This window comes from Nymphaea colorata, chromosome 12 (assembly GCF_008831285.2).
Source record: "Nymphaea colorata isolate Beijing-Zhang1983 chromosome 12, ASM883128v2, whole genome shotgun sequence".
NCBI lineage: Eukaryota > Viridiplantae > Streptophyta > Magnoliopsida > Nymphaeales > Nymphaeaceae > Nymphaea > Nymphaea colorata.
The window spans coordinates 22,397,699-22,459,307 of NC_045149.1; the positions used below are offsets into that span (position 1 = coordinate 22,397,699).

The 61,609-nt window shown below is 39.2% G+C and overlaps 4 protein-coding genes and 1 pseudogene across 12 annotated transcripts; 1 reads left to right on the plus strand and 4 right to left on the minus strand.

Annotated features, from left to right (window-relative positions):
• Window positions 1-1,404: 1,404 nt before the first annotated feature.
• Window positions 1,405-4,754, minus strand: LOC116265322 (putative receptor protein kinase ZmPK1). Its single transcript, XM_031645872.2, has 2 exons — window positions 4,085-4,754; window positions 1,405-3,154 (listed from the first exon to the last, which is right to left on the minus strand). Exons 1-2 carry the CDS (start codon window positions 4,720-4,722, stop codon window positions 1,405-1,407), a joined length of 2,388 nt encoding a protein of 795 aa, XP_031501732.1. The 5' UTR covers window positions 4,723-4,754.
• A 12,727-nt stretch (window positions 4,755-17,481) lies between these two features.
• Window positions 17,482-25,768, plus strand: LOC116266084 (uncharacterized). Of its 9 annotated transcripts, none has more exons than XR_007574967.1 (5): window positions 17,482-18,234; window positions 20,244-20,315; window positions 20,462-20,525; window positions 24,380-24,474; window positions 25,257-25,768. XR_007574967.1 is itself a non-coding variant. In XM_031647169.2 (5 exons), exons 1-5 carry the CDS (start codon window positions 18,065-18,067, stop codon window positions 25,542-25,544), a joined length of 429 nt encoding a protein of 142 aa, XP_031503029.1. In that variant the 5' UTR covers window positions 17,511-18,064; the 3' UTR covers window positions 25,545-25,768. The 9 variants fall into 9 exon arrangements, 2 of the variants coding, with proteins under 2 accessions (XP_031503029.1, XP_031503028.1); XR_007574966.1 differs by having other exon boundaries at window positions 17,485-18,234; window positions 20,466-20,525; XR_007574965.1 differs by having other exon boundaries at window positions 17,489-18,234; window positions 20,420-20,595.
• A 54-nt stretch (window positions 25,769-25,822) lies between these two features.
• LOC126410604 (uncharacterized) lies at window positions 25,823-29,293 on the minus strand. Its single transcript, XM_050080812.1, has 3 exons — window positions 28,903-29,293; window positions 26,291-28,294; window positions 25,823-26,204 (listed from the first exon to the last, which is right to left on the minus strand). The coding sequence occupies exons 1-3, from the start codon at window positions 28,974-28,976 to the stop codon at window positions 26,030-26,032; spliced, it is 2,253 nt and encodes a 750-aa protein (XP_049936769.1). The 5' UTR covers window positions 28,977-29,293; the 3' UTR covers window positions 25,823-26,029.
• A 4,720-nt stretch (window positions 29,294-34,013) lies between these two features.
• Window positions 34,014-38,865, minus strand: LOC116265455 (putative receptor protein kinase ZmPK1; annotated as a pseudogene).
• A 15,304-nt stretch (window positions 38,866-54,169) lies between these two features.
• LOC116266092 (putative receptor protein kinase ZmPK1) lies at window positions 54,170-58,393 on the minus strand. Its single transcript, XM_031647185.2, has 2 exons — window positions 57,649-58,393; window positions 54,170-56,068 (listed from the first exon to the last, which is right to left on the minus strand). Exons 1-2 carry the CDS (start codon window positions 58,326-58,328, stop codon window positions 54,322-54,324), a joined length of 2,427 nt encoding a protein of 808 aa, XP_031503045.1. The 5' UTR covers window positions 58,329-58,393; the 3' UTR covers window positions 54,170-54,321.
• Window positions 58,394-61,609: the final 3,216 nt, after the last annotated feature.

Here is a 61,609-nt window from a genome sequence, read left to right on the forward strand (position 1 = left end):
CACTTAGATTAAACAACAAATCAAGGAAAGTAAGTATTCTTACCACGTCATTGAAAGGGGAACCGTAAGCAAGGACGTACATATGATCAAAATATGAATGAATTGACAACTAGTTCTAACGTGATTAAAATTTAAACTGTGATGAAAGCTAAGGATTTGAAGGGCGATCCTATTCACCCAGACGCTGACGAAGGGTTGGATAATTTGGAAGAGAACGAAAATGTGTTGACGTTGGTAAGAGATGGGTGCTTCGTATTAGAGGCAATGTACATCGTGGCAACCGAAACGTATCCCTTGCGCACCAGGTTCTCTCACACCATGAGTGTAGCCAACGTCACCATGGTGCGCAATACTCTGTTGGACTTGTTTTACTTGCGCCACCAAATCCCCTTTGTCTTTCTTAAAGACCTTTATATTAACCTACACTTTGGAGTTCTGCTGTTCGAAGATATGGTTAACAAGTCCTCAAATGGCTATTTCATGGAAACGTCACCATTTGACACGCAATTTTGGTGTGTGTCTGAATACACTTTTTTCTGTAGAATTGATCCAATGCCTTATCTTCCAAGTTTTAACTCCAAATTATGTGCAACCTCACACAACTCATTGGCACCTAAAACTAAAAGAATATAGACATGAGACTTAGACCTACAAAACATGATGAATGCATTCATTTAATGGTTATAATATGGTGCATTTTAATCATACCCCTATGGTTCACAATTGGTTATTATTGACCAAAAGTTAACTTTTTCTGATCCTACGATATCTAACTATTGTTGTTCACCTCCCAATGCATTGTCCTTGCTTTTTATGCCTTGGTTGGGTCTTGATTCATGTTTTGTTTGGACGGGATAGACATGATGTCATGTTTCCCACACCCTTGTCATGTCTTAATGGACAAAATAGTTCTTTGTCTATTGTTTGATGAAATTAAAAAGAAAATACCGTGGTGGTTCTGTCTAGTGCTTGATTCATGCAGAACGTTTTACTTGCCAAGTGTTCAAATGTATATGACAAAATCAATTGAATTAAATTTCTAAAAACACATAAAGGTGATAGACACGATAATGTAATGTTTGAAGACTTAACATTGATAACTTCCTAGTGGAAAGGGCAGTAGCTCATTCTTCCTAGGTGTAACAAAGTGTGAAGAGAAAGTTTAACTTTGCAACACATACTTTATGGGGTTACAAGTGCATAAATATTACCAAACAGATTGCTGCAGTAGCCAACAATTCCTCAAAGAAATATGAACTCTTACTCGACCTACCCAAATTCTGTCTATCTTGTGATCCATCAACATAAGAAACATAATTTTGGACATAGTACACACACACAATACACACACACACACACATTATTGATCAATAAATAGCTAAAGCAAGAGATCAATTATTAGGATTACTCAATTTCTTCATGCACTACTATGCCAACAAGGCATGCAGATGTGATGGAATTTACAACTTGGCTCATGTTTGGTCTTAGATCCCTTTCTTCTTCAACGCACTGCAAAGCCACTTTAATTAGGGTTCCCATTATTGAGTTTTCAAACATTCCATACAATTGTGGATCTGCTATTTCTTCCACCCAATTCTGATTTGTTTTCACCATTTCTCTAATCCAAGGAATCAACTGTTTGTTTCCAATTTCTCCATTTTCAAATATTTGTTGAGATCCAATGGAATTTCGGCCAGTCACCAACTCTAGTACTAAAATGCCATAGCTATATACATCGACTTTGGATGTGATGGGCTGGTTCAAAATCCACTCAGGAGCCATATAGCCTCTTGTTCCTCTCACCCGAGAAAATTCAGAAATGTTATTTCCACCCCTATCAAAAAGCTTGGACAAACCAAAGTCTGCCACTTTTGGCTGGAAATCTCTGTCAAGAAGAACATTTTGTGGTTTCACATCACAATGAAGCACCCATTCTAAGCACTCTTCATGAAGATAAGCAAGTGCCTTTGCTGTACCAAGTGCAATATTTAACCGATTTTCCCAAGTAAGCATCGTACTATTGCTAAACAAGTTCTTCTCTAATGACCCATTTTCCAAGTACTCGTAAACTAAGAGCCTATTTTGCTTTTCTGCACAAAATCCAAACATAGTCACCAAATTCATATGATTGATTCTTCCAATGGTGCTTACCTCACTCCAAAACTGTGCTTCTGATCCATGGCTCAAGCCCTCTAGCTTTTTTATGGCTACAACTCTCTTATCCTCTAAGACTCCTTTGTAAACCACCCCTGATCCACCCCTTCCGATTTCATCACTGAAATTTTTTGTAGCTTCCTTCAGCTCTTTGAAAGTGAACATTCTAAAGCCCATTGAGACAGCCACATAGCCTTGATTGAGATTGTGGAGGTGGACTGTTTTCTTGTGCATATAAGCCCATCCAAATGCCACACATATTATTTCTGTTACCCCAAAAGCTATAACAAAACCGATTGGATACTTTAAATAGCCTTCCCTTGCTTGGCCGACTGCATAAGCTCTATCTAATTTCTTATATGGACTTACTTTTGAACAATCTAAGTTGGAATGGCCAAGAATGCCACTAAAGTTCATTTGTTTGGGAATTTTGACATACATGTTGCCAGCAATGTGAGGACCTGCAGATTGACCATTAAAGAGAATGCTTTTCAGGAAGCAGTTTCCTTCTCCATCCAGCTTATATATAAAACCACGGCACCTGCAGTCACTTTTGCATATGTTCTTGCAAGCTTCAAATGATATTTGTGATTTGTAATCAAAATCATAGCCATAGAAATCTGTATGTGGAAGCTTAATAAAGTTCACTTTTGTCTCGTTGCAAAGAAGATCAAATTCTGGTTTGCAACCTTGAGTCCAGTCCGCAGCATCTTTCATACGAAAACCAGGAGGACAAGTGCATGTGGGGAACGGTTTGTAAAAACAAATACCATTTTCCCCACAAAGGCCATGAACTCTACATCTTACCAATTTTGGCATCCATGAAACTTGCCAATTTTTTGTTGTGTCATTGAAGCTATACAGCCTCAGAATTCCATCAAAATCCATCGTTAATCTTCTCTTGACTTTTAAGCCAAAATCTAGTGCAAAAAATTTCAACCCATCACTTGAAATAAATTGACCCATCTCGTCCAAAATTGCGTGCCTTGAACTATTATACCTATGAAAGATTTCCAAGCAAAACGGTGTTAGATAGAAATAATAAACTATAGAAGCTTAAATTAAGGCCAACCACCTTAACAATATATAATATTTTTAGACAGCGGAGATTAAAATACTGCATGATGATGTAACAATATATGCACACCCCTGTGCATACATAGTGGTATGTAATAACAAAAATACTTCTGATAAAATGAAAAAGGAAGGTTTTGAAAAAGGTAGAAAGAAGATTGCAAAAAAAGTAAAAAGAAAAAAAAACAAATTTTATTATTAAAAAATTCTGAAATATCCCAACCTTCTCCCTTTTATTGAAGGAGTGTATATTTGTGCACACAACTCGATTCAGAAGAAGATGGTGTGTAGAAGCACACAAGAGGACGAAGTCTGAGCTTGATAAGACCGCGAAGACATGAACTGTATGGGTGGAATCTATTGAAGTGTGACTTTATTGATGGTACTAAAATATCAGATCCACCTAAAACTTTATGAATGCTATTCTATGTTTGCAGGAATCTGGAGTTTTTAATGTGAGAGGGAAAATGTGCACACAAACTGATTGGGAAGAGGATGGTGTGCAGAAGCACACAAGAGGACAAAGTCAGAAAGACCACCAAGACATGAACTGTATGGGTGGAATCTGAAAAGGCGTGACTTTATGATGGTACTAAAAGATCAGACCCTCCTAACACTTCAAGAATTTTATTTTTTGTTACAGTGAAATTCCGCCTATTCAAATGCACCCTGAGAGTTTTAGTGTTTTAGTGTATACTGACCACAACTTAAGTTATTAACAACACAAGATTAATTGACAAATAATTTTCATTAATTATGGCGTAAAATTCACCTGTATCGTTTAAGAATGTGAAGCAAGAAAGCTACATATACAAATTAAAATCACCTGAGTTACGACTCCAAATTAAGTGAGTACCTGGTCCTTCGGTTTTGGAAGACATTATTGTCAGGGTTGGGCCAGTAGATGCTGGACGTGTAAGGCCCATCATAAATGAAACTCAGCACGCTGTCCTCATTGAATTGGGCAACATAGTAACCGCGGCTATGATTGCCCTCTGCTGCTCTAGACACCAACCTCAAGGACCCCGATAATGATTGCCCTGGCAGCAATGTATCCGTCGGCTGGTCGAAGCTCTGCCACACCACCCCCCTCTCCCGGTTCAGCAGTACCAGGTTCCCTGTTTCCCACAACTCCGCAACCTCCCCGGCACCGGCCCTGTCCTTGTTGGTGGTCGTCCACACGACGCTGCCATCTGCATCAAGCAGGGCGATGTCACCTGTTCTCTGGAAAGATAGCCGAGAGGCCCTGCTGTTTACCGGCCAGTCCCTGTTAGCCATCCAGACGACAGTCGCCGGATGGTTGAGCGTCTCGGCATACCAGATGGCAAAGGAGAATGCATTCTCGCCCACTTGGTAGAACCCCGCCTTGAACGTTCCATTCTCTGAAATAAGGACATCCACGGAAGGCCTCTCCACAGAGAGGTAGCTGCCTCGGTGGAGGGCATTCGAAGGCCGAGACGAAGCATTAAGGTTGAAGGGAAGAGATGTTACCATGACTAAGAAGAGAGTGAATGCCACCGATTTGGTGCTGCTCATGATGAGAACGTCGGGTTTCTTTCTCTCTGTCAAGGGATCAAGGGAGAGAAGGAAGGAGCTGGAAGTTAAGGAAAGTTGGGGACATATAACTGTGATCTCGACATCTTTATATCTTTTTGTGGAGTGGACTATCGAACTCGACTGTCTCTCTTAGCCCTACTTTCAAGGAATGCAGGAGCAAAACCACCGGGTCAACTACTCTTGCCTCAAAACGTGTGTTGACCAGCCAAAAAATTCCCGGGTCAACTACTCTTGCCTGAATTTATAGCGGCAGATAAAGGACTTTAGGGACCTATTGCTTGACTCTGAAGTCCTGGAGGAAATTCAGTATTTACCAAGCTTTTCTCTTTCCATCCTTATTCTCAATCAATATAATCCAACCTTTTTCACTGAAATCAATAACAATAATGGTAGTACCCGTTGGCGTCAATTACATATCAATTACAATCTTTCTTTCAGATAGGATCATTCGTCATTGGCTTGTTGATCCATGAGAAGGTTCGACCTTGAAGAGACGTCGAGCCATGGAAGTGTTGGATCATACGGCGTAATAAAGCTCCTCCAAGAGCTAATTGGGTATTGTTTCTGTTGGTCAAATTCCAAGAAAGCAACATTGATTAAGTCAATATTGCTTGGTGATGTTCCCCGAACTTTGAAGTCAAGGCATGGTCAAAGCCACGCGTTTACACGTAGCCTGGGTCGGTGATCCACATCCGCATTGCTGAGATCATATCCCCATTGGTTGCAAAATGAATCAATCCGACATATTAAATTAATTGCCTTGTTTAGTTTTATAAAGATTGTAAGTTTCACGGGCTGACAATTTCGGCCCGTGCGGCGCAGCAAAAACCTGATTGCCGCAAACCTTCAAACCACCGAACGAGACGCAAAAGTAGTTTGAGAAAACAAATGTATAAAGAATGCTTGTGAATAAAGAAATATCGCAATGTATTCGCTTGGAAAATTAGTACATCACGAGAAAGATAAGTAAGGAGAATGATCTCGACTTTACTTATGTAGGATGGCCGGGGCCGCTTACAGGATTCTCATGCCGACCACCCAAAACAAGAAATCTCAATACTTGACACTTAGACTGGTGGGAGGGTACTCCCTTACAAGTAAACATGCATAAGCAAATGACTCAACATAAGCAAAAGAAGCACAATGCAAAACAAAGCAAAGGACTGTACAGACTCCCAGACACAGGGGAACAGGCTCCCCCCTTCAAGTTATGTGCCGTCTTCGGCGCCAGCAGTTTCATGATAGGCCTTGACTTCCAGCGGGTAGCGCTGCTTCATGCGGAATGCATACTCCAAGGTGAGGTTGTGTTCGCCTATCCACTTCACTTGGTACTTCTTCGGCTCCCCCAAGTAGTTTGTCTTGTGCCGAAGAATCTCTTCCATCTGACGGTCCGCCGCTCGCTTGCTCGGCGGGGCTCGCTGCAGGATCGGGTCTCGTTCTGGAACGCTTCGCTCGGGGTCTTTCTTATCGACATAGAAGGGCTTCAGGTTACAAACATGGAACACTGAATGCACCTTAAAGTCTGGCGGTAAGTCTAGCTTGTAGGCTAGCTTTCCGTTTCTCTTCAGCACTGTGAAGGGTCCCTCATACTTGCAGATCAATGACCTGTGTCGACCATGAAAAATGTCTGTGCGATCAGGATAGAGCTTTACGAGGACTTGATCACCCATTCGAAATTTCATTGGCCTTCGATTCCGATCTGCAAACTTTTTCATCTTTTTGGTGGCCTTGTGTAAGAACGCTTTAGCCATATCGGTCTGTTCCTGCCAAACGCGAACGAACTGGTAGGCAAAAGTGGGTCTTCCCTTTTCTTGGGCTGCAAGGGTATGCGGCATCAACGGTTGTTTTCAGTGGCTATTTCGAATGGACTATGTCCAGAAGACTCGCTCTTCTGCAAATCGTAGCAAAATTGAGCTACATCCAACAATTTCACCCAATTCTTTTGATTCGCACTCACATAGTGTCGAAGGTATTGTTCCAACAATCCGTTGATTCGTTCAGTTTGACCGTCCGTTTGAGGGTGGAAACTTGTTGAGAACAATAAATCCGAACCTAACAAACGAAATACTTCGCGCCAAAATTTCCCTGTGAAGCGAGCGTCCCGATCACTGACAATGCTTTTCGGCACGCCCCAATGCTTGACAATATGCTTCATGAACAACTCAGCCGTCTTTTCCGCGGCACATTCTTTAGAGGATGGGATGAAGGTGGCATACTTTGAAAATCTATCCACAACCACAAGGATGGAGCTGAATCCGTCAACTTTGGGCAAGCTGACGATGAAGTCCATGGAGAGGCATTCCCACGGACGTTCTGGAATAGGAAGAGGCTCCAGGAGACCGGCAGGCTTCTGGTTTGTTCCCTTGTTCTGCTGACAGATCAAGCATGTTTTCACATATGCTTCAACGTCGTCGCACATCTGTGGCCAGTAGTAGCCACGTTCGAGCAGTGCCAGTGTCCGCTCCTGGCAGGATGGCCAGCCCACAACGAGTCATGACACTCCTTCAGCAACTCTCGTCGGAGATTGCCCCATCTAGGCACGTACACTCGTCCGCCCTTTGCCATCAAAAGTCCATCTTGTAGCCAGAATCGTCGCGTCTTTCCCACCTCCGTTGTTTCGACCAAGTGCTTGGCCACTGGGTCCTACTTCATGCCTTCTCAAATCTGCCCGAGAAGAGCACCCTCGAGTTGCGCTTCGGATGATGCTGTCCAGGTAGCTGCCAACTCCGCCTTCCGACCCAGTGCATCGGCTACGACGTTTATCTTCTCTGCCTTGTATTCCAAGGCAAAATCGAATTCTGCAAGGAATTCCTGCCATCGAGCTTGCTTCGGACTCAACTTCTTTTGAGTTTGCTACATTATCAGTCTTTACCACGAATTGGGACCCCAATAAGTAATGCCTTCATGTGCGAAGACAATGAATAATGGTCATCATTTCCTTTTCGTGCACGGAGTACCGTCGTTCCGCGTCTTTCAGCTTCCGACTCTCATAGGCAACTGGATGACCTTCCTGCATCAAAACTCCGCCAATGGCAAAATCTGATGCATCTGTGTGGACTTCAAATTTCCTTGTGTGGTCGGGCAACCTGAGCACAGGCTCCTGCGTCAGGGCCCTCTTCAACTTGTCGAAGGCATCTTTTTCGAGCTCTTCCCAAGCCCAAGTTCGGTTTTTCTTTAACAAATCAGAGAGATGCGCAGTTATCAAAGAATACCCCTCAATGAATCGTCGATAGTAATTCGCCAAACCGAGAAAAGAACGTAGTTCCGGTACATTGGTTGGCGGTTTCCAGTCTCGAATTGCCCTCACCTTTTCTGTGTCCATTCACAGCTGACCTTTTCCCACAATGTGACCGAGAAAACTTATTTCCGATTGGCCGAATAGGCACTTCTCGCGCTTCACATAGAGTTCGTTTTCCTCCAATACCTTGAACATTGTTCGCAAGTATTCCACATGGTCCCTCATGGAGCTGTTGTACACTACAATGTCATCAAGATAGACTACCATGAACTTATCTAAGTACGGATAGAATATCTTATTCATTAGAGTTGAAAAAGTGGCTGGAGCATTTGTCAATCCGAACGGCATTACAAGAATTCAAAGGCACCGTAACGAGTGACGCCATCGCCATCAATAATTCAAACTTGCCAATATCCTGATCTGAGGTCTAACTTGAAAAACACTTGAGCTTTGCCTAGTTGATCAAACAGATCTGCAATCAAAGGTAAGGGGTACTTGTTCTTCACCGTTACCTTATTTAACGCTCGAGAATCCACACATAGCCTTTTGGAGCCGTCATGCTTCGCTTGGAATAACACTGGTGCACCAAAAGGAGCTTTGGAGGGTCTGATTATACCTCCAGCTAGCATCTCGTCCAACTATCGCCGAAGTTCTCTTAATTCTGCTGGGACCATTCGATATGGTGCCATTGCCAGGGGTTTGGCACCACGAAGGAGTTCGATGACATGATATACCTCACGTCGAGGTGGCAGCCGGCTAGGGAGCTCCGCAGGCATTGTTCCTGGAAATTCCACTAAGACAGGCGCAAGCGCCTCTGGGACCAAACCAGGGGAGTCATTAGTCACTTCCCTGATTGCCACCAAGTACGTCTCTTCGCCGTGCTTGAGGCCTTTCTTCAACTGAAGGGCATATATCATTGCGGCTTTGCCCTTATCCCTCTTTATCGATGTTACTGGAACCATACAAGGGGACTTATCATACATGATACTAATACTGCGTAGGTGCGGCATTGGGACCATTTTCGCAGTACTAAGGAGCTCCATGCCTAGAATCATTCGGAAATCATCCATCGGGACCACCGAGAAGTTGGTCATTCCTTACCAACTCTCAATCTTCACAACCGCATCCCGGGCCACTCCGTGGATGGGTTTGGCCTTTGAGTTCACCGCCTTCATGCGTAACACTCCCCTCTCAAGGGTTAGGCCTAGTCTCATCACCTCCTCAACTGAGACAAAGTTATGTGTGGCTCCCGTGTCTACCATAGCCAGGGTAGACCTTCCATTTACCAGAATTTCCAAGTACATGAGGTCGTTATAAGGTGTCGCTGTCACCTTCACTTTTTCCTTCCTTTTTATGGTGTTCAAAAGTTGAAGTGCACCCATCTTTGGTCATTCCCCTTCTTCACCTTGTACCGCATTAGCAGATTGCCTTGAAGAGCTTGCTTGATTGTTCCTGTTTACACGCTTTGGACATTGCCTTTCTAAGTGATTGTCATCACAAAACCAACATTTCAACACTCTATTCTGAGAGTTGTCGTTTCTGCGAAAGAAAGTTCTTCTTTCGACTTGGCGGTGAGTTGATGGTTCATCTTTCCGTTCCCTTCGATCATCTTTATTTCTTTCATGGTCAGACTTCCTCGACGGCTTGAAGGCGTTAGTGTAGCTCTTGCGCTGAGTATCAGCCAAACGTTCTGCTACCACATAAGCATCCTCCAAGGTCTCCGGATTTCTCCTTTCCACTTCGAAATTGTGCCCACTGACTGAAGTCCCAAATAAATCAGTTCAATTTATCTTGTTCTTGCATATCTGGCACATCTAACATCAGCCTTTGATCGGCCCTCACGTAATCTCGCAAGGATCCGGTATGTTTCAATTCACCAACCATCCGATAGGCTTGGCGTGTCGCATTCGGGGGCATGAAGTAAGTTTTTAACTCTCGCTGAAAATCATCGAAAGTGTCCATTGTACAGATCTTCTTTTGAATGTCGAGCCTTTTCCTTCTCCACCATGCCACAACATCGCTCTCTAGCAACATAGCCGCAGTTTTGACTTGAAAGTCGTTCCCCATAACGCCTTGCAAGTCCAGGTAATACTCCACTTGGAATAAAAAGTTGTCGATCACTCGACTATCCCGAGTTCCATTGTATTTAGCTGGTCTCTGAACGTCGACCCTCGCTGGCCGATCGTCACCTCAACCTACAGAGATTTGTCGCTGTAGTGTGCGGTTCTTTACCTGAAGTTCCTTGACTTCAGCCTGTAACGTGGTCACTGTGTCAGTCAGTGCCCGATTCATGGCCACTTGGTCGGCCATTTGTTCCCGTAGTACCTTCATCTCGTCCTTAATTTCTCCGGAGGACTCAGCTGCATTACCCAACACTTCTTCATGAGTAGTTATGTCGGTAGTCAGCTTGTTCACCATCTCGGTCAGGTCTTCCTGACCCTGGGATGTACCCATCTCGTCAGAATGGGCTGACAACTTCGGCCCGTGCGGCGCGGCAAGAACCTGATTGCCGCAAGCCTTCAAACCACCGAACGAGGTGCAAAAGTAGTTTGAGAAAACAAGTGTATAAAGAATGCTTGTGAATAAAGAAATCTCGCAATGTATTCGCTTGGAAAATTAGTACATCACGAGAAAGATAAGTAAGGAGAATGATCTCGATTTTACTTATGTAGGATGGCCGAGGCCGCTTACAGGATTCCCATGCCGACCACCCAAAACAAGAAATCCCAATACTTGACACTTAGACCGGTGGGAGGGTACTCCCTTACAAGTAAACATGCATAAGCAAATGACTCAACATAAGCAAAGGAAGTACAATGCAAAACAAAGCAAAGGACTGTACAGACTCCCAGACACAGGGGAACAGTAAGAATCATTTTACATATTTTATTCATTTATTTTTTTGAAATAATTTGAATATTTGTTTTTGGTTTATGACATATTTCTTCGATTTGTAAGATTTGACCTATAAATCTGGGTCCTTCGGCCACTGTTATTCTTATGTGGTTTGCCGTACGTGGAAAGTGAAGGGTGAGGATAGGAATCCACAAATCCTATCTGTGTCGAATATTGCAGAATGAAAACTTAAAAATATCGTTAAAAATACTAGCTCATGTTCATGTAATTGTTGTTCGTTTAGCAACAAATTTTACATTTTTAGCTATCTATCAACATCTGATACCAACATCTGATATATATATATATATATATATATATATATATATATATATATATATATATATATTATAAGTGTGTGTATAATATTTTAATTATAAATCCATATGGGTACGTTAGTCCAAGTTTCAACGCTCCCATCTCCCTCATAACATCGCATAAAGGAGTTAGATCATCAGGTTTTAACTATAGGGCCATTTCTATCTTATACAGTTTCAGGATGATCTCTTTTCACGAACAGCGACTCCAAGTTTTCGGTGAAAAGCTGAAGCTAGCTTTCTTGATGGTGACAAGTATCGCGTTTCATGGTTTTGGGTAGGGATTTGGAGAAGCGGTAGAAATATGCAACAACAAAAATGAGTGGGATATCTGACTCTTTTGTCTCTGACTGAGGTCTAGTTTGAAAAGTTGTGGGGGCCATGAGTACTTTTGATGGTAGGAGGAAAGTAGAAAGTTTCAGAAGATTGAATGACATTGGTTCCAATTGAAATTTCCTCAGGTTGGCGGAGCAGCTATGAAACACTAAATATATGGTTAAGAAATCTTCAATTGACTAGAGGCATTGACCCAGATCTCGTCGAGCTATCTTATCTAACACTTAAGTTCACTTAAGTTCCAACACAAAATTACAAAATTAAGCTTTTTAATAGACGACTATCAACATGGAGTGGATTTGTTTTCTAACTTTCCATATCACTTTTTGTAAGCACGATTTTACGTGAAATCTCTTGAAGATTTCCTAGTTTATCATTTCTTAGATTATTTACAACTTGAATAGGCTTTCATTAATGCAAACAACTGAGGCCATGCATGTTTGATGTTCCGAAGGACCTTTTTCTACTTTAAATAAAAGTTTGTTCGTCCAATACTATAAGACAACAGTTCCATGAGATTTAGCAGGTCGAGTTGGCTGCCGTTTAGATAGTACATCATTGATCATCTGTTTGATTCTTACGGTTTTACTTTTTTTTTTTACTGCAAATGATGACAATGCATGCGGTCACCTAAGTCTCGAAGCAGAACCTCAATAGCGAGAGATTTTGGACTTTGGCATCTCGTGTATCACCCAGTACGATGAGGCAACAAACACGTTGACCCTCTCTCTAACATTTTGATTTGGATTAAAATCCAAGAAAAAAAGGTGGTGGGTCCGACCTTTTTTTTTTTCCTTGATTATTACATAGACTATGGTGAGCCCGAGGTGCGTGTAAACCGGTGTCTAAGGCACGAAGGTTCTCAATCAAGAGAGTCCCGGATGTTGGGTCTTGAGATTGGAATTATCTTTTAACAAAGATCTCGAGTCAAGACCAACCATTGAATCCAAATCTGTGAAAAATGGATCATTAATTTAGACCTCCTATGTCTTAAAATCGGAATAAGTAGTCGGTTTCTAATCCCTACTCTTTTAACTTTACATATCGTGTTAAAATGGACTTATAACTTAGAACTAACTATGGAATTCTTATAACGTTGACCTATTTTCAAGTGAAGTCAAAACCAAATCCATGAGTTCTCCGAACACCCTGGTCTAGGGATGTCAATGGATCATATATCCATCCGAATTGCCTTCAAAAAATCGGATATGGTAAGCAATTTAACAAATAAGAAAATCGAGATCAGATTTAGATTTAAGAAATAACATCTGATCAGACCAAATATCCGACTGAGTTGATATCTAAATCCAAACCTGAGAGCTTGAGTTGGTGCCCCAGGTTTTGAAGTTGCAACCGTTCATTGGTTGGGCAAAAAATCCAACCAAACGTATTAACTTAAAGTTATCACATAAGAAGAATATAAATTGTATATGAATGTATAATTTGATTAAGAGCTAATGGCTTTGATGGAGTTGCATATAATAATAGTCATATAGTTACCATGTACATCATTTAACTTAAGGTATTTAAAAATATATCATATAAAAAAAATTAATTGATAATTAATATTATATTTAATTAAACATTTTTGTGTAAACAAGCAAACTATTATATTTAAAACATCAACTAAGCAAAATATCTTAAATAATGTATTCATTTAATTAAAAATAATAAAAAAAACTTCAATCAAGAAATTTCAACAAAATGGGCTTTTTTTTTAAATAAAAAAATTAATTGCAAATAAATATATCTGATACAAAAAAACGGTTAAATTTATAAAAAAGTTTTATTTATCAAATTATCAATTATTTATTTAATCAATCAAGTAAATTATTTTGTATAATCATATAATATGTCCAAAAGACTTAGGCATTTGATATATAGCATATAATTCACAAATTCAAAAACAAAAACCTTTAACTAGTAGGAAAACAACAAATTGTTTGATTTAATAAATTATATGATTTGATTGAATAATACAATTTTATGTAAAAAAACACCTATTACAACAAAGAATTAGTGATGATGTGGAGTGAAAGAAGGTTTGACATCATTGAACACTCTTTTTATAGATGTAACACAAATTCTTTTAATTAACTCAATGAAATTAAAAAAAAACTATTAAATAATGTCTTTCTTAAATGAGAAATAATATGTGTCACCTGATTTAATAATTCTCAATAAGTGATTATCATGAAATAATAGTTTATTCCATCAAAATATGTTATAATTTAAAAATAGACACATTAATGTTTAATATACACAATTAATATGAAAAAAGTATGAACGTCATATGAATAACTTGTGGAAAAAATATACAAACCATACGAAAAACATGTGGAAAAAGTATGAAAACCAGCTAATAAACTTGTTTATTGAGAAAAATATTTGTTTAACTACTCAAACATATCATTTGCCCAAACATGCAACCTCATAAAAATTTTATTTAGTTGATAAACTAGTTGTTTTAGATAGTATTTAAAAAAAGAGAATTGGTCAAATGAAAAATAATATAACTCATCTTTAAATGACTTAAAGACATAAAAAAACAAATATGACAAATTATGAGTACGAGGAACTTATTGATTAAATTGATAAGCTAAGAGTTAAAACATCTTAACCAACTACGTCAAAATTAAGTAATAAATATTTGTTCGTAAAAAAAATATGAAAATCTGAAATATCACAATAAAACTCGACAATATTTTACAACTTGTAAAATTAGAATATCACTTAAAAAGATCAACATAAATAAATACGAACTAAAAATTTTATTTGGACATAAAAAATAAATATTAAAGTTAAAACTCTCATAGAATATCCAATTGCTTAATAAGAATTTGAGTACAAAATTATATAAAATCACATGCAAAAAACAGTAATCCAACTTTTACTAAAGTATTTATAGAATAAAAAAAATTATGGCTATCCTCCAAGGCACCCATATTCTGAAATGAAAGATGAGTTTTAGATAAGTATTTAAAAAAACAGAATTGATGAGAAAAAGTATGTGAAAATAATACAAAACGTCTGAATCAAGAATTAAACCCAAGTTTCATTCAATGAGTTTATTTATTTTATCAATTAATAAATCAATGCAAAAAAATTTAATTAATTTAATAAAATAAGAAACTATTTAACAGGTAAATAAAAGGTGGCCATTGCATTGTTTTGAATAGTCTAGCTGGTACTGCTTTGTTATGGCTCAGTGTTCTTTTGGCCATTCATAATCAGGAGCAGAGCCAGGGGGGTTCGCATAAATTAAAAAAATTGAAAAATTTTAATTTAGCTATATAGTTTTTGGACCGAGTTTAATTTGGCTCCACCCGAATTCAACCCACAAAACCCAGCCCACCCCTTTTGTTTGCCTTATTTCGAAGTTTCGAAAAGGGCGAAAACGTAGCGCCACTGCAGGAAGAGAGTGCGAGGGAGAGGACCAAGGAGAGAGAGATCAAAAAATAGAATGAAAGGATGGGAAGGGGAGCACAAGAGACCGAGAGAGCATTGAGCAGGGTTGCAGGCGGAGGACCTGTGGATGCATCTTCCGAAACTTGCCAGCCTCCAAAGCACATCATTGTGTGAAGACTTGCCCAAAATGCAGGTATAGTGAGAGCAGTGGCAGAGCCATAATTTTTTTCAGGGGTGGGCCAAATAGTCTAACCTCGGATCCGAATAGGACCAAACTGAACTTGTTTGTGGCTTTCTTCAACACTTCGAAAGTGAACCTTCGAAGGCCGATGTACCAACCTCATAACCTTGATTGAGGTTCCAGATGTCGACTATTTTCTTATGAAAATAAACCCAAAAAAATGCCACAATGTTATTTCTGCAATCCCAAATGCTACAACAAAACCGGATACTTTAAAAGTTTCCTTGTGCTTTGCCCACTGCATAAGCTCTATCCAATTTCTTAGGTGAACTTACTTTGGAACAATTTAGATCATTGGATTAGTCAATGAAAACTAGATCAACCACTAAGGAGAATGCTCTTTGGGTAGCAAACGGGGATTGTGTGCACCATTACGTCGGTGCTACAAAAAGCCTAGAAATATAGCGTCCATAGGAGTCGAACTAATGATGCGATTTTCACTTGTCTGTAACCCCGACCAGCTACTGTACCCCACCTAGGGAAAAATTACATTAAATTTTGAATGAAGAAAAGAGGGACATCTTTTCAAAGCAAGAATCGAATGCCTTGTTGCACAAATAATTTTTTATCACCTTGGAGAGGACATTAACAAGTTGAATTAATGATCTCAATGTTACCACAGGGCGTTTGCACCCTGAGATTTTTGATCAATAATTCAAAGGGCCAAACTGGTATAACCATAACTGATATATGAATGTGCTATGATATTTTAGAATTGAGGGAGAAAGAGTCCTTGCAGCATAAAAATATTGTATCAAAAGGATATGAATATTAATTTTAACCATTATTTTCTTCTTCAACTACTCGTACTCTTTTAAGAGGTCCGCTGACTTTTCGGGACATTTGGATGCACCGATTTAACTTGCTTTCGTTTTTTTTTATTGATTTTTATATATTATTTTTGTTTTTTCCCAGTTCACAAACGATACAGTTGAATGGCACTATAGCACTGTTCGATGCATTGTCGTGTTCTGTTGTGGATACGCAAGACTTATTTTTCTGAATTATTTGGCTTGCTTTAACGACATTTGTGGTTGTCATTTACCACTACGTGATTCTATAAGCCTCGTTTCAAGAATACCATCATTCAAACACTTGCCATTAATGTTGTCAAAACATAAATAATAGGGTCAGAAACAATTCCAAAATTCAATTTGTTATCTAAAGGGCGGGCATGGTGACTATAAAATAATTTATAGTATAATTTAAAACAATCGAATTTTAAGTTTTCTTTCTTCATTGAAAAACAAAGACTTGTGGCTCCTGATCATCACCAAAGAAATCATGGTTAACTTATCCCTGTCGATCAAACACAAAGCGTTCTCGCTAAAGAAGTCTTGGTTACTTTTGTGACTTTTCTTTTTTGGACAGCTGCGTTACTTTCAAATTCGTAACAAACTCAAACGACTACCTTCTTTTCATTCAAATAAAATGTCATTCCCGCTTGAGCAGGAAAGTCGCGGGTAAATCAAGAAAGCGGTCTCGCGTTTCCCATCTCACCTCTCACCCTTTTCCTCCGATAGAGAGAGAGAGACTGAGTGAATCAAGAAAAGGGTCTCGCACTCCGCACCCCCATCTTCTGCCCGCAGTTGCGGAGCCAGAAATTTTTGGCTACGGGGCACTAGTACATGTTGTTGAAACTAAAGCAAAAAAAAAAAAAAATCTTCAGGCCAAGTCAGGGAGAGATGACAAAGCATTGGAGTTGTTCTTCAAGATGTTAAACGACGGTTTCAGGCCAAGTCACGGAACATTCTCCATGGTTTTTAGTTCTTGTGCTCGTACAGGAAAAAGAGTTAAATCATATTTAGTTCTCATGCGAGTTAATCAGAAGGCCCAATGCTAAAAGGAAAAAGAGCCCCAAAATCCAAGAGAATTAAATAAAACTGCGATTCTGAACTAGATAGGTGCTTCTATGAAGACCGATAGTAAAAAAAACGAACACACATCAACATCCTGGGAGTCAAGTATGCAGCCACATACACGTATCCAAAAGAAATGCCTGAACTCATGAACCGATAAGGCTTGTAGTTCTCCCCAAGAAAAGAAAAAACAAAAATGCCAATTAAAGAACAAGATCGCAGATTCATCAGAACGCCCAAGACCCTAATCCACAACCAACCAATTACAATATTCACATCCAATAAAAGAAAACCTCGACATCGGCAGGTCATTTAAGAAAAATAAATCCTAGAAAATCCGTCAGAGAGGTCCCCTCAAAAAGTTGACGCCCTAATGGAAAAAATAACCCAAGAAAAAAGCAAAATAAAGAAAAGATTTGCCAGAGATGAAAACCAACCTGCTCCTCACGTTCTTCTTTATCGACAGAGATGAAAAAAGCAAAATAAAGAAAAGATTTGCCAGAGATTAGCAAGGCGATCTCCTTTATCGACAGAGGGTAAAACGCTCGCCGACGGGAAGAAGAAGAAAACCCTAAAAATTGCAAGAGAAAAAACGCCTCACCACTGCACGGTTGTGGGCCTGCAGCCTTGCCCTTCACTCGCCAGTTCGCCCCTTCGCCTTCGCGGCTTCGCCCTCCGGCAGTTTTACTTTCGCCATTCGGTTTCGAACTTTCGAGTGAATTTGGGCGGGCTGCGGGCAGACAGAATCAATTGCCAATTGGGCGAACTTTCGGGTGAATTTGGGCGCCTTATGTTTTCTGGAGGCTGGAGCTGGACCAATTGTTGGACCCGATCCATGTTTGGCGTGGGCAGCAACATGGCGTCAACACGGGCATGAGGCAGAGACGCTCCACTAAACTGTGGAGGTTTTTTTGGCACGCTGGCTCCGCCACTGTCTGCCCGCCCTTCCGCTACAAGCATCAGAAGTAGCCATTCATCGCGGCCGATGGCAACAAGGCTACCCTCTCCATTGGCAATATCCACCACTCCGATCCATTCCCAAGAGAGCCGTCTATGCAACATCGAGCACCATGTCGGCGACTACAGTGTTTTCGCTCGAACCTCCAAGGACTACGCTATCGTCATCCGCTATAACCCCGACACTGGAACCACGAGGTATATTTTATTTGTCGATTGAAATTCCTACGTCTTTTTGTTCGGTTTGTAGTATTGCTATTCTTTTTCTTTTTTGGGATATATTGGTTGTTTTTCCTCACCTAATTAGCATGGTGGAAGAAATACATTTATCCATCATTAATGCTTGTGATGGATCTGATCTTGGTTATTGAATTCGTGCTTCTGAGCTCAATGGAAATTTGGTGTAAATTAATGGAATCAGTTGGAGTGGGCGTATTGGTGCATGGGAATTTTGACCTCGTTCATATTGGGTTTGCGGTTCTGGCGAGGGGCAGGCATTGTATTTGTTAGGGTTTTGTATTTATATTTGTTAAGAAATTAAAGTTTACAAAATTACGACAGACAATGTCCCAGTTGCTTGAGTTGTAATGAATTTATGCTTGTTACGTATTCGGTGTAAGCCCCTGACTGAGTTTTATCGACAGCTTTTGGTAATTGTAAACGATACTTGCTTTTAAATAAGACTATTGTAGCTAATTTGATTGTGAAAAAGGTCTTTTGTTGAGCGACATGAAGGCAAATCTGAAATCTGCCTTTTGGATTCCTTTTCTGCGCAGAGGAAGTGATGGTGGTTCATGTTAGAATTGTTGCCTACACTGATTTTTAAACATAGAAAGCTCCAAAGTTCTAGGGTCATTCATATATGTTGTAAGCTGGTGGTAGGGTACATTTGGAGGCATTGACTGTGGTGTGTTTAGGCTGAAGCAGTAGCGAGCTGAGTGACCCTTAAAAATTTAAATTTAAAGTAACAGTGCCCCTTAGCCAAAAACTTCTCGCTCTGCCATGCTAAATTTTGAAATATGGGTTATATTTTTTTCGGCATCTGCAAGCTTTTAATCAAATATGTCTCTGTATTCTTCAGAGCCTTTGCACCTACGTAAGATCCACATTTGTCCTTACCAACTACCAAGTAACTTCTGATCGAACCACAAAGAAGATTTTTTTTTCTTTTTTTTCTGGGAACTGCTTTCATCAGAACAGATTTAGAGCTGACGGGACATGGTTGTGGTTATTTTCTTTGTTATTGTCTGATTTGCTGCTACCTCTGGAGCTAGGTGTGACCTTTTTGTGCATATTTGGCTCTGGATGGAAATAGTTTAGAATAGTGTTCATTTGGATGTGTGCTGACTGTTCTGAGAAAAGATGAAGAGAAGTCGTCCATAAATTGATCCTAATCATCGTCTCCATGTTCTTGCAATTTTGGAACCATCATGGCAGCTGTTGCCAATAAATATATCTTCATTAAATTTGATGAAGTTCGACTGCATGTTCAAAGCAATGTAGTTCCCATCATGGTTTTAGGCAACATGCTTTCACTTTTTTCATAATTGAAGTATGGCAACATGTTGAACATGTTCTGCAATTAACTGTTCAATTGCTTCCGAAGTTTTTACAGGGGTGTTGGTCTTGATATGTCTAGGGCATTCAACACTTTCATCAAGGAAGCAAAGACAAACATACACACTCATGTACCATTTCATGGTTACACACACTCCTTATTTGATCTATTTAGGAGTCTCTTTGTAGAATTGAGCTTTTCTAGGGAGTAACTTCTTAGATAATTCTCTCTCTCGAGTAAGAGTTCACATGTCATGTCATGCAACATCTAGAACTCATCTGCTCTCACATCTGAGCAATATTAGGAAAAATGTTCTTTGTCAAATTCAGTACATGTTAGTTGCTCGGTTTGATTTAGTTCACACAAAAGCTGTTTATCCTTTTCCTACCATGTGCAGGATGATTCATATCTTAAAAGTTACATCAGTTGATTTGTATCATGGTATAGATTGTAGGATGGCTAATTATGTGCTTGATTGAGTCAACATGCTTTTAAAACATTTCATGTAGCTAGTAGCCATTCTTAGGATGATTTTAATCCTTTGCTTTTAAGGGCATTTTTAGATCATAATTATTAGAAATGGAGTTCATCTTTTAGGTAACTTTTCAAATATATACTGAAGTCTTGTCCTTTTGTTGACATTATGCAGTGGGATACTGTTGGGCTGGAAAACTTCAAGGCCATTTCCAGCAGATATTACCATGGCACTCATGGTGTTATTGTAAGTTGGCTGCTTCAAGTTTATTAGTTCTTAGTGCTATTTGCTAGGCTATGATCAGGTTTAAGAATGTTATTTTGTTTGAGCATATGTTTCTTTTGTTTCAGCTGCTACAATTGAAAAAATGTTGTATTTCTCTTCTTTGGAAGGTAGTCTATGATGTCATCGACTAGGAGGGCATTAACATTGTCAAACAGCCGGTGCATAAACAAGGTTCAGCTATTCGAAGACCAGCAAAATTTTCAGTTGTAGCAGTAGTTGAAGCTTGTCTAGATAGTGTGCGGTATGTGTGTGTCACAAGCCCCTATTCCGAATTTGTTTGTGCTGCCTTTGACCCTTTACGTCTGATAGGAATTATTCGATCGTATTTTGTGTGTGTCACACACACACACACGCACACACACACACACACACACACATATATATATATATATATATATAATGTCAGACTCTTGCTGATATGATATAGCGCTGGTGTGGGTTTATAAAATTTGTTGTTTTCTATTCTCAAATTGGCTAAAAAGAGCTTCCAATTTATGCTCAAGATTTTATGAGAAATGTAAAACTAATTGTCTCTAGGTACATGAGCTCGTTAGAAGGTGTCACTGTCACCTTCGCTTTCTCCTCTCTTTTCAAGGTATTCAGAAGTTGAAGTGCACCCATCTTTGGTCCTTCCCCCCTTTACCTTGTGTTGTGTTAGCATATTGTCTTGAAGAACTTGCTTGATTGTCTTTGATTAGACGCTTCAGACATTGCCTTTCTAAGTGGTTACTTTCACAGAACCAACATTTCAACACTCTATTTTGAGAGTTGTCATTCTTACGAAAGAAATATCTCTTCTCGACTTGATGCTGAGTCGATGATTCATCTTTACGGTCTCGTTGATCCTCTTTTTCTCCTCCATGATCAGACTTCTTCGAAGGCTTGAAGGTGTTAGTATAGCTCTTGTGCTGGGTATCGGCCAAGCATTCTGCTACCACATATGTATCCTCCAAGGTCTCTGGATTGCACATTTCCACTTTGGATTGTGCCCACAGCTAAAGTCCCAAAATAAACCAGTCCATTTGTTCCTGCATATCTGGCACATCTAACATGAGCCTCTGATAGCTCCTCACATAGTCTCGCAAGGATCATTTATGTTTCAATTCTCCGAGCATTCGATAGGCATGTCATCTTGCATTCGGAGGCATGAAGTAAGTCCTCAACTCTCGCTGAAAATCATCGAAAGTGTCTACTGTGTATATCCCCTTTTGAATGTCAAGTTGTTTCCGTCTCCACCAAGCCACTCACTGCTGTTTTGACCTAAAGGTCGTCCCCCACAACACTTTGAAGGTGTAGATATTATTCCAATTGAAATAAAAAGTTGTCGATCACTTGAGTATCTCAATTTCCGTTGTATTTTGCTAGCCTCTGAACGTCGACCCTTGTTGGTCAATCGTCACATTCACCTACAGAGACTTGTCGTTGTAGTGTGCGGTTCTTCAATTGAAGTTCCTTAACTTCAGCTTGTAATGCAGTCACTGTCTCAGTAAGTGACCGATTCATGGCGATAAGATCGGCCATTTGTTTCTGCATGGTCTTCATCTCGTCCTTCATTTCACTGAAGAACTCGGCTGCATTGTCCAATGCTTCTTCATGAGTAGCCACATCGGCGTGGAGCTCTTTGGTACAACAAAGATGTCCAACTTTCATTTCACTGAATAACTCTCAATCTTCACAACCGTATCTTCCTGACTGTGGGATGTGCCCATCTCGTCGGACTGGGCCACTCCCTTGCCCTTGGCGATTCGCAGATTGTAGTGAGTCGTCAGGGCATTCTCTTCGATCAGCGATCTCCGGTGTGTTGTTCTACACCGATTCTCCAACCGCTTCCCTAGATTGAGCTTAACCTGGGGCTCTCATACCAGTTGTCACGGGCTGACTCCTTCAGCCCATGCGACACAACAAGAACCTAATTGCCGTCAGCCTTCAAACCATCGAAAGGGGCGCAAAAGGTTGTTCTTGAAAACAAGTGCATAATGAAAGCTTTGTGAATAAAGAAATCTCGCAATGTATTCAACTTGAAAAACTTGTACAACACGAGAGAGGTAAGAAAGGAGAATGATCTCAACTTGCTTACATAGGATGACCAAAGCCATTTACAGGATTCTCATGCCGACCACCCAAAACAAAGAATCCCAGGACATGACACTTAGATTGGTAGGAGGGTAATCCCTTACAAGTAAACAAGCATAAACAAAAGACTCAACGTAAGCAAAGGAAGTACAAACTCTTAGACACAGGGGAGCAATTTTAGTTATGACAAAAAATACCCATGATGAATACAAAAAGAAAACTTGTGCATGGACAATAAACAGAACAGGAAAAAGAAGATTTTGAGATTCGATAAAGGTAGTACGTGTCAGTCCATATATACATATCATTATGACCAATGTACCCTTTTAAATGGCAAAAAAATGTCTTCATTTTTCTTGTCATGCGCATAGTGTCATTGCATATATTCGTCATTATCTCATACTTCTATTTTTATCTCATACACATTATTTTATACATATGTCATTATCTTATACCTATTATCGCATATCATTGTCATTATCTCATACCCATTATTATCTCATTTATGTCATTATCTCAAACACGGTGGGTATGAGATAATGACAGATGCTATAAGTATCAAATAATGACTAGGGAATGAGTAATGGGAATGACATAACAACACGAGTATGATAATGAGAAGATTATGAGATAATGAGTATGAGTCGTTATGAGTTCACGATAAAGACAGGGGCATGAGATAATGGGTATAAGATAGCGACATAGTTGTGATAATGACATGAGCATGAAAAAATGATAGGAAGTATGATATAATGTGTATGAGATAACAACAAGGGTATGAAATAATGACAGATGTACCCTATAATGATAGAAATAAGAGATAAGAACATACATGATTAAAAATATTCCTTATGCAGATATAAAGGCATTACGGTAAATATGTATATTGATAGCAGAGTATGTTTGTATGTATATGAAACGGTGTACAAAACTTGATCTCCCATATCAACCCTGCCAACAAAAATCTTTCAACCCCTCCGGCCCTCCTTGTCTCTCCAATTATTGGGGTTCCAGATCACCCCCACCGTTGCTCACTGTTGGCATCAAAGACATGCTCAGCAACATCACTCCTGGTCGTGGAGTCTACAATTTTAAGTATCAATGTGCTCCAGTAGTTCCAAGGCTTTTTCACCTCTCTGCTCATCCCCTTTTAACAATCACCAGCCACCGCTCGTCATTGTCATCAAATACCTGCTTACCATCATCACCACCACTCCTAGCCATCGGATTCTGCATACAAATATCAAGTCAAGGCGTAGCGTAGCAGGTCCACCTGTGTTCCTCTACACAGTAGCGGAGCTACCGTGGGGCAAGCATGGGCAGGCGCCCATGCCAGCCAAAGAAAGCTCAGCGTGAAGTATAGCTTCACGCACACCCATGTCAGAAATGGATCGGGTCTCACACTCAACAGCGATCCAGCTCCAAAAAAATTAAAACAGTCGGCCACCCATCGCACGATTAGCACCCAAATACACAAACTCAGAAAGGGGAAGAAGGCCGAAGGGGCGAAGGCGAACCGGCGAAGGGCAAGGGCCAACCGGCCAAGCCGCCAAGGGCAGCAGCAGCCCGCAGGGCGGTGGGACCGGGGCACCAGCACCAGGTCAAGGTGCTTCTTCTTGAATGTTGAATTCTTTCTTCTTCTTCATTCTTGAATGATTTTGGGTTTTTATTTATTTTCCCCCTTTTTCATCGCTTGCCCTTCTTCATGATTTTAATACCACGATTTTTGTATTTTCTTCACTTTCCTTCTTGTTAACAATGTTAAATGGTCTTATCTAGGCTCTTAGTGTTGAAAGGATAGAAATAGATTCGAGTCTAAGGAACTTGTCATTAGGCATATTATTTCCTTTAATTGACATCATTCATCAGAATATGTGAAACCTTTTTCATGAGTTTCTATTTATGTCAAGTTCTTGTCTGTCTGAAATTGAGGAGGCCAACTTTTAGTGCAGGAAGCATTGTCAGAAGTTATAATGGTGAGTTTCAATGGTGGCAACTGTTTCCTGGTGAATGGGAGGAAGAGCCCATCTTGGCAAATCAATTTTCGGTAAGATTTAAATTTTGTTAGTTATCTATGGATAAAAAATGTCTCGTTTAGCAAATGGTATATTAGTCAACCTGGACAATGTTATATACTGCCTAATGGTGGCCCATCGGCCATCCCCCATGTTTCCCTTTCTTTAGTTCTTTTTTCTCGTTGATGTGAACCTGCTAAGCATGCCCAGGAGACAAGATAATTCGGTGCTTTTTGGGAAAATTCAAAATAAATTCCATTGTTCAATGATGCTAATCATCATGATACTCTAATTTACTGCCGATAGATAATTTGAGAAGAATCACTTAAGTTCTCAGTTTTATACTTGCCTGGTTGATTCTTGCACCTACTCCTTTGTTTTCTACGAAGTGATAATAGAGAAATAGGATATATGGTTGCATTCTTTTATTGATGAGTTTTCAACTCATTGATGTTAGTTGCTTTAGTTGAAAAATAATTGTGGCAGGAAATCTTGTGTCCAAATCCGTATTGTGATTCATCTGAAGTCTCATGGACTAATGAGTTTGACTTTTACTGTCAATTCTGCTTGAATCTGATTTCCTATCTTCAAAACATTGTGGATCAAGAGCATCTGCTACACTATAATCTATATTTTGCTGAAGAATTAGACACAAAATCAATGCCAAAGGTAATAAAAAAATTGATTTATATCTAAACAGAAGCTCGTAAATATGAATTAGTATATTACTTGAAACAGAGATATTGTATCTTATATCCTTTAACAGAATGTATGCCATCCAATTAAGCAAAAGCCTTTTCTCTTTTATCCACAGGAGGATCCAGTGCTTTTGACTCCTGAAGCAGCAAATGAGAAGCCTTATGTTGCAATAATTAAGGTAAGTTTGTTCTTCTGCTTCTTAAGGGGGCATGGAATACGGTGATATGTTTGGTTGGTTGGTTTTCTTGCATTGGCATTCAAGTTCACATGAGCCATGTCAAGATCATACAAGGAAGAGATCTGTAAAGGCTAAAGAGTACTAATATTCATAATTATTTGATTTAAAGTGTTGTTTTCATAAGCTTTCTGTTTCCTACAGGAACTTTTACCTCTCTTAAGATGAAGCTACTGAAAATTTCAAATGTAATTTTGTACCTGACTATAGTTTTTTTGAGTTGCTTTTTGAGGCCAATTGTAAATTTGTTTATAACTACAGTCATTTGATTTATTTTTTATGCTAATTGTAAATTTGTTCATATTCAGTCATCCAATTGACTATTTTGATGTCATTGTCCAATTGTAATTTTGTCCATAACACTAATGATACAATTTGCTTGTTGGGACCTATGTCACACGGATACGGGTACGGGTATCCTATGGATACGGGTACGGGTACGGGGACACGACATTTTCAAAATTTTAGGATACGCGGATACGGCGAATATTATATTCAAAAAAATTAAAAATGATAATAAAGAAAGTCTCAAACAAAACATTGTTCATCACCAATCTCAAAAGTGATAACTACTAAGACATAAGGAAGAAAGTCTCAAAGAAAGTTACAAAACATTATTCATCAATCATCACAAAACATTGTTCATCATCATTCTAGTCATCATCAATGCCCAAATCATCGTTCTCCCCAATCTCCTCTTCTTCCACAATAGAAGATGTTGAGGGAATACAAGGTTCTTCGAATCTTGAATTAACAACTTCAAGTTCATTCTCTTGTTCTAAGTTAAAGTCGTCAACATTCACGTCCCAATATTTAGTTTCTCCTTCCCTACAAGACAAAAAAATTGTAATTATTATGATGTTAGCGAATAAGAAGAGAAACATCTAAATCAATAAATCATATACTTAATTTACCTATATTCTTCTTTGTTCCGTGATAGAAGCCGAAGGTTAGAATGCACATAAACCAGATTTTCTGCACGTTTGCTTGTGAGATTATTTCGTTTTATAGTGTGGATTTGTGAATATGTACTCCAATTTCTCTCACTGCATGAAGATGTAGCAGGTTGAACTAGCAATCTGAAAGCAAGGTATTGAAGAGTAGGATAAGCAGTTCCATGTTTAATCCACCAAGATAAAGATGGATAATTATCTTTGTCTACAGTTGCACCTACATCTTCTCCAATTCCAGTAGAAAACCTTTCAAACTCATCATTAGCTCGGCGATTTTGATGTACATCAATGAAAATCCTATTAATACATGCTACTCTGTTTGTTGATAATTCTAGATCCAGATGTGGTGGGGTTCTTCCAACACCCCCTGTAAGCCACTTTTTTCCATAATATTTAGGATTTAATGTATGTGCCATGCATTGAAGAGGATTGCTACTTTTATCCCATCTTGCAATCAATATTCTATGCACATGATCAAAAAATGCTGAATCTTCAAGTGCAATACTTTTTTTTTCATGCTTAAAAATAACCTCTTGGATTTTTTCAATCATAGTGTCCCACATCTCATACACACAGTGCAACGTTGAATTATCACAATCAAGAACTCTCAACATCTCCCAGATCGGCTCTGTGAATGCAAGAAAATAAAAGATTTGATCCCACCACTTGTCTTCAAGAATCATTCCTTTGATTGCTTGAGCTTTGTCATCATCATCAGCACGGTAGAAACTCCAATCATCATCAGTCACCATACTGATCAATGCACTTTTCACCCTTTTTATCCTTTTGACCATAACAATTAGAGATGCAAAACGTGTCTCTGCAACTCTTAATAATTTTAGATCAGAATGCTTGTTATAAATGGAAAGTGCATGTTGATGATTTACTATGAAATTTCTGATGTTCCTCACATCCTTTTCCAAGTCTTCAATCCACGAACATAATTCATAAGCATGAGGATCTTGCTCTTTACTTGGTGGATTGCATATACTCTTTAGAGCCAAATTTAAACTATGAACTGCATAAGAAGTCCAAAAGATATGAGGGTACTCCTTTTCTATCGCAATACCAGCTGCTCTACATACAGGTGCATTGTCTGTAATTAGCTGAACAACGTTTTCTTTCCCCACTTCTTCAATTATTTCCATAAACAATCCTTTCAGATACTCAGCACTTTTGTATTCACCAGATGCATCTATTGCTTTCAAGAAAATTGGTCCATTTGCTGAAGTTGCAATGAAATTAATAAGAGGGCGTCGTTGCAAATCTGTCCAGCCATCAGAAACAATAGAAACTCCGTGTTGATCCCAAGTGAACTTTTGAGACTCTAACAATTTGTTCACTCGAGTCATCTGTTGTTCTAGTAGTACAGTGCGAAGCCTTTCAGAACTAGGGGGAACATACCCAGTCAAGTTAGAATTTGCAATAGATGTAACTAAGTCTCTCCAATATGGACTTCTAGCTACATTAAATGGTATGCAATTAGCATAGAAAAATGTCGCCACTTTTAGATCTAATTCTCGCCGTCCTTGTAAACTAAATGAATCCTTAATTGATTTCTGATGAACATCAACAACTTTTCTTTTTTTGGTAGGATTCTGAATATCATCATGTAAAATTGAAGCAATGTCAATGAAACCAGATCCAGATGATGTGCTTTTCTTATTATCAAAGGCTTTTTGTTCTTTCTTCAACTGAGCCAAAGTCTCGTTAGTGATTTTCTTACATGGTTGAATTCCTTTTTGACTGATTTTTAATAGATGTGCTTTCACTCTTGTATATGATCCATTGAACTGTCCTTCACAAAAATTACACCTAAAAAAAGCATTTCCACCGCCTCCAGGAGGTTTCCCCATTAGATTCACGTATGACCATAATGGTGGCTGAGGTGTAGCTGATCCAGAACCACAACTTGTAGGTTGAGAGTCTTGAGACTGAGACACTGTTTTTCCTTTGCTCGCCATACTAGATTAAACATAATAAAAAAACGGAAAAAACGTATAATGAACATAAAATTTATGAAATAAAACAATACAACAAATGACAAAGTATAAACATGCACTGCAGTCACAAAACTTCAGATATTCAGAAGCAGAACGAAGGCTGAATAGTGAACAGGAACATCCAAGAATTGTAAATGATAGTACTGCCAGACTGAATAGTGAACAGGAACAGAAGCAGTTCGTTAAAGCCTAAAACTAAAAGAAACATGAACAATAGCGAAGGCTGAAGTGAATAGATTAGTGAACAGTGAACAGGAACATTCACGAATGGTAAATTATATGTTAATGTCATCTAGATATCACGTATTCATCATTGTCTAGCATCATGAACAACAGCTAAGGCAAAATCCCCAAATCGGTTATACACCCAAAACGGCAAAATCCCCAAATCCCAAAATCAAACAAAAACAAGAAAACATCGCACATAGCATTGAAGAATATGATTCTAAACCGTCCAATCTTCAAACCAAAACATCCCCAAATCAGATTTTAATACCCAATGTAAAAAATCCCCAAATAAAAGTTGAAACCCTAACTTCTATTATCGAAAATAATCGACAAAACACCTACCTGCCTGTCGCTGGCTGCCGCCGGACGCCACCGGAAGTCGCCGTCGATCGCCGGAGCTCGCCGTCGCCCGCCATTGGCTTACTGTGCTGCCAGCCTGCTGCGTTAGCCGTGGAGGGTAAACGAAGGTCGAGCGTCGAGGGTAGATGTTAGTGCGTAAAACAAAACGCGGGTTAAAAAATCAGTTATACAAGTAGTTTGGATCGGGTCTGACCCAGACCCGATCCAAAACGTATCCAGCCGTATCGCCGTGTCGGGATCCCCGTGTCCGCGTGTCGACACCGGTACTCGACCCAGTCTGCCGTATCCGTGTGACATAGGTTGGGACTCATTTTAAGTTTGTTCATAACTATGTTTATTTGCTTTATTTTTAAAATAACATATATTTTAGTTTGAACTTTTTTTCACATACTATGTACTAGTGCCCCACAGCCAAAAATTTCTACCTCCGCTACTAAATGCATGCCATTAAGATGTCATTGAAGATGGGCTTTTACGGACGTCCAGCATAACAACATTGCTAAACATTTTACATTTACCGGAGTCCAAAATAAGACATCGGTGAAAAGTAGCCTTTCAGGACGCATGCCACTAGGATGTTGTTGAAGTGGGTTTTGCTCACGTCCAGCTTCTTGAAGTGGGCTTTTGCTGATGCCCAGCTCGAAAACGTTGCTAAACATGATACTTCTAGAAGTGAATGTTGGTAAACGTTACCGCACTAACATTTTCAAATATGCTTTTTACCGAAGTCTCCAACGGGTTAGTAAAGGCTTCTTGACTTTATGACCCCACCCGAACTCTTCTCCTTTCTTCTTTTTTCCACTTTTCCTTTCTCCTCCGTCTTCTTCCCACTAGAATTTTACCAAAGCCTTTGGGTGATTCCAGGTGTTCTTCATTAATGTTTGAGGTCCAAATGATAAAAAGGTAGGTTGTCCAAACACAATTTTTAACATTTCTTACCTTCCCCTTCTATTTAATTGACCATCTAATAACATATTAGCTATCATTTTCATTTTTTCTTTCCTCTCCCTCCATCCAAACAGGCCACCTGGTTATATGGGTTGTACCGTGCACGAAATTTCGTGCATTAACATGGTTAATGGTAAAAGTACCTTCATTCAAAATAAAAAAAAGTAAAATGACTATAAAGGACATTTTTTTTAAACTACTAAAATATCCCCTTTCTTTTACAACATACTTAAGTTGGCAACTTGGCAAGCAACTCATACTACAGATAGAAAGAGGGGGGAGACACGGTTGAGCAACATACCTAATTTTTAGGGTAGAGGTGATGGTCGGTGATGGCTCTTCCGGCGCCTGACTTTGAGCGGCTGGAAATGAACTTCGACCAGCATTGATGAGCACCGACAGTGGCTCCTTTGCGTTAATAGAGGCTGTGACTTCTTAAAATTGGCTTTTGTGTTCCGCTAACAAACCTAAAAAACACAGTATTGTGTGAACAACGTAAGAGGGGCCAGGTTATTTACTCCCATTTTGAAAACCATTGGGTTCTCAAAAAGTAGTTTTCCTGCATCCAAATGACTCCATATTCCTTCTAAGTCTTCTAATATGCATAGCCACAAGAAATGAATAAAAAATAAAAATTGCATCAAGCTATGCCTTCAAAGTTCTGGAAGACACTAGAGTCAGGGCTGGGCTAGTAAAAAGCAGGATGTGTAGGGCCCATCGTAGATGAAACAAAACACATTGTCGTCATTGGAGTGGGCAACGTAATAACCCTTGGTGTAAATGCCTTCTCCCGCTCTCGACTTTGTTAATGGCTGCCCTGGCAGCAACGTATCCTCGGGTGGTCGAAGCTCTGCCACACCACACTCGTACCATCCGTGTTTGGTGGTCGTCCACATGACGCTGCCGTCTGCCTCCACCATGGAGAAGTCGCCTCCTCTCCGGAAGGACAGCCGAGAGGCCCTGCTCTTTACTGGCCGGTCCCTGTTAGCCATCCAGACGATTGTTGCCTGACGGTCGAACATCTCGGCAAACCAAATGGCAAAGGAGAAGGCGTTCTCGCCCAATTGGTAGAACGCTGCCTTGAACGTCCTTTCTCTGAAACAAGGACATCCATGGAGCATTCGAAGGCGGAGACGAGGCAAGGATGAAAGGAAGAGCTGTTACCATGACAAAGAACAGACTACTGCATCCCACAGACACAATGATCCTCATGATGAGAACGTAAAATGTTTGGGGCTGTTTCTAAACGTAACATGTTAGCACATCTATTATTTAGAATAACACCCACAAAAATTAAACTGACTGGTTCTGTTATTTAGAATAACACCCACAAAAATTAAACTATCTTGACTAGTTACGTTTCTTCAAGTCATGAATCTGACCATCTATGCTACATCCCTTGGGCCCTCTCCGCTGGTGTAGAAGAAGGTAAATGTTATCACCGGAGAAGCACGCCTTCTGCACATCATCAAAGTGCTTGACATCTTACCATTTGTGTTGAGTGGACTAACAGCCCTTGACGACTATTCTGGACGTGAATCGAACGCTTCGACCGACGGATAAGTAGTTTAGTGTCCCATTCCTCGACTCTGAGTTCATGGAATTGGGGAAAATCCAGTGTCTGTTTCTCTGTTTTGGAAAATGGGATGCAAAGGAAGGGTTCCCCAAACTGGATGGCCCGTTTTCTTTTCACTAAGCCAATGATGTAAGTGCATCATCCAATTGATTTGATAGGAACCAACGTCTGAATTGCCTGGAACCTAACATGTTTTACAGGATTTTTACCATAGAAAAAAATCACATTCCATACATTGTTATTAGTGTCATTATTTTGGGTTTGAAAAAATTAACTCCATTTAAAGTGAAGCCAGAAATTTTTTATAAGGCCCGAATTAAAGTTTTTAAATTTTGACTGAAGTTGAAATATCATTTTTCAAAATTTTTATATAAAACAAATGAAATTTTCTAAAATTTACATATAAATTAAAAAAGATTAAGGTAGGGCCAAGGCCCAAGCAGGCCCTACCTTGGTTCTGCCCTGACTCCACCTTGTCTAGAGGGGCATAGCTCAAATGAGTGGTTTGAGACAGACTATGTGACATGTCTTAGATTTCACCTGTGGGGGGCTTTTTTCTTGTATGGTTAAAAAAAGTGAGTTCCTGCATGCAACCGACATATCTTTGGACCTTGAGGGCTTTTGCTCTTTTCAGATGGTGAGATTAAAACTCTTGATTACCAAAAATTAACCTCACCTTGATGTAAAAAGAAAGAGTATGATTGGGTTCATGAATCAATCCTTATGAAGCCACCTATAAATTAGATTTGGGTTAGGCATCTACAAGATCGTTTTGTCACTTTTTGCATAAAATAACTTTGAAGAACGCTTTGAACTGGGTTCCGGTCGGCCATGTGCCACACAATCTATCAAAATTTAACCTTTTCTGGGTCCTCAATCTCAACCAATACGATCCAACCATTTTCAATGAAAATAATGACAATATCAATGGTGGTACCCATCGAAAAGGACTTTAAATCTCTCTGAAATTAAAGTAAGTGTAATTTGTGTATTCTGTGACTTGCTCTTCTCCAACAGCATTTCTGTCTGCTATGGACCAGCGAGTCGGGTGGAGTTGATTAGTTTCACTATCAACCGTGATGTACACGGCACATAACGTTTAAAGAGTCGTTTCCAATGGAGCAACCAATGCATAGTCATTATTTCACCAAGGTACAGGAACTAAATGTCCAACAATGGCTTTTAATTAATGTTTTGTCACCTAGACCACGACCACAAAAGCATAGGAATAATAAGAAAGCCTTTTCCAAAATTTTAATTTTGATGATAATAAACCAATGTCAAATGATCTTTTCTGAAAGAATGATCTAGTTTTGCATGATGATTAATAAGCAAGCTGCTGAAATGAAGCAAGTTGTAAAAAAAAAAGAAAAAGAAAAAAAGAAAATTTGTAGCCACCTAAGAAAAAGTTGAAGCACACGAGAGGGGCACCCCGAGGCACTAGAAATAGGCCCCATACCCTAGGAAATGAAACGTTGTGTGTAGGTTTCCTCCTTCAGCCCCCCAACCCCGGTTAGGTCACCCCGGCTCAGCCATAATCAGTTTGATAAAGGAAATTTATCAAACTCAGTCTCACAGCACTAAAATAGGAAATGATAGGCCAAATGCTTTGGTGTGTAAATCCATCAGTATTTGAAGATGCTGATAGATGCACTTATTGTTTTCTGTTTTTGCTTTCTATCCTAATGAGGATGATCATAACTGTATGTCTTACATGGATATAGGTTGTAAAAGAACCGTTGTCTTCTATGTTTTTTTCATTGTATCCGAGCTAGATAATGTAGGCTGCTCCAGTATCTACTGCTTCTTTTGCTGCAATTTATCCCTTCCTTCTCAAGATCTCTAAATTCATTGCTCTTAAGCTTAACCAAGAGAATTTCCCGCTTTGGAAAAATCAGACTCTAGCCTTGACAGAAAGTCAGGACCTTTCAAGGTTTCATTGCTCATGGAGAAGATTAGGAGGCAGTAGCAGGTTGATTCACAGAAGCGTAAAGAAAATGCTGTTAAAATGCTGGTTTACCAGCTTCTTATCTGAGAGTGTTCATGGCTTGGATGTTGGCATGTGTGCATGCAAAGAGCGTGTTTGTAAGGCTAGATACTGTGTCTCGTAATGTAAACCGAAACAAACACGACTGGTTGGTTGTGACAATCACGTCTTAACATGCATTTTTATAAAATTTCAGTTTCACTGTGGTTATGAGACAAAAAAATTCGAGACACGTGCTTACTGATTTGATTGATTGACAGCCCCGGCCATCTTTATTACAAATATAGAATATGATCAGTAAATAAGGATCATTAAGAAGTGTTTCATTTATCTATCTTGCCGACAGGGTGTTTGCAATGGGTATATGCATTTCCATTTATTTGGATCCACAAAGAAATATGAACTCTTGTTCAACATGCCCAAATTCTGTCCATCTTGTGATGCATCAACATAAGAAACAAAAATTTTGGACATAATGCAAATATATTACATGGATTATATATATATATATATATATAGAACATAGATTTATACTTAATAGACAAAATTGACATAAACGTAGTGCAAGCACTCTCCTATCCCCACAAATATGATAACCATTTTGAATTGTTGCAAGACTAAGCACATTACCATTGCCAAATAAATGCACAATAACGTAAAATGTGAAATAGGTACAAACAAACAATAAAAGGTAGTGCGTGAACCAAGCAATCAGATGATTGCGACTAAATTTCTTCATGTACTTCTCTGTCAAAAAGGCAAGCAACTGTGATGGAATCCACAACTTGGCTCATGCTTGGTCTTACACCACTTTCTTCTTCAACGCACTGCAAACCCACTTTAGTTAGAGTTTCCATGCTTGAGTTGTCATACATTCCAAACAACTGCCCAGTTTGATTTCGTTCTCACCATTTCTCTAATCCATGGAATTAGTTGTCTGCATCCAACTTCTTCATTTTCAACTATTTGTTGAGATTCAGTGGAATTTAGTCCAGTCACCAACTCCAGCTCCAAAATGCCGTAGCTATATACATCGACCTTGGATGTGATGGGTAGGTTCAAAATCCACTCATGAGCCATATAGCCTCTTGTTCCTCTCACCCGAGAAAATTCAGAAATCTTATTTCCACCCCTATCGAAAAGCTTGGATAGTCCGAAGTCAGCCACTTTTGGGTGAAAATCCTTGTCCAGAAGAATATTTTGTAGTTTCACATCACAGTGAAGCACCCATTCTAAGCACTCCTCATGAAGATAAGCAAGAGCCTTTGCTGTACCAAGTGCAATATTGAACCGATTTTCCCAAGTGTCGTAGCATTGCCGAACAAGTTCTTCTCTAAAGACCCATTTTCCAAGTACTTATAAACTAAGAGCTTATTTTGTTTTTCTGCACAAAATCCAAACATAGTCAACAAATTCATATGATTGATTCTTCCAATGGTGCTTACTTCACTCCAAAACTGTGCTTCTGATCCGTACCTTAGGCCCTCTAGCTTCTTTACAGCTACAACTCTCTTATCCTCTAAGACTCCTTTGTAAACCACCCTTGATCCGCCCCTTCCAATTTCATCACTGAAATTTTTTGTAGCTTTCTTCAACTCTTTGATAGTGAACCTTCTAAAGCCCATTGAGACAGCCACATAGCCTTGATTAAGATTGTGGAGGAGGACTGTTTTCTTGTGCATATAAGCCCACCCAAATGCCACACATGTTATTTCTGCTACCCCAAAAGCTATAACGAAACCAATTGGATACTTTAAATAGTCTCCCCGTGCTTAGCGGACTGCATAAGATCTATCTAATTTCTTATATAGACTTACTTTTGAACAACCTGAATTGGAATGGCCAAGAATGCCACTAAAGTTCGTTCCTGTAGGAATTTTGACATACATGTCATTAAGATAGTGAAGGCCAGAATGACGAGTAAGGAGAAGGCCTTTTGGAAAGCATTTTCCTTCTCCATCCATCTTATAGCTAAAACCACGACACCTGCAAATCATTTATGCAGATGTTCTTGCAAGCTTCAAAAGATACTTTTGGTTCGTAATTTAAAGTATTGCCATAGAAATCTGTATTTTGAAGCTTAATAAACTTCACTTCCGTCTTGTTACAAACAATTTCAAATTCTGGTTTGCATCCTTGAGTCCAGTCAACAGGATCTTTCATTCGAAAACCAGGAGGACAAGTGCATGTGGGCTTTGGTTTGTAAAAACAGATTCCATTTTCCCCTCAAAAACAGACACGTGGACACACCAATTGAAAAAAAAAAAGGTTTTTGAGGGAAACGAAGACCCAAAATAATGTCTGTTCCCCGTTCTTGGTGAGTGAACATGATTGTAAACGAGTGACAAAGGGAGGGAGGGAGGGAGAGGGAAAGAAAGACTCTTTCGTTCTTGAGCTACTATTGGGTTTGATATATTGATGGAAAGAAGAAGATGATGGTATAAAGCAGCACACAGGAGAACAAAGCCAGAGCTTGGCAAGACCACGAAGTCACGAACTGTACGACTAGAGTGTAATTAGGTGTGACTTTATTGATGGTGTTAGTCTTCCAACCACACCTTAAGTTATTAACAATTTAGGATTAATTGACAAATACTTTGTATTGATTATGGTGTCAAATTTACCTGTACTTTTTGACAATATGAAGCAAATGAACTGCATATACAAATTAAAATCGGCTGAGTTATGGCACCAAATTAAGTAAGTACCCGGTCCTTCCGTTTTGCCAGACAGTAACTGCATATACACCTATGATGTTGACACAAGACAAATAGGCGCGTTGAAGGGAGTAGTTGCGTGTTCTTACTTTTCCTGACGTTATATGCAAGACTATTAATAATGCTGTTAAAATCATGGTTTTTTTATTGAATAATTTATCCTAAGGAATGAAGAAGTCAGCCAAGTCAAATACAATTGAAATTTTTAATTGATTAAAATTTTGAATTACAAATTAAAAAGTAAAAGACTAAAAAGAAAAAAAGGAAGAAAAACCAACCAGAACTTAAGAATACTTTATTGGATTACATATCTTTGTTGTTTATTTAATAGGCAACGTTGAAATGTGGGGAGAATCGGATTATGAAATATATTTTCTGAACAGTACTATCCGAATGTGATTTAGGATGGTTTGCTTGGGAGAATTATTATGGCATGATTCGTATTCAAACATATACGGACATGAGCATAAGACCCTCAAAAGACAAGTTTTGCCAAAATTAGGGGGTGTTTGGCTGACACATCATCATTAAACCCAATTTTATGGAAACGTCACTAATTTTTAGTGAAAATCAGTTTTTTAAAAATTTGGTGTTTTGACAACCATTTCTTTAATGAGTTTTAAGAACTTGCAAGTGAATGAATTAATTGATTCATTTGCTTGAATGTCATATCTAAAGCTAGGCTTTTATATGAATAATATGAGGGGAATCAGGTTTTTCGCACCCTCACGTATAGGTAAAACTTGGTTTTCTTTTAACCATTTTCACAAACTCACTAAAGAAAAAAACTTTTGGACGGTGTTTGGATGACATCTCAAAACTAATATTTGATGGCAAAAAAACAAAACAAAACCTCCAATACTAATCTTTGGTTGTCATCCAAAAACTCCCACAGTTATTTTAGTGAATTTCTATAAATTGGTCTTTTTGTTCTGATAACACACCTAAAACACAGTATTGAGTGAAAACCTACTCTAGCAACTTTACATAAGGCATAGCTTTTTTGGGTTGGTAATGGAAAAGTTGACAGATAAGTCATCTATATATACAAGAGGCAAGGTTATTTACTTCCCTTTTGAAAATCAACTTTTATCAAAGTTCGATTCTTTTTCAAAAAGTAGTTTTGCGGCATCCAACTGACCCATATTCTTCTAAGTCTTCTAATATGCATGGCCACAGGAAAAGAATAAAAAACAAAAAATGCATCATTTATGCCTTCAAAGTAATGAAGTAAGTACCTCGTCCTTCCGTTTTGGAAGACACTACGGTCAGGGTAGGGCCAGTAGATGCTGGACGTGTTGGGCCCATCATAAATGAAACTCAGCTCATTGTCGTCATTGAAGTGGGCAGAGTAATACCCGCTACTGTAAATGCATAGACCTGGTTAATGGCTGCCCTGGCAGCAACGTATCCGTCGGCTGGTCAAAGCTCTGCCACACCACCTTCCTTTCTCCGTCCAACAGCACGAGGTTCCCGTTTTCCCGCAACTCCACAACTAGGGCTGCACACGAGCCGAGTCGAGCCCGAGCTTGGCCAGCTTAAGCTCTACTCGGCTCAAAGAGCTCGAGCTCAAACTCGAACTCGAGTCGAGTTCCCTAACACGAGCTCGAGCTCGACTCGACTATACATAGTCGAGCTCGAGCTTGACTCGTTTAGTTTAGGCATTACCCGCATTGGTCTTCCTCGCCATGCTCTCCCTGCTCGAGACTGAGCAGCTCCTTCACCATATCCAAGCTCTCTCTGTCCACCGTGATGTACAGCGCCTTCTCCCTGAGCTTGTTCACCTCGTTCACCACGGCCGCCCAAATCTCCGCCCTGCCCTCTTTGTGCCGTCAGCATAGACCATCTGCTCGTCTATCCCTGAAGGAAGGACGCGATTCTAGGGCTTCATTGAGGAGAAGTAAGCCCTAAGATGTGTCCATGTTTCTTTTGTGAAGGGCGGTCATAAGCAAGTCAGAGAGAGAAAGAGAGAGGTTGAAGTGGAAAACGAGAGAGAGAGAGGGAGAACACTCTTTCGCTCCAGAACACTCTTTGGCTCGAGCAAAAATCATTGGGTTCTTGAGACCCTCGGCTCACTAAAATAAACTAAAATAAAGGAGTTGAAGGAACAACTGGAGCTAGGCTAGTTGAGTATAAAAGCTGGCTCGAATTCAAATTCGAGCTACTCTGCTCGTTGTTCAGCACTATCCACAACCTCCCCTGCACTGTCCGTGTTGGTGGTCGTCCACATGACGCTGCCATCTGCATCCAGCAGGGCGAGGTCGCCTCTTCTTCTCCGGAAGGATAGCCGAGAGGCCCTGCCGTTTACGGGCCTGTCCCTGTTAGCCATCCAGACGACAGTCGCCTGATGGCTGAGTGTCTCGGCGTACCAGATGGCAAAGGAGAAAGCATTCTGACCGACTTGCTAGAAACCCGCCTTGAACGTCCCTTTCTCTGAAATGAGGACGTCCATGGAAGGACTCTCCACAGAGAGGAAGCTGCCTCGGTAGAGAGAATTCAAAGGTCGAGACGAGGCATTAAGGATGAAGGGAAGGGATGTTACTAAGACAAAGAAGAGAGTAAATGCCACCAATTTGGTGCTCCTCATGAGGAGAACCTAAGATCTCTTTCTCTCTTTCAACGAATCAAGGGAGAGAAGGAAGGACCTCGAAACTAAGCATAGTTAGGGACTTTGGTATCCTGTCAACTATTCTTGTCGTGAAATTGGACGTCTTGACCCCCACCCATCCCTTCTCCCTTTCTCCTCTCTTAAATAGGGTGGGCATCAACCCGGTATTAGTAGGTGAACCTACTTGTAATGGGTAGGCTTGGGCTGAATATTGAGAAAGAAAGAGGATGAAGAAATAAAGGGCGTCAGTCTCTTGTGCGTGACTGGGAGCTGTTGGTGTTGTCGTCTGTTGCTGATGAGCAGGTGCGTGAGAGAGGGACATCGATTGCTGACCAGCTGGAAAAAGCTGGTGTCGGCTGCTGATGTGCTGATTCCTCCTTTTGTGCGTTATCATTCTCCCTCAACCGAAGGAGGTGGCTGACGAACTCCTAGCCGAATGAGAAGGTGGAGACTATGCTGTGGCAGCGGCTTAATGAAGATATCAGTGAGCTGGCCTTCGATTGTAACAAATCGATGAATCCAAACAAATGTTGACTCTCTATGAGTCCAAAAATTTGTGTTTTTCTTAGCAAGAAATTGACAGCTTGATAGAGACAAAACTAGCCACATTCACAGTGGAGGGATAGGGGTACTTAGCTGTAGAATTTGTTTCGACATATGGAAGACTTGTGGCACTTGTAAATTCTGTATCTCTTGGATTGTCCAAAAAATCTGCAAATACTTGACACTTAGCGAATCCAATGCCACGTTCGACCTGTGAATCGCATTCAGTCAAAAATGCGCCCTAAAGAGAATGACTCTCTCTGGTGAGTTTGGATGGGGTATCTCCTTCGACAGCAGCTGCGACACTTATTAAATAAGGGGTTCTCACAATTTGAATGTCACAATTTTCTTTGTCGCCTTCAGTCAAGTATTGGAGACTCGATTTGACCCGATTCATACATTTAAATCCCACCACTCCACATTTTTTATTTTGTTTTTTGTCTCTCTTTCTCTTTATATATATATATAATCTTCTTTGTCGTAATGCCAGCAGTGGTTTCCTTAGAAACTCTTGGTGTGTGTTAAAGATGGTTCCCTTTAAAAAATTCTTGGCTAGTCACCAAATTCTCCCTTGAAAGCTTTCGATATGTCACTGAGAGTTTTTAAGGCATTAAAAACTGAAATGTTAAAAGTTTTGAGTAAAGGTGGGCTTTGAACTGGGTACCCAACTAACATAAAGTTGATGGTTAAGCTCACCAGATAAGTAACTAAGCCGGTTAGGCTGGGATGCCAGTAAGGTCTTCATGTCTGTCCTAACCAGCACTATTTTCAAAAGATAGAGAGAAGAGGAGCAAATGCAAGTTAAGGAAGGTGGTGACGGGTGGATACAAAAGCTAGACCTCCTAATTTTGCAATAGAAAAATATCGTAAACAAAATTTGATTAAAGTAAATCATGTTTTTATTCAAATTAGTTTTGTAAAAAAAAAAAATCTTCTGCTATCAAAATACTGATGTTGTATAAGCAATAATTTTTTTATTATTAAAAACATGATTAGAGTAAATTTAAATTCTTCTACTATCAAAATATTGATGTTATATAAGTGTTGACTTTTTATTATAAAAAACATGATTAAAGTAAAAAAAATGATAAGAAGGTTATGTTAAAATGTGAGTAAACATGATAAAAAAGAAGACAATAGTGACACACTTTGTGAATGTTGTATAAATCTACCTCAAAAATTAAAGGTTGATGGAAAAATAGTTTTACTTTCTTTTTTTTCCATCCTCACCCCACTCACCTATGGGTTCACTATATAGATAATCGTGAGAGAACTCTCAGTCATAGCAATATAAAATACACAATATATAATATATTATTTACTGTGCATGAAAGGAAAATTCTAGTTCAGATCACGTAAAGAGTATTAAAAGATTATACTTGTAGCCCAAGGGGGTTCGGTATCATGAGGAAGACAGGTTGTTGTTTGGTAGAAAGTCGTGGTTCAACCTTCTCTAGCATCATTCCCTTGCATAAATCCAAGCAATCTTAGACCCTGGATCCAGGAAAGGGTTGCAGCTATAAAAAAAATTATAATTAAAGGTAATGCCATATACAATTAATGAAATTACAAAGCATATCAAATTAGAGAACAAAAAACAATAATCAGAAAACTAGTTATCAAGTACTCAGCTTCATGGCCAATAATGAGTCTCTAACCTTTGGAAAGAGGAATGCCCAACAAAAGTTAATGAGGAAACCAGCTATACCTAAAATTGACTAAAAATTCGTAGTAAAAATGAACAACTGTAAGGAATAAATTACAAAATCTAAAAAAGCAGAAAGTGAAACTTGTGAAACCACACTCATCCTTGTCAGGCTCTACATCACTTTTTCCTTCGACGTTACGTCTGCTGATTCCAGGAATTTAACTTTAGTGCAAGGCCTCATTCCTTTTCTTTTAGCTGTTTTGTTTCTCTGATTCTAGTGGACACTGGCTGTCAATTACAACACGGAGCCGTGCCCGTCCTAAGCTATGGCAGATCCTACACCCTCCTCCATAAATTAACGCCTCCTTCATGGTGTTGCATAGTTCCAGCAGTGCTTCATTGGATGTTCTGTTAATTTGTTTTATGCGATTTTTCCTAACATTCGGTTTGGGCCCCCATTCTTTGCTTATTTTTTTAGACGGAGACTCGTGAAGGCGTTTATGATGTTGAAATTTTAGGTTCTTCATCCATTGATCTTTAAACCTGTATAAACTAACTGTCACTCTAATTACAAACGTATTGCAACAGAGGGCTTCTGTTGTGATAATTGTACACCAATTATACACATTGTACCTCATCACCTACGGCACTTGCACACGTCCCAGAAACATGGATTTAGGAGATAGTTAATTCTTTAAAAGCAGTTGACTCCCTGTTCATTTTGTTTTGGGCCTAGGATGTCCACATTTTGAATGAAAACAGATCCGTGGGTTCAAATAGTCAGCATATACCTATGCTAGGACCTTTCAAGTATCCACTTTGTTCTTAAATTTGAATAGACAGCAAATTAAAAAAAAAAAACCTCCAGATGAAACATTTTTATCAAAATAATCTTCATGTTCACGTGATACTGATTCCTCTTTACGATTACATGACAATTATGTTCTTCACAACATAAATTTAATCATTATATTTTAGAAGTTTCTCAATGTACAAATGCTTTCATACTTTTTTGCCCTTTTTGTCATGAATCACGCACAGAAATTTGAATGTAAGAAGCGACATACCCACCTTGCTGCTGCAATTTGGAACTAAATGATTAATGACGCACCATGTATGTTAGTATTGTTTTGATTTTCTGTAACGCAAAGGCCGTGTAACGAAAAACATAACAGTAACACACACAGCTTTTTCGTAAGGAATGAATCACTAAAGAAGACATTCATTGACACCGTGGTAACACATTGTTTGCGTGCGTTGGTGGAAGAACCCCGCCACGCCCCAGCCCAGCTCTTGCCTCATGACTCGCTCTCTGTCTCTCTCTCATATGGAGCACGCCAGACCCTCTATTTCACCGGAAAAGGGAGTGCTTTTACAGCCCTCCCTTTTTCGATAGCAGCTATCAGCCAGTTGATTTGGAGTCTATTCCCTTGCAGAATACTCGAAAAGCAGTGTCAGATAATGCTACTGGGCAGATACATGATAGAGAATGACAAGTAGACATGCCAGATTTCCCAATTCAGATGACGATCAGAATTTGGAGGGTTTTTCCTCAAATGCAAATCGGCAGCGGAGATCCACGAGGGAGCGGCGTCCCTCAACTAGATATTCCGTACGTGACTATATTTTGTTGATTGACAGTGGTGAGCCTGAATGCTATGAAGAATCTATGCATGATGTGCACAAGGAAAAGTGGATGAAAGCCATGAAAGATGAGATACAGTCACTTTACGACAACCACACCTTCGAGCTTGTGAAGTTGCCCCAAGGTAAGAGGGCATTGAGAAACAAATGGGTTTTTAGAGTGAAGCATGATGAAAGCTCTCTAAACTCAAGATACAAAGCTAGGTTGGTTGTGAAGGGGTTCAATCAGAGGAAGGGAGTTGGCTTTGACGAGATATTCTTACCGGTGGTCAAGATGTCGTCTATCAGATTTGTTCTCAGTTTGGCAGCCAGTCTTGATTTGGTGATCGAGCAGATGGATGTGAAGACAGCTTTTCTTCATGGTGATCTTGATGAGGAAATTTACATGATGCAGCCCGAAGGTTTTCTTGTGAAAGGTAAAAAAAACTATGTTTGCAGATTAAAGAAAACCTTGTATATGCACATAGTCAGTGGTACAAGAAGTTTGAGTCATTTATGGGGGAGTATGGCTACACCAAGACTACCTCAGATCACTGCGTCTTTGTGAAGAAATTTTCAGGTGATGATTTTGTCATTTTGTTGATTTATATTGATGACATGCTTATTGTTGGTAATAATATATCGAGATTTCAAGCTTGAAAAAGGAGTTGCAAGTCTTTTGCTATGAATGACTTAGGATCTGCTAGTCAGATTTTGGGTATGAAGATCACGCAAGATAGAAATCGAAGAAGCTATAGCTATCTCAGGAGAAGTACATTGAGAATGTACTTCAAAGATTTCACATAGACAAGGCAAAGCCCGTTAGCACCCCTCTTGCAGCGCATTTCAAGTTGAGCACCAAGCAGAGTCCAAAGACAAATTTAGAAAAGGAAGATATGGAGAAGATTCCTTATGCCTCAGCCACAGGTAGTCTGATGTATGCTATAGTATGTATTGGACCTGGTATTGCTCATTCAGTTGGAGTTGTTAGTCGGTTTGTCTCAAATCTATGAAAGAAACACTGGAAAGCAGTTAAATGGATTTTGAGATATCTTCGTGGGACTAGCAGTTTTGTACTTTGTTTTGGGGTAGAAAAATCTATTCTTGTTGGCTATACAAATTCAGACATGGCATGAGACATTGATGGGAGATGATCTATATCCGGATATTTATTGACATATGCAGGTGGTGCAGTTTCTTGACAATCCAGACTTCAAAAACGTATAGCATTATCTACTACTGAGCAGAGTTTATTGCAGCTACAGAAGCGAGCAAGGAGTTACTATGGATGAAGATGTTCAAGCAAGAACTTCAGTTCAGTCAAGACGAGTATGTGCTTTACTATGACAGTTAGAGTGTTATTCACCTTTGAAAGAATTCTACTTTTCATGCAAGGTCAAAGCACATAGACATGAGGTATCATTGGATACGTGATGTTCTAGAGTCGAAGCAGCTTGGTCTTGATAAAATCCATACAGATAACATGCAGATATGATGACGAAGTCTTTACCTAAAGAGAAACATGACATGTGTAGAGACTTAGTTGGGATGACTGCCTTTAGGGCAGTATATTAATTTTTGTTCATTTTGTAGGTATGTTCCCTCACTTGAGGCTGGAGGGGGAGTTTGTTGGGTCGGGTCCAGCCTCAAGGAGGACCCGATCCGGCCCGTCACTTAAGTGACAGACAGAGGAAAAAGGGAGGGCACCCGATGGTGCCCCCCATCTCTCTCACGTCTCTCTCTCTCTTAGTTTTTTTCTTTTGGGGAAGAGAAAGAGGAGTTCTCTTGTAACTGCACAACAAGAGGAGAGAAGGAGAAGAGGAAGGCAAGGAAGAGAAGGCTACGAGCACTTGGCTTGAGCAAGATTTGATATCGAGGAGGAAGCCAGACGCATCTCCTCCCAATCCACGATTTCTGCATTCCATCGGTGATATTCTTCTTGCTTATCTCATATTGTTTTAATGAGATATTATTGTTTGAGGGTTGGCTTTGTGTAGCCCCTCGTGAGATAACTTCTATTATTGATTATAGTGGATTGTTTTTGAGTCGTATTTACTCCGTTGTTTTTTACCCTCATTGTTTTGAGGGGTTTTTCGACGTAAAAATTTCTCGTGCTGTTTGTGATTATGATTAGTTTGGTTGGATTGTTTGGCTGTTGATTCGTTGCTCATTGTATAATTTATTTGGGTTATAGTTTGTAGTTGAATTATTTTAGTAGATTTGTGTCCAATCCTTTTTATCCCAACAAGGATGACTTGTCGTCCTCTATTTCGCTGGAAAATAAAGGCTTTTGAGAGCTAGGATGACTTCTTGTCCTCTGTTTCGATGGAAAATGAGGGCTTTTGAGAGCCCCATTTTTTTCCAGTGAAATGAGGGCTCCGAACGCCCTTTGTTTCAGCGGGAACAAGGGCCTTCAAGAGCCCACTTTCTTCTCGGCAAATTGAGGGCTTCTAAAACCCTTTTTCAGAATCGCATGGACTTCGAAGCCCTGTCGGCTGGCCGGAAAGGTCGTCTTTGTAGACCTTTCTAGCGGGCTTGTTCGGTGGAAAGTAAAAGTGCCCTATCACACACACACACAGAGAAAGAGAGAGAGAGAATGTAAATGCACAGCTCTAGCTTTTTTTTTTTTTGGGTTTACTTAGGCATTGATCGTTAAGTAGAGAAGCTGCACAACTCTGGTTACAGGCTTCAGAGTGGTTGTAAATGGTCAGGTTCAGGTTGACCAGCACTTAATGAATTTGGCCGCCTTATATAATAAGGGTTAAGCAGTTCCAACTAGAAGCAAAGTTGAACCATACTTTTTCAAACTGAATCTGGGATGAAGCGGAAGAACCAAACCCAATTTTATCAAGTCCAAATAAGACAGTGATTAAGTGAGCCTGATTACCGAATGATCAAGAAATTAAAGCTCACAAAGACTGACAAGCCTTACCAAGATGGGACCAATGGAAAGCTCAGACAGCCGAATGATAAAAGAAATAACTTGATTCAAAGGTCTGAGTCTTACTCTAGTTCTTTCGATCGACAAAAACTGGCAGTGCAGTTTTCAATTTGGTTTAACATTAATTTTTTTTGGGGAGGTGATAGACTAAGATGGCGTAGAGCAGCTGGAGGAAGGTAAGAACAAGTAGAATGATGGCAGCAGCAACCGTGCAGTACGCCCACGGGCTCCTGAAATAAGTGCGCTTCAGGTCAGCCCCACCATGAAATCCATTTCTGCTGACAGTGCTCATTAATGTTTTTTCGAATCTCCGAGAGCATGTCGATCCCATACGTGTCTCCTAGACCGAGACAATTGAAGAACACAACGACGTCGTCGTGGCTGCCGAGCTGATTGTCGATCATTCCCTGGGAAGTCAAGGCTCGGTGTCGGCAGCAGTGAGCACCAGGTCGCTAAGAAGTCGGAAGTACGATGACACCGGCTGCCCGTGGCGGCCGTCGGCCAAATGACTAAAATACCTTTAGTTTGCACTTTAATTTTTATAAAGACAAAATATAAATGAAAAAAGTAAAAAAATTATAGAAGACATTTCATTTTAATGTCTTTCCTTGGTTTACTGCATACCGTGTGCACGACGCACGCAACTTTCCCTCGGGTGAACGGTAGCTACATGACATTCATATAATTTAGCAGCTATCTAACATTCATATACCAAATTTTGATGACTATTCGGTAGAAATTAAGTTACAAAAACAAAAGTTAACTTATTTTCTTCATGAAGAGTAAAAAATGCTCCTCAAAAGAGTTAAAGAGTTCCATTTAAGTAAATTCATTTGTTTCACTCTTTTTCTCCTGATCTCTCCTCCTTTGAAGAACATTTCATACTCTTGGAAAAACAATTTTGATATTTATAGCATAATCTCTACCCCTCTTATCATATAAAATTTGACTACCCAGATGCTTCCTATTTAGCAATATCAGGATGATGTCTAAGGCTTGAAGTTTAATTCGGTGGGTCATAATTGGTTCTGAATCAAGCAAATTCCGGATTTTGGGTCTTTAGGTTAGAATTATCATTACAAAGATCAGGAGTCAAGACCAACCATTGAATCCAAATCTATTAAAATGGAGCATTCAGTCCTCCCATGTCTTAAAATCTGAATAAATAGTCGGTTTCAAAATTCAAACCCTACCTTTTACCTTCATCAAGTCAACTCAAGAACCAAAATCCATGAGTTCTTACAGCACAGAACTAGTGACCCAAACAAATCATGTGTGCTCTGTACTTAAGGCCATCTCTGTTGAAAAAGAGAGAGAACCCATCTCCAATAAACGTAGGTCTACTTAACCTTTTGACTGAACTCAAACGAAAGCGACGCTCATTTTCTTTGCTCATACTCCACCACATCTTTGGACCCATTTGAGTTTAGTTCATATTACGGTTTTAGATTTCTAGCAAACTTCCATCAGATGGATCTAAACCCTGCCTTAGCCATTTGCCTCAAATCCATCAAGTGCAGTTTAGTTAAGGTTCTATCATTGGCATGAAGGCGAGTTATGAGTTATTACGGGCGTGCCATTGATTTCAAAATGTGGAATACCTTGCAAAATTTCCTAAAATCTTCTCTTTTCGCTCACTTGATTGGAACCCTTCGTATTAAACCCCGATCCGCTTTCGTTAGATCCATGGCAGGTTCCAGTCAAATAGAATAAGCTAGAGAATCAAATCAGACGGATCCACCGTTGAACATGAAAAATACAAACAGAAAATAAATTAGATTTTACTCATGCGCATTAATGATTATCCAACCTTGACTGTGCTATAGATATGCACATTTCATTTTTTCAAGTTGCATTTAGATATTCCAAATTAGATTTCTTTTATTAAACAGTCAGCTTAGACCACCTCCTAAGTTTCAATCGCAGAATATTTACGATGACTAATATATTTTAAATAGATCATTGTAAATGCAAACTGTAAAACTGTTTTTTTGGGTGAGCAGGAGGTTAACAATACACCGTTTCAAAACGATCTAAATATCATCTCACTTCTCTTGCCTTTGAGGCATTAAGCTACATCAAAAGCTGAGTGGAGTATGGTGCACCATTCTTCAATTGAGCAGGAGTTTAACAAGCCACCTCACAAAAAAAAACACAAAGGGTTCCCAACTCCCTACCATCCTGATTTTCCGGCGCCGCTTCCACGGTCCTGAGTTGCATCGAGACTTGTGTTGGATGTGATACACCATTCAACTTGATGTCGCCATCCTAATATGCCAAGTATAAAAGAAATTTATAGATCATTGCTCAAAATTTCACATGCTTCTACAAGAATTATTAAAACTCTGTGAGTTCATAAAATGATTCACAAAACTCATGGTTAAGGAATGAAAAGTATTTTTGTCCCTATAAAAGGATGGAGCCGTCTTATGACATAACCGTTGATGGGGGTGAAAATCCTTCCACCCCTATGAGCATGTGGGCTTAAGGGGTCCCTTGGAAAGAGAGAGAGAAAGGGAGAAGGGCGGAACTTTAAACTACATTAAATACCATTCAAACCAATATCACCATATTCAATAATATTAATATAATAGCATCCCTACGTGCCACGAAGCCCGGCCAATGAAGGAGCCAAGTATGGGCTGGTGTGTGCAATTTTATATTGATAGGCCATCAAACTTATTTATATATAGGTGTTTCTTAAAATTTTAAGTTTAAGGCATAACAATTTCTGAGATGTCTATCAGCACTATTCGGGATGTACCTTGTTTTAAGGTCCACACGAAAAAAAAAAAATGTCTCACTCTGGAGCTGGAAAAGTTCGCACATTCCTTGTCGGACTAGCACTCTCATCTTCAGGTGCATCATTTTAAATAAAGAGGAACTTAACAAAGTAGTAAAAAAAAAAAAAGCATTTCACAATTCTCCAGTTAGACTTTTTTTGTTTATTTCTCTTACCAACTCTCTGCTACTATATCAAGCAGAATGGACTCATTTTAGATCAGCTTCTAGGCTTAATATTGCACCATATTTGTGATTATTAATATATTACATAGATCGTGTTAAATGCGTTAAGGGAACAAAACTAATAAGCAATTGCTTGTGTGGCCCGTCATGAATTTGAATAATTTCGTAAGCTTAGAAAAGCAGGACAAAGCCGAGCTGTGGAGCAAGTGAGTTTGAGACAGCACGAACAGAAACGGAAGAACAGTGACAAGATGTCGCACAAATAGTCCCTTGACTTTTGTTGCATGTTAACTGCTTAATCAACAAATGACGACCTCGATCAATTCATGATAAAAAAACTTACAATCTGCAGACTCATGCTTAACGAATGAAATATATATATTACACACACACACAACAGCACTTTTTGTACTTTTGTCCAGTTCAATGGACATGCATGTCTTACCACTAAATTTGGTGTTTGCATGTTTCCTTTTCATATCTCATCTTCTTTGTTTCTTAAAGTCGTGTTTTTTTTTTTTTGTAAATTGTTTATAATACATAACTTCATGCTTATTCTTTTTAGAGTCGCATACACATGTAACAACAACAAAACAGCCTAGTTTTGGATATATCCTATAAATACTAATAACTTTCCCTATACTATCAAATTTCGTTCTAATTAGTTTTGAAATGAAATTAGTTTTCTCAACATATTGCTCAATGTCCTGTGTTTGACAATCTCTTCATCCACATTTGACTCTTCATTCATGATAATCTCATCATCCACATTTATTTCTTTATTCACATTAAACCGCTACAAAAAGGAGGATTCACCAACGTGTTGGAAAAAGGGACGTCATGAAAGCTACTTTTATCACCGTTCTGCTATAAATGTCGTTGAAGATAAATTTTTATCATCTTTCAGAACAAGATGTCGGTGAAAGTAGTTTTTTACGATGCATGTAGTGGCGGAGCCAGCATGGGGCTGGCGTGGGTGCCTGCCCATGCCAGCCCATCGTTCCCCCTTCCAACACCTTACTCCCACTACCTTCAAAAGCAAGCCAGAAAAGAGAAACTAATTCCTTTGTTTCCCAGGCACCCCACACCAGCTCATCGTTCCCCTCCCAACACCTTACTTCCACTACCTCCAAAAGCAAACTGGGAAAGAGAAACTAATTCCTCTGTTTCCCTCTCAAATTCCCAACGAAATCTGTGTGAAAGGTTGCAACAAAGGGGAAAAGGACTTAGAATTTTCCTTACAGAGAGAGAGGAGAAGGGAAAAAAAGAAAAAGGAGTAAGATGTGTAGTTTTTTCACCAGACCTTGGTAGGAGGAAGAGAACGACACAGAGACTATCGAAGAAATCAACCTTTCTTAGGTTCCTCCCTTTGGTGGTCCCGCTTTCCTTCTCCTATTTCTCCTATTTCTCTTTTTCTTTTCTTGGTTTATTTTCTTGCTTCCAGGTTCCCTTGAGCCTGTTGCATCTTCATGCTACTATGTACTAGTGCCCCATAGTCATTTTTTTTTTTCACATTCTATGTACTAGTGCCCCATAGCCAAAAATTTCTAATTCGCCACTGCTTGTCACATCCAGGCCACCAAATTGTTGTTTACCTATGTCAAAATCCTCAGTGTACAGAAACTTCACCAATTATGTCCATGTAATATTCATGATGCAGAAACTTTTCTGAATAGTACATAATATCCATGTACCTCAAAACCTCAAAAAAAGGAAAAAAAATCTAAAAGAAAAATAAAATACCTGTTGTGTGCATTTCATAATCTTGTAATCCTCCCAACATAAAAGTTCACCTTTTCGACGAATTTTAATATGTTCTTACCATTCATGAACCAAAGTAACAAGAACAAAAATCAAAGCATGATTGATTTTAAAATAATATTAAGAAGCATTGAAAGCAAACCTGCAACAAAATACCCAAAATAAGGGAGAATGGAAACTCATAACCTATGTCGCACGGGTGCAGGTACGGTATTAGTATGGCTTCCGAAATGGTAATTTTGAAAAATTTAGGTATGCAGCACGACAAATTTTATATTTTCAAAAATAATAAAATAAAAAAAACATTAATAGTCTTATAATATATAAAAATTCTCAAAATTAAAGAAAAATCCGAGGAAAATATAGAATCTTTGTGGAAGAGAAATATAAAAGAAGGAAAAAATCAAAATGAGAGAAAAAATTAAGTTTGAAAATAGAATTTTAAATGTTTAAAAATGCAGCTGTAAAAGCCATAACCATGTAACCATGTCGTGTAGGTACGGCAACAAAGATACCTAGGCAAAAATGATGTATCCGTGTCACATAGCTGATAATATAGATGTTTGAAAAATTGGTGCAAAAAAAAGGCCCAGAAACAGCACTTTCATCTTTACTAAAATCAAATATAACCAGAAAAGATGGAGGAAAATAAAATAATCTATGTACGATTTCTAAATTCGTAACTTAGAACCTGATTTTGCTGAGACAATATCCAGAACAGACATATCAAGAACTATAATATTCTAATTGATTAATCAACGACCATGGCCACTTGTTATGCATAAGAGTATAGTACAGAAAATGTTATGGGCCTTAGAAAAATCAAAGGAACTAATCAGATGCGAGAAATGTGATTTCACCAAGTGCTTGGAGGCCATCGTTCCTCCTAATTAGCAAAAACACCTAAAAGAAAATACAAATCATCAAAAGAACTCTATTTTCAAGAGAGACAAATTTATCAAACATCATTCCATTTTGTGTAACGTACAACTATGTTACACAACTTGCTCAATAATGAGGAAAACATAAGGGAAAGAAAGGACCGAAATTTGACGGAATCATCATACTCACACACACAAATATATATATATACAAATATATATATATATATATATATATATATATATATATATATATATATATATATATATATATATATATAGAGAGAGAGAGAGAGAGAGAGAGAGAGAGAGAGAGAGAGAGGTGAGAGAGAGAGAGAAAGAAAGAAACAAAAAGAGAAAGGAAAAGTTATGTTTAACATTTTTTTTTGGTAAGCTCATTTTTAATTTTCAAATATAAGGCATGAGCCTGGGCACGTGGGCTCTGGCCCAAAAATTGGGCCGCCTTGGGCTGGAATTGGGCCAGCCCGATAAGTTGACTGGTGGGCCCGACTCAACTTGATAATTTACATTTAAATATTATTTTACTATTTATTACATATAATTATATATGATGTTATAATTAATTAGATTTATATATTATTTTATGTTAGAAATATATTTTTTAATGTTAACTGATCCAAGCGGAGCTTGGCCCAGGCTTGGGTTCTGGGTTCTCGGGCCAGGCCTGGCCGCATAGCCTGCAGCCAAACCCGAGTCTGACTCGTTATTGCCTTTTAACGGTTGAACATCTTGGCAAACCAAATAACAAAGGAACGGACACTTGAGTTGCCTGGAACCATAAATGTTTTACATGATTTTTAACATGGAAAAAAATCACATTCTATGTAGCGTCATTATTCTGGGTTTGACGAAATGTTTTTACAGGGCTTTTACCGTAAAAAAAATCACATTCTATATAGTGTCACTATTTGGGTTTGAAGAAATCTACTCCACCTTACCTAGAGGGGCATAGCTCAAATGAGAGGTTTGACACATGTGACATGTCTTAAATTTCAGGTGTGGGGCTTCTTTCTTGTGTCGTAAAAGATATGAGTTCATACATACAAGTTGAATCACGTGAAGTTTTCACCATCCAGTGCCATCATATCTTTATACCTTGAGGGCTTAGGCTCTTGTTTAGATGGTGAAATTAATCCTCCTGATTTCTGAAAATTAATCTCACTTTGATGTAAAAAGAAAGGGTATGATTGGATTCAGGGATCGATCCCAATGAAGCCAACTATAAACTATATTTGGGTTAGGCATCTAAAAGATTTCTTTGTACCTTTTTGTATAAAGTAATTTCGAAAAACGATGTGTACTGGTCATCAGTCCGGTCGGCCAAGTGCCACCCAATCTATCAAATTTTGACCTTCTATCGGTCGTCAATCTCAATCAATACGATCCAACCATTTTCAATGCAAACAATGACAATATTAATGGCGGTACCCATGGACAGGGACTTTAAATCTCTCTGAAATTAAACTACGTATAATTTGTGTATTCTGTGACTTGCTCTTCTCCAACGGCGTTTCTCTCTGCTATGGACCAGCGAGTCGGGTGGAGTTGATTAGTTTCACCATCAACCGTGACGTGACGTACACGGCATATAACGTTTAATGGCTAAGTTGATTTGGAGATGGCAACTTGATTTGGAGAACACCACTGATTAAGGTGCCAAAAACATGATAAAAGCTTAATTGTCCCATAATGAAGCAACCAATGCATAGTCATTATTTCTCCAAGGTTCAGGAACTAATTGTCCCATAATGGCTTTTAATTAATGTTTTGTCACCTAGACCACGACCACAAGCATAGGAATAATAAGAAAGCCTTTTCTAAAGTTTTAATTTTGATGGTTATAAACGAATGACAAACGATCTTTTTTGAATGAATGATTATTGTCGGAGGACATGATAGTTTTGCATAATAATTAATAAGCAAGCTGCTGAAATGAAGGGATCACCTCTCTGTACATGTTGTAAAAAAATATAGTCAACAAAGAACAAGTTGAAGCACAAGTAGATGGGCACCCTGAGGCACTAGAAACAAGTCCCGTACCCTATAGAATGAAAGGTTGGGTGTAGGTTTCCTCCTTCAGACCCGGGTAGGTCTCCTCGGTTCAGCCGGAACTAATTGTCCATCATCAATTTGATAAAGGAAATTGATCAAATTCAATCTCGCAGCACTAAAATAGGAAATGATAGGCCAAATGCTTTGGTGTGTAAATCCATCAGTATTTGAAGATGCTGATCGATGCACTTATTGTTTTCTGTTTATGCTTTCTATCCTAACGAGGATGATCATAACTGTATGTCTTACATGGATATAGGCTGTAAAAGAACCGTTGTCTTCTCTGTTTTTTTTCACCGTATGCGGGCTAGATAGCGCAGGCTGCTCGAGTAGCTACTGCTTCTTCTGCTGCAATTTATCCCTTCATTCTCAACATGTCTAATTCATTGCTCTTAAGCGTAACCCATATCCAGCTTATACTGTTAAAATGCTGGTTTACCAGCATCTTGTCTGAGAGTGTTCATGGCCTGGATGTTGGCATGTGCGTACGTGTTTGTTAGGTTGGACACTGTGTCGCATAATGTAAAACAAAACAAACACGACTGGTTGGTTTGGACAATCACGTCTTAACATGCTTTTTTCTAAAATTTCAGTTCCACTATGGTTATACCATAGAGACAAAAAAAAAAAAAAAAATGGAGACACGTGCTTACTGATTTGATTCATTGAAAGACCGACCCATCTTTATTGCAAATATAGAATATGATCGGTAAATAAGGATCATTAGGAAGTGTTTCATTTATCTATCTTGCCGACAGGGTGTTTGCAATGGGTATATGCATTTCCATTTATTTGGATTCACAATGAAATAAGAACTCTTGTTCAACATACCCAAATTCTATCTATCTTCTGATGCATCAACATAAGAAACAGAACTTTGAACATAATGCAAATATATTACATGGATTATATATATATATAACATAGATTTATACTTAATAGACAAAATTGACAAAACTTAGTGAAAATACCCTCCTATCTTCAAAAATATGATAACCATCTTTCAATTGTTGCAAGACTACCCACATTACCATCACCCAAATAAATGCACACTCACGTAAAATATAACATAGGTACAAAACAAACAACAAAAGGTAGTGGCTGAACCAAGCAATCAGATGATTGCAACTACTCAATTTCTTCATGTATTTCTCTGTCAAAAAGGCAAGCAACTGTGATGGAATCCACAACTTGGCTCATGCTTGGTCTTACACCACTTTCTTCTTCAACACACTGCAAACCCACTTTAGTTAGAATTTCCATGCTTGAGTTGTCATACATTCCAAACAACTGTGGATCTGCTATTTCTTCCACCCAGTTCTGATTCGTTCTCACCATTTCTCTAATCCATGGAATTAGTTGTCTGCATCCAACTTCTTCGTCTTCACCTACTTGTTGAGATCCAGAGGAATTTCGTCCAGTCACCAACTCCAGCACCAAAATGCCGTAGCTATATACATCGACCTTGGATGTGATGGGTAGGTTCAAAATCCACTCAGGAGCCATATAGCCTCTTGTTCCTCTTACCCGAGAAAATTCAGAAATGTTATTTCCACCCCTATCGAAAAGCTTGGACAGACCGAAGTCAGCCACTTTTGGGTGAAAATCCTTGTCCAGAAGAATATTTTGTGGTTTTACATCACAGTGAAGAACCCATTCCAAGCACTCCTCATGAAGATAAGCAAGAGCCCTTGCTGTACCAAGCGCAATATTGAACCGATTTTCCCAAGTAAGCATAGCATTGTTGCTAAACAAGTTCTTCTCCAAGGACCCATTTTCCAAGTATTCATAAACTAACAGTCTTTTTTGTTTTTCGGCACAAAATCCATACATAGTCACTAAATTCATATGATTGATTTTTCCAATGGTGCTTACCTCACTCCAAAATTGTGCTTCTGATCCATGGCTTAGACCCTCTAGGCTCTTTACAGCCACAACTCTCTCATCATCTAAGACTCCCTTATAAACCACCCCTGATCCTCCCCTTCCGATTTCATCACTGAAATTGTTTGACGCTTTCTTCAACTCTTCGAAAGTGAACCTTCTAAAGCCCATTGATACAGCCACATAACCTTGATTGAGATTGCGGAGGTCAACTTTTTTCTTGTGAATATAAGCCCACCCAAATACCACACATGTGATTTCTACTAACCCAAAAGCTATAACAAAACCAATTGGATACTTTAAATAGTCTCCCCGTGGTTTGCCAACTGCATATGCTCTATCTAATTTGTTAAGAGAACTTACTTTTGAACAATCTAACTTGGAATGGCCAAGAGTGCCACTAAAGTTCATTTGTTTGGGATATTTGACGTACATGACGCCAACAAAGTGAGGACCACATTGTCCATTAAGGAGAATGCTTTTTGGAAAGCATTTTCCTGCTCCATCCAGCTTATATCCAAAACCACGGCAGTTGCAGTCACTTTTGCATATGTTCATGCAAGCTTCAATTGATGCCTGTGCTTGGTAATTTGAATCATAGCCATAGAAATCTGTATGTGGAAGCTGAATAAACTTCACTTCTGTCTTGTTGCAAACAATATCGAATTCTGGTTTGCATCCTTGACTCCAGTCAGTAGGATCTTTCATTTGAAAACCAGGAGGACAAGTGCATGTGGGGAATGGTTTGTAAAAACAAATACCATTTTCCCCACAAAGGCCATGAACTCTACATCTTACCAATTTTGGCATCCATGAAACTTGCCAGTCTTTTGTTGTGTAATTGAGACTATAGAGCCTCAGAATTCCATCAAAATCCATCGTTAATCTTCTCTTGACTCTTAAGCGAAAATCTAATGCAGAAAATTGCAACCCATCACTTGAAATAAATTGACCCATGTCGTCCAAAATTGCGTACCTTGAACTATTATACCTATGAATGATTTCCAGGCAAAACGGTGTTACATATTGACATAATGAACTATAAAAGCTTAAATTAAGACCAACCATCTTAACAATACTTAATATTTTAGACAGCAAAATCATATTACAGGTGTGAGTTTGTGTGAAAGAGTGGGAGGTTAAAATACTCCATGATGTAACATTACTGATAATTCATCAAGTATGGTGAGGAGCAGGGACATTGACAATGTTGCTAAGAAAAGAACAAGTTGCAGAATGATAAGAAATGATATTGTTTCCTGGTTTCCTGTTTTGTCCTTACGAAGAGGCTTGTTGTGTCTAATAATTAACTTTAATCTGAACCGTGAATGTGTTGATCATACGGATTTATAACTGGATATGACTCTGTATGGCTCAACATTGCCTACTTAGTGGGCAATTTTTGGGCCAGCCGACGCTCATGTGTAACATTAACATAAACACACAAAAATTCATGCGTTAAATCAAATCAAAGTTGAAACTTTTAGTTCATTGGATTTTTGAAATGAAGACTTAAAGGTGTACAAGTAGTAAAAACTAACAAATCTAAAATTTCTGTTAAAAGACTAAAATGTAAAATTGATAACAATTTCTAAGGTTTAGTTAGTCAATGTAAGAAAAAATTATTTTAGATGCCCATAAAAACTAATTAATTTGTACATAATTCAGATAATATAAGTGATTGACCTTGAATTTGCCTTTAATTCCTTTTGAGAGAGAGAGAAAGACATGGAGAGAGAAATGCAGCCACAAAATCGTTTTTTGGAGGATATATAACACACCAGTTGAAAAGAAAATCGGTTTTGGGGGGAACTTTAGACACAAAATAATGTCTGTTCCCCTTTCTCCCATGCTTGGCAAGTGAACATGATTGTAAGTGAAAGAGAGGGAGGGAGAGAGCACATCTGGCGCCTAACCAATGCATGAAATTTCGAGAGCAAATATAGTTAATAACGAAAACAACCTTAATTCACATTGAAAAATAAAACTTTTCCTAATAAAAGAAAATAAAAATAAAAAAAAGTCAAACAACCATAGAGGACATTTCTTTTTTAAAATTACCAAATTGCCCCATATGCTCTTTAGGGCATACATGGGGAGAGAGATAGAGAGAAAGGCTCTTGCTTTGCTGGAGCTACTATTGAGTTTGTCATATTGATGGAAAAAAAAAAAGAGAAGAAATGACGGTCTGCAGAAACACACAAAAGAAACACACAAAAGGACGGTAGAGCGTGGCAAGATCATCAAGCCATGAACTGCACGAGATTAGTCTAAGTAGGTGTGACTTTGTTGATGACATTATAATACCAAATCGACCTAAAACTCTTGGGAGTTTTATTTGATGGGATCTGGTGTTTAATGTAGGATAAAAGTAAAGTTTTTACGTTTATTCAAACGCTCCCTTAGAGTTTTAATGTTTTGGTATACTAACCACAACTTTGGCTTAATTGATAAATTGTTTCTATTAACTATGGCGTAAAATTTACCCTGTATTTGTTAACAATATGAAGCAAATAAGCTCCATATGCAAATTAAAATCGACTGAGATGTGACTCCAAATTAAGTACTTACTTGGTCCTTCCGTTCTGGAAGACATCATTGTCAGGGTTGGGCCAGTAGACACTGGACGTGTAAGGGCCATCATAAATGAAACTCAGCACGTTGTCGTCATTAAAGTGCGCAACATGGTACCCACTGTTGTAAATGCCCTCTGCTCTTCTTGACACTAACCGGAGGGACCTGGTTAATGGCTGACCCGGCAGCAACGTATCCGTCGGGTGCTCGAAGCTCTGCCACACCACCCTCCTCCCGCCGTCCAGCAGCACCAGGTTCCCCGTTTCCCACAACTCCGCAACCACTCCGGCACCGGAGCTGGTGTTGGTGGCCGTCGTCCACACGACACTGCCGTCTGCATCCAGCAGAGCGAGATCGCCTCCCTTCCGGAAGGATAGCCGAGAGGCCCTGCGGTTAACAGGCCAGTCCCTGTTAGCCATCCACACGACAGTGGTCTTTTGGCTGAGCGTCTCGGCATACCAGATGGCAAAGGAGAAAGCATTCTCGCCCACTTGGTAGAACCCCGCCTTGAACGTCCCTTTCTCTGAAATCAGGAGGCCCATGGAAGGACTCTCCACATAGTAGGAGCTGCCTCGGTACAGAGCATTGGGCAGCGGAGACGATGCTTTGAGGATGAAGGGAAGAGATGTTACTATGACTAAGAAGAGAGGGAGTTCCACCGACTTGGAGCTCCTCATGCTGAGAACGTCGGATCTCTCTAGGGATCAAGGGAGAGAAGGACGGAGCTAGAAAATATGGCAGGTTAGGGACGTTGGTGCTGGTGCAGCAAAGCATGACTGTGATCTTGATACCTTTATAACTTTTGTGGGGTGGACTGTCTGCCGGGTCAACTACTCTTGGCGTGAATTGGACGCCTTAATTATGGACTTAATGATCCCATGGTGGGCCGGGCTCGGGATGATAAGTAAGGTTTTCAGGTCAGTTTTATCGAGCCTTGGAGATATTGGACCCTGCAGAAGAGAAAAAGCGAAAGCAAAAGGAAAAGGTTGTGACTGGTGGAGTAGGCCCGTGTTCTTGTCCTTCAAACTTGTATTGAGCAGCCAAACCGCCGGCCCGGTCAACTACTCGTGGCGTGAACTCAACGGGACAGATAAAGGACTGTAGGCACCCATTCCGTGACTGTGAAGTCATGGAGGAAATTCAGTATCAACCAACCTTTTTCTCAAGATTGGCAGATGGATTGATGAGAACTCATCGTTTCATGCCCAAATCCGATTTCTTAGTCCAAATCCGTCTTTTACATTTATATCTAAATATGAATTCTAATTTTAAACTGAATTTGATCGATTTTCAACATGTAAGAGCATTGGATTTACAATAGTTATTCAAAATTAAATTTGACTGGATATTTATGTATGTCATTTCTTAAATTCGGGTTTCATGTTGACTTTTTTTTTTCATATTCCATTTTTTCAAAATGTCGAGAAATATTGGCATCCCTACTTACATTAAAGATGGTGCCCCTTAACATTCAATTGCAATCTTTCTTTCAGAAAGGCTCATTGTCCTTGGCTTGTTGTTTTAGTGAGAAGATTCGACCTCGAGCCATGGAAGTGTTGGATTATACTGCGTAGTAAAGCTCCTGCGAGAGCTAAATGGGTCTCGTTTCTGTTGGTTGCAGAAAACTGGATGCTTCCTGTGGAAAAACCAGTTGGAGTCAATTGTCCATCTGGTCTGAGAATGTGCAGCTGTTCCTGGAATTTGGAGAACTATGGCCAGCAGAACTAATATCTGTCTGATCAAACAAAGATCCTCAATTGAAGTTGTGAAACGGTGCTTTAAATTAAAAGACGGTCCAGAATGAAATGGCTCAAGGAGGGTTGGCATCTCTCCTGCTACCCCTAGTTGTAGAATATCTGGAAGGCAAGAAATGTCTATGCTCATGTAATGCCCAATGGTTTGAATGGAGAATTGCTTCATTAATTTGGGAAGATACGAAGGCCTCCTGAACTCCATGGATCCAAGTCCTTGAATGAAAAAAGAAAAAAACAAAAAATCATTTGGCTTGTACATGTATAGGGGGCGTTGAAGGTAGGCCCGCATGGGCCCAGGCTTTACCCCAATTTTTTAAAAAAAAATTACATGTAAATTTTAGAAAATTTTATTTATTTTATATAAAAATTTTGATATTTCGGCCATAATTAAAATTTAAAAACTTTAATTGGACCCCTTCATGAAATATTTCTAGCTCCGCCCCCTACATGTAAGTGTGTGGTAATTAAGGTTGGTTTAAGTTTTGGCTTGGTTCAAATTCCAAATAATCAACTTTTTAATTGAAGTCAACAATATTGTTTGGTGGTAGTTATTTTTCTTCAAGTTTGTTTTCAGGCAAGATGATGATGGTGTTTAAGGCATCTCGCTGTCGTTAAAATGAAATGTTTGCAGTGTGTGACTATGGTGCTTTGACTAATACAGGGATTCCATGTTGAAAAGATGAGTGTGAAACTCGGAAGTTTCCCAAGATTGAAAGACATTGGACCTAAGTGAGAATTCCTCAAAGTATCGTACCGTGCATGGCCAAATTCCTGTGTCTGACATGACTAGTAAACTATTAGATCCAAACTCTGATTGGTCCAAGATGGAAAAATTAATACAAACATTTAATGCTAAATAAGTAAGAGTGAACAGTGAACAGAGCAACTTGGAGCCAGTTTTTTGGCTAAACAAACCGAGCTCGAATAATGTATTCATTATTATTTTTTTATTCGTTTGACTTCATTTTTCAACTCATTTTCTTTTTCCTCATTCATTTTCTCCTTCAGCTTCCAAGCAAAAGTTTGCAGCAGCAACGTACCACTCCCATCTCCCTCTACTCTCCCCTTCTCTCCCCCTCTCCAAATCTTTCACTCTCAATAACCAGCGCTCGAGAAAAGATAGCAACAAGAATAGATGACACAGATTTCCGATGTTGCATGTCTCTCCCTCAACAGCTTTCTCCGTTGACCTTGCCCAGTCGAGCTTGAGCTGGTCATTTAGCTGCCAAGTTGAGCTTGAGCTCATGGTTTTATGAGTCGAGCCGAGCTTGAGCTGGACCCATTCGGACTCGCTCTTGGTCACCCCACTAAAGTTTATGATCCAATTCCAACCCGTATCATGCCTGATAAGCGATACATAGTAGACTATCAACACAGAGTGGATTTTTTAATTAACTTTCTGAATAATTGTTTGCAAGCATGATTTTTACTTGAAATTTCTTAAAGGTTTCCTAATTGATCATTTCTTAGATTGCTTACAACTTGTATATGCACTACAAAAAAAACCTAGGCATTACTGATGGTCAGAAAATGTTAGTGAAACCAAGACGTACATCGGTAATGGTTTTACCAACGTTTCGTGATGTCATTGATGAAGAGAGTGTCCGTAAAAATCATCAACGACACACTAGACTGGCCAATGGGTCTAAAATATCACCAACGTGTTCTACACGTCGGTAAATATTAACTATTACTAAAATCATCAACGACACACTAGACTGGCCAATCCGTCCAAAATATCACCAGCGTGTTCTACACGTGGGTAAATATTAACTATTACTAACGTCTAAGACCACATCGGTAATGCAAGCAACTGACGTTGTGTTTGATGCCTGGAAGGATATTTTTCTATTTTAAATAAAAGTTTGTCCATCCAATACAGCCTCAAGAGCGGTAGTATAGTTGGTCCAGCTGGCTGGCATGTAAATAGCACATCATCGACTCATCAGTTTGATCTTCATGGTTCTATTCTCTTTGACTGGAAATGGTGGTGCTGCATGCAGTTACGTAGGGGGAGACTTTGGATTCTCGTGTGTATCACCAGGTACAATGAGGCAACAAACACGTTCACCTTCTTTGTAACATTTTGATTTTGATTAAAATCCAAGAAAAAAGACGGTAGGTCCTATCATTTTTTTCCCCTGATTCATGGTGAGCCCATCCTTACCTACCAGTAGCCCAGGTGCCTATAAGCTGGTGTCTAA

Coding starts and splice junctions, on each gene's coding strand:
- LOC116266084 (XM_031647168.2), top strand. CDS start 18,065: ATGGCAACAAGGCTACCCTCTCCATTGGCAATATCCACCACTCCGATC. Junction 18,235..20,243: donor CCCGACACTGGAACCACGAG/GTATATTTTATT, acceptor GACATTATGCAG/TGGGATACTGTTGGGCTGGA. Junction 20,316..24,374: donor ATGGCACTCATGGTGTTATT/GTAAGTTGGCTG, acceptor GCCAACTTTTAG/TGCAGGAAGCATTGTCAGAA.
- LOC116265322 (XM_031645872.2), bottom strand. CDS start 4,722: ATGGTAACATCTCTTCCCTTCAACCTTAATGCTTCGTCTCGGCCTTCG. Junction 3,155..4,084: donor TTCCAAAACCGAAGGACCAG/GTACTCACTTAA, acceptor AATCTTTCATAG/GTATAATAGTTCAAGGCACG.
- LOC116266092 (XM_031647185.2), bottom strand. CDS start 58,328: ATGAGGAGCTCCAAGTCGGTGGAACTCCCTCTCTTCTTAGTCATAGTA. Junction 56,069..57,648: donor TTCCAGAACGGAAGGACCAA/GTAAGTACTTAA, acceptor AATCATTCATAG/GTATAATAGTTCAAGGTACG.
- LOC126410604 (XM_050080812.1), bottom strand. CDS start 28,976: ATGGCGGGCGACGGCGAGCTCCGGCGATCGACGGCGACTTCCGGTGGC. Junction 28,295..28,902: donor CGGCAGCCAGCGACAGGCAG/GTAGGTGTTTTG, acceptor TGTTTAATCTAG/TATGGCGAGCAAAGGAAAAA. Junction 26,205..26,290: donor CGGAACAAAGAAGAATATAG/GTAAATTAAGTA, acceptor TTTGTCTTGTAG/GGAAGGAGAAACTAAATATT.